This window comes from Hordeum vulgare, chromosome 7H (assembly GCF_904849725.1).
Source record: "Hordeum vulgare subsp. vulgare chromosome 7H, MorexV3_pseudomolecules_assembly, whole genome shotgun sequence".
NCBI lineage: Eukaryota > Viridiplantae > Streptophyta > Magnoliopsida > Poales > Poaceae > Hordeum > Hordeum vulgare.
This window is the reverse complement of record NC_058524.1, coordinates 536035908-536107996: the sequence shown is the minus strand read 5'-3', so window position 1 is coordinate 536107996 and position 72089 is coordinate 536035908. Positions and strand designations below refer to the sequence as shown.

Below are 72089 nucleotides of genomic sequence, written 5' to 3'. Positions count from 1 at the left end.
GATAAGAGGATACAAAAGCGTGAGTTCAATGTAGGTGATTATGTCTTGCTATATAATTCTCGTTTAAGATTCTTTGCAGGCAAGCTTCTCTCTAAATGGGAAGGTCCCTATGTTGTTGAGGAAGTATATCGTTCCGGTGCTATCAAGATCAACAACACGGAAGGTAATTGTTCGAGAGTTGTAAATGGGCAGAGAATCAAGCATTATATCTCAGGTACTCCCATAAATGTTGAAAGCAATATTATCAATACCATAACTCCGGAAGAATACCTAAGGGATATTTATCAGCCTGTTTCAGACTCTCTAAACGAAGAGGTATGTGATTCGGTAAGAAAACAGACTCCAAAACTTTTCCAGTAGGAAATTTTCTCTGTTTTGGAATATTTGAAAAAATACAAAAAATGGAAGTAGTCCGGAAAGCGTGCGAGGAGGCGACAAGCCTACCAGGCGCGCGCCCACCCCCTGGCCGCGCCTGGGAGGCTTGTGGCCACCTCGTGCGCCTCCCGGACTCCGTTTTTGTGCGGAGTACTCCTTCTGGTCACTAAATAATCATTATATATTCTCCCGTAAGGTCTGACCCTTGTATCATGCAGATTTCCTCTGTTTTCGTTTCGAGCCTGTTTCTGTTGCAGATCTAGATCGCTATGACGTCCCCAAAAGCTCCGAAGGACAAGATCTTCGAGAAGGTCATCAATCCCTACCTCACGGGAGTGCTGCAACACCCTCAATCTATCGAGATGCGTGAGGGGATGTTGCACATCCGTGATGTTGAGGGGCCCAAGAAGACCGGAAGCATGGAGACGAGGCTCGAAGCAATGGAGCAACAAGTCTTCAAGTGCCAAGGGATGGTGGAGCGTGGACTCAACGCCGACCACATGATGATCACAGAGTTCACCAACAAGCACAGGATTGATGCAAATGACATTGGGAAGCACCTCTCCAGGCTCTATGACAGGATTGATCAACTCCAGGCCCAGATCTATGACCTGCAGAACCAAAACTGTGAGTATGAGTATAGATTTAAATCAATACGGTTGGCTGTAGATTTGAGGATTCCGGAGAATCATTCATCTTTCCATGATGGAGCACCTATGCCTTGGAAGACGGAGGATCAAGACCATGTTGCAACAACTCAACCACCAACACCTCCAAAGGAAGACAACTGATCATGGGTATGGGCAATCCCCTTGGCTTGTGTCAAGCTTGGGGGACTTGCCCCGGTGTCGTATCACCATCACATCTTTGCCTTTACCTTTGTTTTAGTTTGTTCCTTTTCAGTTTTGTCTTTCTCTAGTAGAATAAAAGTCTTAGTGTTTTAGTCTTGAGTTTTGCTTTGTGTCACCCCCGATGTATTCGAGCTCGTGAACCATATAATAAAGAGTGTCTTAGTTAAGGGCTTTGCCTCTTGCCATGATCAAAAGAGTGAGAAAAGAACAAAAGCATGAAAGATCATGTAATGATCTTATGGGAAGTGATGGCTTCACATATAAAGAGAATGATGATTGAAACTTGTTGAGGGTAGACAAACGTAGACCTTGGTCATTGTTGCAATTAATAGGAAGTGATAAAGAAGGATAGGTTCACATATAAATATATCATCTCTAACACCATCTATGATTGTGAACACTCACTAAACTATTGCATGCCTAGAAGTAGATGTTGGACAAGGAAGACAACATAATGAATTGTGTTTGCTTGGTTCCAAACAATGGTATATGATTAGAGATCCCTCAGCATGTGACGATTGCTTCCACCTCATATTAGCCAAAATTCACGCACCAAGTAGAGATACTACTTGTGCATCCATAAACCTTCAACCCAGTTTTGCCATGAGAGTCCACCATGCATACCTATGGATTGAATAAGATCCCTCAAGTAAGTTGTCATCGGTGCAAGCAATAAAAATTTCTCTATAATATGTATGATCTATTAGTGTGTGGAAAATAAGCTTTGTACGAACCTGTGATGAGGTAGACATAAAAGCGACAGACTGCATAATAAAGTTCTTTATCACAGGAGGCAATATGAAGTGACGTTCCTCCGCACTAAGAGAACACGCATCCAAACCTCAAAAGCGCATGACAACCTCTGCTTCCCTCTGTGAAGGGCCTATCTTTTACCTTTACTTTTTGCCCTTGAAAGAGTCATGGTGATCTTCACCAATTCCTTGTTTCGCCTTTATCTTGGCTAACGTCATATGCTTGGGAAAGACCTATATTGATATGTCAACTTGGAAGTAAGTATTTATGGATTATTATTGTTGACATTACCCTCGAGGTAAATGGTTGGGAGGCGAAACTATAAGCCCCTATCTTTCTCTGTGTTCAGCTGAAACTTTGATCTCATGAATACCACATGAGTCGTAGCAATTGTAGAGAACGAAAGGATGATTGAGTATGTGGATTTGCTTTACAAGCTATTATTTGACTCTTTCTGATGTTGTGATAAATTGCAATTGCTTCAATGACTACAGGCTATCGGCTGTTACTTCTCGGTAAGGTTCTTGATCCATACTTTACTTTGTGAAGGAATTATCACTTTAGCATGAGAGATTATATGTTGGTACCGCTGTTCTGATCATGATCATGATGCTTGCATGTTCGTATCTTGTTTTGTCGACACCTCTCTCCCTAAACATGTGGGCATGTTTATTGATCTAGGCTTTCGCTTGAGGACAAGCGAGGTCTAAACTTGGGGGAGTTGATACGTCCATTTTGCATCATGTTTTCATGTTGATATTTATCGCTTCTTGGGCTGTTATTTCACTTCATGGTACAATACTTATGCCTTTTCTCTCTTATTTTGCAAGGTTTACATGCAGAGGGAGAATGCCCGCAGCTGGAATTCTGGCATGAAAGAGGAGCAAGTTTGAGATACCTATTCTGCGCAACTCCAAACGCCGTAAAAATCAACGATGATTTTTCTGGATTTATAAAAAATACTAGGCCGAAGAAGTGCCATAGGGGCGCCAGCAGGTGGCCACAAGCCTGCTAGGCGCGACCACCCCCTGGTCACGCCTAGGGGGCTTGTGGGCACCCAGCTGGCCCTCTGGCACCCCTCTTCTGCTATATGAAGGGTTTCGTTTGGAAAAAAATAAAAAGGAGGATATTTCGTGTATTCGCCGCCGCCACGAGGCAGAACTTGAGCAGAACCAATCTAGAGCTCCGGCAGGACGATCCTGTCGGGGAAACTTCCCTCCCGGAGGGGGAAATCGTCGCCATCGTCATCACCAACACTCCTCTCATCGGAGGGGACTCATCACCATCAACATCTTCATCAGCACCATCTCATCTCCAAACCCTAGTTCATCACTTGTAACCAATCTCCGTCTCGCGACTCCGATTGGTACTTGTAAGGTTGCTAGTTGTGTTAATTACTCTTTGTAGTTGATGCTAGTTGGATTACTTGGTGGAAGAGTTTATGTTCAGATCCTTGATGCTACTCATTACCTCTCTGGTCATGAATATTATTATGCTTTGTGAGTAGTTACTTTTGTTCCTGAGGACATGGGATAAGTCATGCTAATAATAGTCATGTGAATTTGGTATTCGTTCGGTATTTTGATGTGTTGTATGTTGTTTTTCCTCTAGTGGTGTTATGTGAACGTCGACTATATAACACTTCACCATTATTTGGGCCTAGAGGAAGGCATTGGGAAGTAGTAAGTAGATGATGGGTTGCTAGAGTGACAGAAGCTTAAACCCTAGTTTATGCGTTGCTTCGTAAGGGGGTGATTTGGATCCACTAGTTTAATGCTATGGTTAGACTTTGTCTTAGTTCTTCTTTCGTAGTTGTGGATGCATGCGAGAGGGATTAATCATAAGTGGGATGCTTGTCCAAGTAAGGGTAGTACCCAAGCGCCGGTCCACCCACATATCAAACTATCAAAGTAACGAACGCGAATCATATGAACATGATGAAAACTAGCATGACAGAAATTCCCGTGTGTCCTCAGGAACGTTTTTCCTTCTATAAGACTTTGTCCAGGCTTGTCCCTTGCTACAAAAGGGATTGAGCCACTTTGCTACACCGTTGCTACTTTTGTTACTTGTTGCTTGCTACGAATCATCTCACCACACAATCATTTGTTACCGATAATTTCAGTGCTTGCAGATTTTACCCTGCTGAAAACCACTTGTCAGATCCTTCTGCTCCTCGTTGGGTTCGACACTCTTACTTCTCGAAAGGACTATGATTGATCCCCGATACTTGTGGGTCATCAGTGAACTTCGTGATCATCATGTGGTTAGCGTTGAGTCCGCGTTCCACCATCCCTTGGCACTTGAAGACTTGCTGCTCCATTGCTCTGAGCCTCGCCTCCATGCTTCCAGTCTTCTTGGGCCCCTCAACATCACGGATGTGCAGCACCCTCTCATGCATCTCGATAGATTGAGGGTGTTGCAGCACTCCCGCGAGGTAAGGATTGATGACCTTCTTGAAGAACTTGTCCTTCGGAGCTTTTGGGGACGCCATAGCGATCTAGATCTGTCTGCACAACAGCTCGAAATGAAAACACAGGAAATTTGCGTGATACGAGGGTCAGACCTTTCAGGAGAATATATAATGATTTTTCTCCGGCCAGAAGGAGTGCTCCGCAAGAAAACGGAGTCCGGGAGGCACACGAGGTCGTCACAAGCCCCCCAGGCGCGGCCAGGGGGTGGCCCTCGCCTGGCAGGCTTGTCGCCTCCTCGTGCGCTTTCTGGACTACTTTAAATTTTTCTAATTTTCTAAAAATTCCAAAATGGAGAAAAATTCCTACTGGAAAAGTTTTGGAGTTGGTTTACTTACCGAATCACATACCTCTTCGTTTTTGGAGTCTGAAACAGGCTGATAAATATCCCTTATGTACTCCTCCGGAGTTATGGTATTGATAATATTGCTTTCAACATTTATGGGAGTACATGGGATATAATGCTTGATTCTTTGCCCATTTACCACTCTCGGAAAATTACCTTCCGTGTTGTTGATCTTGATGGCACCGGAACGATATACTTCCTCAACAATGTAAGGACCTTCCCATTTAGAGAGAAGCTTGCCTGCACAAAATCTTAAATGAGAATTATATAGCAAGACATAATCACCTACATTGAACTCACGTTTTTGTATCCTTTTATCATGCCACCTCTTAACCTTTTCTTTAAACAACTTGGCATTTTCATATGCCTGAGCTCTCCATTCATCAAGCGAGCTAATATCAAATAACCTCTTCTCACAAGCAAGTTTGAAATCAAAGTTGAGCTCTTTGATTGCCCAATAAGCCTTATGCTCTAGCTCAAGAGGTAAATGACATGCTTTACCGTAAACCATTTTGTACGGAGACATGCCCATGGGATTCTTATAAGCAGTTCTATAAGCCCACGGTGCATCATCGAGCTTCTTAGACCAATTCTTTCTAGACCTATTGACAGACTTTTGCAGAATTAGTTTAATCTCTCTATTGCTTAGCTCTACTTGACCACTGGACTCAGGGTGATAGGGAGATGCAACTTTATGGTTGACATCATACTTAGCAAGTGTTTTATGGAAAGCACCATGAATAAAATGTGAACCACCATCAGTCATTAGATATCCAGGGACTCCAAATCTAGGGAAAATAACTTCTTTAAGCATCCTGATAGAGGTGTTGTGATCAGCACTACTAGTTGGGATAGCTTCTACCCACTTAGTAACGTAATCAACAACAACTAGGATATGAGTATACCCGTTGGATTTTGGAAAAGGTCCCATATAATCAAAGCCCCAAACATCAAATGGTTCAATGACAAGTGAATAATTCATAGGCATTTCCTGACATTTACTGATATTACCTATTCTTTGACATTCGTCACAAGATAGGACAAACTTACGGGCATCCTTAAAGAGAGTGGGCCAATAGAAACCTGATTGCAATACCTTGTGTGCAGTTCTATCTCCCGCATGGTGTCCTCCGTAAGCCTCGGAGTGACACTTCTGTAGGATCTGTCCCTGTTCATGTTCACGTACACAACGTCTAATAACACCATCCACTCCTTCCTTATAAAGGTGAGGATCCATCCCAAAAATAATGTCTCAAATCAAAGAAGAATTTCCTCTTTTGCTGGTATGTGAAACTAGGTGGTATATATTTGGCAACGATATCATTTGCATAATCAGCATACCACGTACTGCATCGTGGTATGCTGATTATGCAAATTATATTGTTGCCAAATATATACCACCTAGTTTCACATACCAGCAAAAGAAGAAATTCTTATTTGATTTGAGACATTACTTTTGGGATGATCCTCACCTTTATAAGGAAGGAGTAGATGGTGTTATTAGACGTTGTGTACGTGAACTTGAACAGGGACGGATCCTAAAAAAGTGTCACTCCGAGGCTTACGGAGGACACCATGCGGGAGATAGAACTGCACACAAGATATTGCAATCAGGTTTCTATTGTCCCACTCTCTTCAAGGATGCCCGTAAGTTTGTCTTGTCTTGTGACGAATGTCAAAGGATAGGTAATATCAGTAAACGTCAGGAAATGCCAATGAATTATTCACTTGTCATTGAACCATTTGAAGTTTGGGGCTTTGATTATATGGGACCTTTTCCAAAATCCAATGGGTACGCTCATATCCTAGTTGATGTTGATTACGTCACTAAGTGGGTAGAAGCTATCCCAACTAGTAGTGTTGATCACAACACATCTATCAGGATGCTTAAAGAAGTTATTTTTCCTAGATTTGGAGTCCCTAGATATCTAATGACCGATGGTGGTTCACATTTCATTCATGGTGCTTTCCGAAAAACGCTTGCTAAGTATGATGTCAACCATAGAGTTGCATCTCCCTATCATCCTCGGTCGAGTGGTCAAGTAGAGCTAAGCAATAGAGAAATTAAACTAATTATGTAAAATACTATCAATAGGTCTAGAAAGAATTGGTCTAAGAAGCTTTATGATCAGTGCGGGCTTATAGAACTGCCTATAAGAATTCCATGGGCATGTCTCCGTACAAAATGGTTTACGGTAAAGCATGTCATTTACCTCTTGAGCTAGAGCATAAAGCTTATTGGGCAATCAAAGAGCTCAACTTTGATTTCAAACTTGCTGGTGAGAAGAGGTTATTTGATATTAGCTCACTTGATGAATGCAGAACTCAGGCATATGAGAATGCCAAGTTGTCCAAAGAAAAGGTTAAGAGGTGGCATGATAAAAGGATACAAAAGCGTGAGTTCAATGTAGGTGATTATGTATTGCTATATAATTCTCGTTTAAGATTTTTTGCAGGCAAGCTTCTCTCCAAATGGGAAGGTCCCTACATTGTTGAGGAAGTATACCATTCCGGTGCCATCAAGATCAACAACACGGAAGGTAATTTTCCAAGAGTGGTAAATGGGCAAAGAATCAAGCATTATATCTCACGTACTCCCATAAATGTTGAAAGCAATATTATCAATACCATAACTCCGGAGGAGTACATAAGGGATATTTATCAACCTGTTTCAGACTCCGAAAACGAAGAGGTGTGTGATTCGGTAAGTAAACCGACTCCAAAACTTTTCCAGTAGGAATTTTGCCTTTTTCTTCCCCATAGAAAAACCCTTCTACAATGTAATCAATATATGAAAACAAAACAAGACACATCACTGTATATTTCTGCATTATCTTTGGCAATGTTTAATGGCATGACCTTATCTAGATAGCCTATAAACTAATAGTTACTAAAGGAAAGCAATATGGGGAAGGAAACAAATAGCACTACCTATTCTTTCCCGAGGACAAGAGAACAATTATTAGTAGATATTAAGGAAAATGGAAGGGGTGGGGTAATGTACATATGCCAAGCCGAAACATGATATGTCTACCTTCTTAAATTCACCACAAAGGAAGCATCATGCTAAAGAGCCAACCTGCAAATGTAAAGATTTGGGTCAAAAAGCCCATGTCCAGTCATGGACATCCTTGTATCACACGCTTGTACTATTACCATTGGAATGTACACTAAGAAACCCCTATAAAACCGCCTCCCGAAATCGAGATAAAACTGTGACAATTCATTGGCATACTATAAACTCCTTAGTAGGAACAGCTCACCTCTTCTCACAAGCAATACTGAATGTGGCCTTATTTGTACTAATTAATATTAATTTTGTGCTAAAGATATACATAATTACATATTAACATGGCGGTGAAGCTCCCCTATAAATAAACTTTATCATTCTGAAGGTTCTTGCAAACCAGAACAACAACTAAACAAGACCTCACCTATTTAGTAATAATCTTCTAGTTGATATGATTCAAGGAGATGATGAAGATAATTCTGTAAGGAGGCACACAAAGGAATTCAATGCATGGGTAAATTTCACAATCGATATTGATGTTTGTATTTTCTTTTATTGTGCGGAGTGTCTCAATGTACATAATCTTTGTGCTTTGAACATATTGTTTGATTGAGACACCATTTTCCAGACAGGAATATAAGTGGTGCTTAGGACAATTGTATGATATGTACTTACTCATCATTTCTGTATATGACAACATTTTTTGCAGGTAACAAGGATGGAGACCATGAATGGAGAAGAATTAATGGAGTACGCTAAGGAAAACAAAAATATGTTTAATAGTCAAATGGTTGCGGCATTTAAGAAGGTAAGCCTAATATATTAGTTTGTTGAAACTTAGTTTATTCCTAAAAAGAATCATAGTAATGTGTGTGGGTGCGCGCGGATCTAATAAATTTCCAGAATATTAAGCAATCCACTCTTGCAGATTCAGCACAAGAAACAACAAAAACAACCCAAAAGGAAAAAAGAAGAGTACCGCGCAGAGTCCAATATTGGGTGCAGTACTGAAGTTCCACAAGGTTGATGATGATACCAACCCTCAAGTGGGACGAGCTCCTAGTGGATGCTAATTCTTGAGGTGTCTCAGTTATTGAACCTCGTTCTATAAGTCTGTATTGAATGGTGGTTGACTAAATTACCTGTGTAGCTATTTATGTACCGTTCTAGATTTTATTTCATGTAAAAGTGTGATTTCATGAAAATAAAGAGGTGTTTGATATTCATGTTGTTGTCTCTCTGGCGAGGTTCATGTTGATTATCTGTGTCTGTTATGGTTGGACTTTCATTCCATGTAAACTCGTATATTTATGACAATAAAAGAGTTATCCTATTGTCGAATACATATCTCTTTAGTAAATTTACCTTTTGGGAATTTTATTAGTTTTGTCTACTTGTTAGTCACCTATAGTTTGATTGTGCTTATTGTTGATTTGGGGGGGGTAGAGAGAAAATAGCTAAGTTCTCGGTTTTATCACAAAGATACAAGTTATGTTCTGTACAAGTTGGACAAGAATTAATGTGGCAATATTTTTGAGATGGATTGGACCGCAGGCTCATGCTCATCTTGAACACAAGAAATTCTCCAATATATAAAAAAGAACAAGCAATGGCAAAAAGTTGAGGAAGAACTTACCAATCATAGCTTACGGCTCCTCATAGGCCTCCTCCACATTGACGTGGTTTGCATGACCTTATTGAATGGATTTCACTTCTCCCCATTGTGATCTCCCATCTTTTTTTCGGGCAGTGTGAAGAGCAGTGACCTATCTTCCTTTACTTAAATCATGTTGTGTGGCTCAAACTACTTGTTCATAGGTGGGCAAGGAAAAGGTGGATGTTACTGGTTATTGTTTCCTCTAGTCTTGTTGTCCTTCTTGACCTCCTTGTGGTTATGTGTGATGAGTGATATTTCTGCATTCATTCCGCCATTGTATATATTGGATAATCTTGAAATATCCAAGAGACTCACTTCAAGACTGCTACTAGTGACTAATGAATGCATGAAACTATGAAATCCTTTGTTTAATGTGATTTTGCAAGAAATGGACCCAAACATAGAAAAAAATCACTAGCAAGGAAAGACCAATTTTGGATACCAAGCCAAGGCGAATAAAGTCATCAAGAGGGAAACATGGGAGTAGACGACACATAGTACAAGTGCACATGCTCGAACCCGTGGTTGTACCGCAACAGATAAACACCATGGAGTCCATCTAAACAAAGTTTATAAAAGAGGCCATGTATTATTCACAACAAAGAGTTTCCCATCGATGAACCGGAGGACCAGAAGCCAATCACAAAACCTAGCCGGCGCCATTTCCCATATCATATTCGTAGCCATCACCCCCATCACCCACTACGATAAAAAGACACAGTCGTGACATTTGGGCATGAACGATTTTTTGTCATGGAAGTGACACTTCCATGATGATAATAGTGACAAAAGCACATATTGAGGAAGTCCTGGGCTAAGGGGTCCCAACCGAGGTGGTTTAGTCCATGGGCCGGACTAGGGGCCCATCAAGGGGAAGGACTTTGGAGGCATTGTGACGAAGCATGAACACTCGGGATACTACCAATGACTTGGCGTGCTCTCTAGGGAAAGGATGATTCGTTTGACATGTAACCCATAGAAGGTAACCGACATTCAAGTAACCCTAGACCCCCCGGTTCCTATATAAACCGTGGGGTTTAGCCTGTAGAACATAAATACACAACATCATTACCCCTAGGGTTTAGCCCACAAACTCATGTTCTCGAGATAGATCAACTCTATAATCACTACAACATCAATACAACAAGAGTAGGACGTAGGGTTTTACCTCCATCGAGAGGGCCTGGACCTGGGTAAAAGCCTTGTGTTCTTTGTCTCCTGTTACCCTTGATCCGATCTCATAGCTCAAGCCCCCCTACTTGAGATATGTCGGTTTTGACATCGACATTGGTGCTTTCATTGAGAGCCCGATGTGTGATCATCGGGATTGATGGCTTCCCCAATCGGCGATCTGAATCCCTTTGATGATTTTGTCGTATACATAACCTTCTTTAAAGGGTCAGACAAAGAGACGATCAATCCACAGGCGCACTCCCCCGTAGAGGTGGTAAGACACGATCTAGAGTCCCGCCATGAGCATCCCGCTTCAAACTATTCGGCCAATAGTTCTCTCTTCGAGGAAACTCTGGATCCGAACTCTCACTCAAGGAACAAATGCGGTATGATACGTCTCCAACGTATCTATAATTTTTGATTGTTCCATGCTATTATATTATCGTTCTAGAATACTTTTTGAGTAATAATTTACCAATTTATATTATTTTTTAGCACTAACCTCTTGACCTAGTGCCTAGTGTCAGTTGTTGTTTTCTGTGTGTTTTTTACTTTTTAGGTTTACAATACCAAATGGAGTCCAATTGCCCGAAACCTTTTTATGATTTTTTTCTGGACCAAAAGAAAACCTCGAAGCCTCGAGAGAAGACTGGAGGCCACACGAGGGAGGCACAAGACAATAGGGCGCGACCAGGGGTGGCGCGCCCTGATGGCTTGTCCCTCCCTGGTGGCCCTCCTGCCCCCGTTCTCTGGCCTATAAATTCAAATTTATATCAAAAACCCTAAAGGGCATCCCGAAACACTTTTTCTGCTGCTGCAAGTTTGTGTTCCGCCGTGATCTCATCTCGAGCTCCGCGCTAGCACCCTGCCGGAGGGGGGATCAATCACTGAAGGCCTCTTCATCAAACTTTTTGTAGCTTTGCCTAATATTACAATAATAATATTGGGCGTGCTTCAATATTTTTTATATAAAACAAATTGATATTCCCAATATTCACAAAAGAGAGTTTTAAAAAAAGGAAAGTAGTATAAATAAAATGTAATAATAAAATAAAATAAGGAAAGAACTAAGACCCCCTCCCCCTTAGGTCGGGGCCCAGTCCGGCCTCCCCCACAGGCTGGCCCACCTCCCCTCCACCGGCCCACCCCATGGCCTATAACCCGTGCCCAGTGAAACCCTAACCCTCCCCGTGCCCACTCACCCCACGTTCCCTCCCCCCTCACCCCCGTTTCCCCCAACTCCGGTGGCGGCTCCCCCGTGCCCCGCCTACCCAAGCGCTCCGGCGCCCGCCGTCGGCTCACCCGCCACCGCCGGACCTCGCGATCGGGTCCTTCTCTCCCTCTCCACCACCGGCGCCCCTTCGGTCTCCTTCACTGCCGCCCAGCACCGAACCTCCCCACCGACGCGTGCCCTCCCCCTCAGGCGCCCCACACCGTCCACCGACGGGCCGGCCCGCACCCCCGCCGAACCACCACGCCTCCCCGGTGCCACCTCGCCCCCGAGCCGCCCTCGGGCCGCCCCCGGGCCGCTCTTCCCCGTTGGCCCCTCCCTCGACCCGATGATCCCCCCACCGTGCCGCTCCGGCAATGGCCGACGTCATCCCATGCCGCCCCGACCACCCTGGCGCTCCATAGACCTCTTCCCGTCACCGTTGTGAGCGTTGGCCCGAAACCCCTCTCTCCCTCGCCTGTTTAGTGACCATGCCTCCATAGCCGAGCTCCCTTGCTCCGACCGCCATTGAGTTAGCTCGTCGTTCTCGTTTTGGTCGACCCCAACCCCCCCCCCCCTTGTGCAGCAGTGGATGTGGCGCTCTGTGCTGATCCGGTTTCATCATTTGTCGAGCCATTTGATCACCGGAGGCGGCCACGCGAGCACCTCCACCTTGTCGGGCTCGTCGTCGGCATGCTCCCACCAAGCGCGGGCGTTCATATTGCTAGATGAACCTCTCGTAGTTGGGCCCTGAGGTCCGTTATGCAATTGCACAAAAGACCTTCCAGTGGCGCCAGAAATGGGCACGTTGACGACACCAGGAATCCTTCTGCGTTGGTGTTCCCTCGAAGAGGAGAGGATGATGTAGCACAGCGGAGGTAAGTATTTCCCTCAGTTTGAGAACCAAGGTATCAATTCGGCGGAGGAGTATCTCAAGATCCAGCACAAACACAAAACCTTGCACCCAACGCTATGAAGGGGTTGTCAATCCCTTATAGATTGTTTGCCAAGTGAGAACTGAAAGCAACAAAGTAACAAAGCGAACTAAAAGCGAAGTTGTAAACGATGGATGTGAATAGACCCGGGGGCCATAGTGTTTACTAGTGGCTTCTCTCATGAAAGCAAGTAGACGGTGGGTGAACAAATTACTGTCGAGCAATTGATAGAACTGTGCAGAGTCGTGACGATATCTATGCAATGATTATTTCTATAGGCATCACGTCTGAAACAAGTAGACCGATACTTTCTGTATCTACTATTACTCCACACGTCGACCGCTATCCAGCATGCATCTAGTGTATTAAGTCAATAAGAACAGAGTAACGCCTTAAGCAAGATGACATGATGTAGAGGGATAATCTCAAACCAATGATAAAAACCCCATCTTTTTACCCTTGATGGCAACTGCTTGATGTGTGCCTTGCTGCCCCTACTGTCACTGGGAAAGGTCACCACATGGCAGAACCCAAAACCAAGCACTTCTCCCATTGCAAGAATCATAGATCTAGTTGGCCAAACAAAACCCAAGACTCGGAGAGACTTACAAGGATATCAAATCATGCATATAAGAAATCAGCAAAGACTCAAATATATATCATAGATAATCTGATCACAAGTCCACAATTCATCGGATCTCGACAAACACACCGCCAAAGAAGATTACATCGGATAGATCTCCATGAAGATCATGGAGAACTTTGTATTGAAGATCCAAGAGAGAGAACAAGCCATCTAGCTACTAACTACGGACCCGTAGGTCTGAAGTGAACTACTCACGAGTCATTGGAAGGCCGATGATGATGATGAAGAAGCCCTCCAACTCCAAAGTCCCCTCCGGCAGGCTGCCGGGAAGGGTCTCCAGATGAAATCTCACGGAAACGGAAGCTTGCGGCGGCGGAAAAGTATTTTCGAGGCTCCCCTGATTTTTTGCATAATATTTGGGAATTTAGAGGCCAAATACCTAGGTCAGGGGCGGCCAGGGAGGCCACAAGCCTGCCCACCGCCGCCTCCCCCCTGGTGGCGGAGTGCGGGCTTGTGGGCTCCCTGGAGCCCACCTAGCTTGGCCCAAAATCCCCTTGGACTTCTTCCGTTCGGGAAGAAATCATTTCGGGGTTTTTCTTCCATTTGGACTCCGTTCCAAAATCAGATCTGAAAAGAGTCAAAAACACGGAAAAAACAGGAACTTGCACTTGGCACTGAATTAATAAGTTAGTCCCAAAAAGATATAAAGAGGTACATAAAACATACAAAGAAGGCAAGATAACAGCGTGAAATCATCAAAAATTATAGATACGTTTGAGACGTATCACGCCCGCACAATGAATTAATTAGGTTAACCAAAATTAAATTGTTAAATTAAAATCATTCATTGACATCACGGCCCCACCCTCTAATTAACCTCCTAATTAAACTCAGCCTAATTAATCAAATACTTATTAACCGCAGTCGCTGACAATGGGTCCCTCTGGCCTAGTTGACCCAGTCAACTGCTGGCCTGGCTCGCCCTTCCAATGACACGTAGGTACAGTGGCCCTCCCCTTTGACCAGTCAGCGTGGTCAAGCCGACTTCGAAGTCAACTTCGACCGACTCCACCTGTCATCCACTTTAGCTAGCCCATAGTGTGTATAAATGTATTTGTTGTTTTATTTTTGAATTAAAATAAGTAAATAATAATTTTAGAATAATAGGACTTTAAAAATTAATATAAATTAATCTGTAATCCGGATGAAAATAATTTATACATGAAAGTTGATAGAAAAAACGGGACGAACTCGGATACGCGATCCGTTCGTCTGTCACAAGCCTCTAACATAGCGAACGTGGAACTTTTCCATCTGTTTTGCCTGACCGGTAGTAGCCAGAGACCCGGGAATTATCGTCACATATTTCCCCGACCCGTCTAGGACGGATGATACTACGTTAGCTCATGCCTAGCCCCGCATCTTGACATGTAATGCTTAGTGATTGCATCTGTGTTTATATTTATTGTTTCTTCCCCCCTCTTCTTACTGGTAGACCACGAGACTAACGCTCCTGCCGGGTACGACTACCCTCCTGACGACCAGCCCTTTGTCGTAGAGCAACAAGGCAAGCAAACCCCCCTTGATCATCCCTATATCGCCTATTTCTTTCTCCCTCATGCTTGCATTAGAATTTTGCTATTGTTGTAGTTAGCTCCTATATCTGATGCATAGCCTAATTTTGATGAACTACTACTTTCCAGTACCACATTTTAAAACTGCTTAGTATAGGTGGCTCAGTCATCCCCTCTAACCCTTAGTCCAGTTGCCCCGCTTTATCATCAAGCCTAGATCCTTGATCGACGAGCCAAGACCCGACACAGCACTTACACCCCCCGTTAGTTATACGACGCTGCAGAGGTACTATCGGGTACCGAGGGTGACACCTCGCGAAGTACTCATGATGATATCTCTGTAGTGCAGTTAGTCAGTCATGGTTATCGAGGGTGATTCCTCCTTCACCACTCCCGACGATGACTCTGTCGTGCAACCCCTCAAGTCTGAGACCCTTGAGGGTGATTCCTCTAAGTCCACCTTGACGGTTACATCATTCGGAATCCAACGAGGGTGATACCTCAGATCCCCCTAGTGTTACAACCACACAGTTACTTGACCATGTTACTGGGGACATTGTTGAAATAATGTTTGGCGGGTGCATGCCCGCGTGGTTGTGTTGATTAGTTAATTGAAATGTTAATGGATTTGGGTATTTGATCTGGGTTGGTCGGACACCTTATTTCGCACTAACCGTCTAAGTGAGAGGAGTTATGGGTTCTCGACGTCATGGTATCAGCCAAACCTCTTCAGACGTCAGCAATGAGCGGCGCGCGCCTGAGTGGTCCGGATAGGCATCACGCTTGTAATAAGGGGTGCTAGGACTGACCTCGGCCGCCCACGCATCATGCAGGAATGCAAAGGGTGATGGGCCCATGACCCCTGCGTGCTTAGGATTTAGACCGACGGGCTCGCCTCTCTGTTGAGTCTAGGTGGGGCTGCGACGTGTCGATGTTTCGTGGCCGAGCATGACCGAGGAAAGTGTTTACGGTCAGAGTTTATCGAGTGTGATGGGGAATATGTTGTGCACCCCTGCACGGAAGAACTTATCTATTTGAATAGTCGTGTCCACGGTTACATGATGACTTGGAGTTGTGCCCCGATCTTATAAAACTACAATTGTTACTTAACTGGAATGTAGCTCCGAGATTGCTTCCTCGTAGGGAGTCGAGGGAGAATCTCTGGGCGTGACCTCATATTAATATTGCTGCAACAATATGACTATTATTTGTGTTACCTGTTCTACTCTCGTCTATTGCTGCAAGACCGTTGAAGACGCTAGTCTTCGTAGGACTAGGCCTTCCCTCTCTTTCTCGCATTGCTGCACTCAGTCCACATATAGACCCTTCCTTTGATACTGAGGCATACATAGCATAGTTCCGATGTCAGCCTTGCGAGTACTTTGGATGAGTACTCACCGTTGCTTTGCTCCCTCCTTTTCCCCTTGATCCGTTGCCGCGACCAGATGATGGAGCCTAGGAGATGGAGTATCCTGCCAACGACGACTGCTACCCAATGGTGCCTACTACTATGTCGAGGCCGCTGAAGACCAGGAGTAGTTAGGAGGCTCCCAGGCAGGAGGCCTCGCCTCGTTCGGTCATTGTATCTTTTGTGCTCGCCTTCTCTAAGGCACCTCATGTTTTATCTCTGTACTCACATGTTTGTTGCTTCCACTGACTCGTGTGTTTATCAAGCTTCTGTATTCTAGCTCTCGAGGTCCCTGGCTTGTAATATGAAGCTTGTATGTTTTATTTGTGTCTAGAGTTGTGTTTTGATATCTTCCCATGAGTCCTTGAGCTTGGTCGTACGCATTTGTGGGTATGATTAGCGTACGATCAAATCAAGGGCGTCACAATTTGGTATCAGAGCCAGGTTTCGATCCTGGGACCCGTGTATCAGAGCCAACTGCCTGTAGGTAGCCCCCTTTCCAACTCCTTGGTCGAAGTTGAGTCTAGTACTTGAAAAACTTACTAACTTTGATGTTGTGGCTTACGGGCCCACATCTCAATCGGGTGGTATTAGTAGCTTTTACTCCTCTTCTATACTCTAGGTTCTAATCTCTCTTCTCTTTGGTGTTAAAGATTTTTCTAACTCTAACTCTAGGTTCTCGTAAATACTTCCTCCCGGAGAACCTCGCATTCCAGATGATGGCTTATTTATCAGAAGACTCCGAAGATACTCTTCGATGTTCTCTTGAGAACTTGTCCCGCGATTTCCCTTCCACTGTCAACCCCTATGGATGACTACCTACAAACGTCTTTCATATTTTCTTTCCAGTTTCTCTTGTTATACAAAGTACAACAAATTATCTTACCTGAGATTTGTTCGTCCTCAGTTGTCATGGATTTCGTAAGTCCTTCGAATTACTATTCGATCTTCTGAAATTCTCAGTAGCCTATTGTTCATGACCTTTCTCACCTGCTTGTGTTATGGTTAAATCCATATGTCTAGCAACATTCATTAAAATCCTTTGTGATTTTGCTTTGATATTATTGATTCAACCTTTGTTTGAATGACAATCATCTGTTGATACTCATAAATTATCTTTCTGGCTTAGACGTCCTCCAGACAAAGTTGGTTCTCGACAAATCAACTTTGGTTGGTTGTCCATCTAAGTCCATTCAACTTACTTGTATTTGATCAAAGCATCTGATTATGATACACCAACCTGGAAATCCTAATTCCGTTGGTAATTAAGTATCGATATTTTTTAGATTTTCTATAACCTGATGCATTGCATCCTATCTCCCTCTGATTGAGTACCGATACTCACATCAGGTCCTTTGTGGACAGTCAGAACCATTGTTGGGTTATTATCCGATGGCATCCTTTACATTCAATAAATTCTTGTGATAATGTTCCCCTGATACATAATGCCATTGGTAAATTGTGTCTTCTCCTTCTGATACGTTGTATCTTATGCACTTGTCAGCCATGCTCTTCAAGCATGTCTTAATTACTCTTGAAGTTTGCAGTATATGTTCCTAAGAGGCCCTGATGGGTTGAACCTATGCCTTCCTAAATCAATATGACCCGAAGAGTTTTCATGAGTCTTACTCTTCTGGTGTTTTGCCAGGTAATATTTCCAAGCTACAACCTTGATGACCCACAAGTGTAGGGGATCTATCGTAGTCCTTCTGATAACTAAGAGTGTCGAACCCAACGAGGAGCAGAAGGATCTGACAAGTGGTTTTCAGCAAGGTATTCTCTGCAAGCACTGAAATTATCGGTAACACGTAGTTGTGTGATAAGATGATTCGTAGCAAGTAGCAAGTAAAAAAAGTAACAAAGGTGTAGCAAAGTGGCCCAATCCCTTTTGTAGCAAGGGACAATCCTGGACAAACTCTTATAGGAGGTAAAGCACTCCCGAGGACACATGGGAATTTCTGTCAAGCTAGTTTTCATCATGTTCATATGATTCGCGTTTGCTATTTTGATAGTTTGATATGTGGGTGGACCGGTGCTTGGGTGCTGCCCTTACTTGGACAAACATCCCGCTTATGATTAACCCCTCTCGCAAGCATCGCAACTACGAAAGGATAATTAAGACAAAGTCTAACCATAGCATTAAACTAGTGGATCCAAATCAGCCCCTTACGAAGCAACGCATAAACTAGGGTTTAAGCTTCTGTCACTCTAGCAACCCATCATCTACTTGCTACTTCCCAATGCCTTCCTCTAGGGCCAAATAATGGTGAATTGTTATGTAGTCGACGTTCACATAACACCACTAGAGGAAAAACAGCATACAACGCATCAAAATATCGAACGAATACCAAATTCACATGACTGCTTATAGCAAGACTTGTCCCATGTCCTCAGGAACAAAAGTGACTACTCACAAAGCATAATTATATTCATGACCAGAGAGGTATTGAATGGCATCAAGGATCTGAACATATAATCTTCCACCGAGTAATCCAACTAGCATCAACTACAAAGAGTAATTAACACTACTACCAACCTTACAAGTACCAATCGGAGTCGCGAGACGGAGATTGGTTACAAGAGATGAACTAGGGTTTGGAGATGAGATGGTGCTGATGAAGATGTTGATGGTGATGAGTCCCCTCCGATGAGAGGAGTGTTGGTGATGACGATGGCGATGATTTCCCCCTCCAGGAGGGAAGTTTCCCCGGCACGACGACCCTGTTGGACCTCTAGATTGGTTCTGCTCAAGTTCCGTCTCATGGCGGCGGCGATTCCTCCCGAAAGCCTCCTCCTGATTTTTTCTGGAACGAAACCCTCCTTATGACAAAAGAGGGGAGCAAGAGGGCCAACAGGGAGCCCACAAGCCCCCTAGGCGCGGCTAAGGGGGTAGGCCGTGCCTAGCAGGCTTGTGGCCTCCTGGTGGCTCCCCTCTGGTACTTCTTCCGCCAAGTATTTTTTATAAATTCCAAAATAATTCCTCGTTGATTTTCACGGCTTTTGGAGTTGTGCAGAATAGGTATCTCAAACTTGCTCCTTTTTCAGGCCAGAATTCCAGCTGCCGGCATTCTCCCTCTTCATGTAAACCTTGCAAAATAAGAGAGAAAAGGCATAAGTATTGTACTGTGAAGTGTAATAACAGCCCAAAACGTGATAAATATCAACATAAAAGCATGACGCAAAATGGACGTATCAACTCCCCCAAGCTTAGACTTCGCTTGTCCTCATGTGGAAACCGAGATCAATAAATATGCCCACATGTTTAGAGAGAGAGGTGTCGACAAAACAAAATACGAACATGCAGGCATAATGATCATAATCAGAACAGCAATATCATCATATAATCTCTTATGCTAAAGTGATAATTCCTTCACAAAGTAAAGTATGGATCAAGAACCTTACTGAGAATTAACAACCAATAGCCTTTAGTCATTGAAGCAATTGCAATTTATCTTAACATCGGAAAGAGTCAAATAAGAGCTTGTAAAGCAAATCCACATACTCAATCATCCTTTTGTCTTCTACAATTGCTACAACTCACATGGTACAGAGATCAAAGTTTCAGTCGGACACAGAGTAAGATAGGGGCTTATAGTTTCGCCTCCCAACTATTTACCTCAAGGGTAATGTCAACAATAATAATGCATGAATACTTACTTCCAAGTTGACATATGAATATAGATCTTTCCCTAGCATATGACGTTAGCCAAGATAAAGGCGAAATAAGGAATTGGTGTAGATCACCATGACTCTTTCAAGGGAAAAAAGTAAAGGTACAAGATAGGCCCTTCGCAAAGGGAAGCAGAGGTTGTCATGCGCTTTTGGGGTTTGGATGTGTGACCTCTTAGTGTGAAGGAATGTCACTTTATATTGCCTCCTGTGATAAAGAACTTTATTATGCAGTCTGCCGCTTTTATGTCTTCCTCATCACAAGTTCGTACAAAGCTTATTTTCCACACACTAATAGATCATAAATATTTAGGGAGCAATTTTTATTGCTTGCACCGATGAAAACTTACTTGAGGGATCTTATTCAATCCATAGGTAGGTATGGTGGACTCTCATCACAAAACTGGGTTGAAGGTTTATGGATGCACAAGTAGTATCTCTACTTGGTGTGGAAGTTTTGGCTGATATGGGGTGGAAGCAATCGTCACATGCTAAGGGATCTCTAGTCATATAATCATTGTTCGGAACCAAGCAAACATAATTCATTATGTTGTCTTCCTTGTCCAACATCTACTTCTTAGCATGCAATAGTTTAGTGAGTGTTCACAATCATAGATGGTGCCCAAGATGATATATTTATATGTGAACCTCTCTTTCTTTATTACTTCCTATTAATTGCAGCAATGACCAAGGTCTACGTTTGTCCACCCACAACAAGTTTCAATCAACATTCCTTTTATATGTGGAGCCATCACTTCCCATAAGATCACTACATGATCTTTCATGCTTTTGTTCTTTTATCATTCTTTTCTTTAGATCATGGCATGTAGCAAGGCCCTTAACTAAAACACTCTTTATTATATGACTCACGAACTCGAATACATCGGGGGTGACACAAAGCAAAATTCAAGCCTAGATCACTAAGAACTCTATTCTACTAGAGAAAGATAAGACCAAAAAGGATCAAACTAAGAAAAGGTAAAAGCAAAAGATGTGATGGTGATACGATACCGGGGCAACTCCCCCAAGCTTGGCACAAGCCAAGGGGATTGCCCATACACATGCTTAGTAGTCTTCCTTCGAGGGTGATGGTGGTGGAGTTGTTGCAACCTGGGTTTGATCCTTCGTCTTCCAAGGCATAGGTGCTCCATCATGGAAAGATGATTGAGTCTCCGGAATCCTCAAATCTGCAGCCAACCGTATTGATTTAAATCTATACTCATACTCACAGTTTTGGTTCTGCAGGTCATAGATCTGGGCTTGGAGGTGATCAATTCTATCATAGAGCCTGGAGAGGTGCTTCCCGATGTCATTGGCATCGATCTTGTGCTTGTTGGTGAACTCCGTGATCATCATGTGGTTGGTGTTGAGTCTGCTTTCCACCATCCCTTGGCACTTGAAGACTTGCTGCTCCATTGCTTCGAGCCTCGCCTCCACGCTTCCGGTCTTCTTGGGCCCCTCAACATCACGGATGTGCAACACCCCCTCACACATCTCGATAGATTGAGGGTGTTGCAACACTCCCGCGAGGTAGGGATTGATGAACTTCTCGAAAACTTGTCCTTCAGAGCTTTTGGGGACGCCATAGCGATCTAGATCTGTCTGGACAACAGCTCGAGACGAAAACAGAGGAAATTTGCAAGATACGAGGGTCAGACCTTTGGGGAGAATATATAATGATTTTTTTTCCGACGAGAAGGAGTACTCCGCAATAAAACGGAGTCTGGGAGGCACACGAGGTGGTCACAAGCCCCCCAGGCGCGGCCAGGGGGTGTCCCGTGCGTGGCAGGCTTGTCGCCTCCTCGTGCGCTTTCCGGACTACTTTAAATTTTTCTAATTTTCTAAAAATTCCAAAACGGAGAAAAATTCCTAGTGGAAAAGTTTTGGAGTCGGCTTACTTACCGAATCACATACCTCTTCGTTTTTGGAGTCTGAAACAGGCTGATAAATATCCCTTATGTACTCCTCCGGACTTATGGTATTGATACTATTGCTTTCAACATTTATGGGAGTAACTGAGATATAATGCTTGATTCTTTGCCCATTTACCACTCTCGAAAAATTACCTTCCGTGTTGTTGATCTTGATGGCACCGGAACGATATACTTCCTCAACAATGTTAGGACCTTTCCGTTTAGAGAGAAGCTTGCGTGCAAAAAATCTTAAACGAGAATTATATAGCAAGACATAATCACCTACATTGAACTCACGTTTTTGTATCCTTTTATCATGCCACCTCTTAACCTTTTCTTTAAACAACTTGGCATTTTCATATGCCTGAGCTCTCCATTCATCAAGCGAGCTAATATCAAATAACCTCTTCTCACCAGCAAGTTTGAAATCAAAGTTGAGCTCTTTGATTGCCCAATAAGCCTTATGCTCTAGCTCAAGAGGTAAATGACATGCTTTACCGTAAACCATTTTGTATGGAGACATGCCCATGGGATTCTTATAAGCAGTTCTATAAGCCCACAGTGCATCATCGAGCTTCTTAGACTAATTCTTTCTAGACCTATTAACAGTCTTTTTGCAGAATTAGTTTAATCTCTCTACTACTTAGCTCTACTTGACCACTGGACTGAGGGTGATAGGGAGATGCAACTCTATGGTTGACATCATACTTAGCAAGAGTTTTACAGAAAGCACCATGAATGAAATGTGAACCACCATCAATCATTAGATATCTAGGGACTCCAAATCTAGGGAAAATAACTTCTTTAAGCATCCTAATAGAGGTGTTGTGATCAGCACTACTAGTTGGGATAGCTTCTACCCACTTAGTAACATAATCAATAGCAACTAGGATATGAGTATACCCGTTGGGTTTTGGAAAACGTCCCATATAATCAAAGCCCCAAACATCAAATGGTTCAATGACAAGTTAATAATTCGTAGGCATTTCCTGACGTTTACTGATATTACCTATTCTTTGAAATTCATCACAAGATAGGACAAACTTACGGGCATCCTTAAAGAGAGTGGGCCAATAGGAACCTGATTGCAATACCTTGTGTGCAGTTCTATCTCCCGCATGGTGTCCTCCGTAAGCCTCGGAGTGACACTTCTGTAGGATCTGGCCCTGTTCATGTTCAGGTACACAACGTCTAATAACACCATCTACTCCTTCCTTATAAAGGTTAGGATCATCCCAAAAGTAATGTCTCAAATCAAAGAAGAATTTCTTCTTTTGCTGGTATGTGAAACTAGGTGGTATATATTTGGCAACGATATAATTTGCATAATCAGCATACCACGGTGTACTACGTGAAGCATTGATGACATTCAATTGCTCATCAAGAAAGCTATCATCAATAGGTTGTGGGTCATCAAGAACATTCTCCAACCTAGACAAGTTATCTGCTACGGGGTTCTCAGCACCCTTCCTATCAACAACATGCAAATCAAATTCTTGTAGCAAGAGAACCCATCTCATAAGTCTAGGTTTAGCGTCTTTATTTTCCATGAGATACTTAATAGCAGCGTGATCAGTGTGAATAGTGACTTTGGAATCAACTATGTAAGACTTGAACTTTTCACATGCAAACACGACTGCTAAAAATTCCTTTTCCGTAGTAGCATAGTTTCTTTGGGCACTGTCTAGAGTTTTACTAGCATAGTGAATAACATTCAACTTCTTATCAACTCTTCTGCCCTAGGACAACACCAACAACATAATCACTAGCATCACACATGATTTCAAAAGGTAAGTTCCAATCAGGTGGTTGAACAATAGGCGTAGTTATCAAGGCCTTTTTAAGTATTTCAAAGGCTTCCTCACAATCATCATCAAAAACAAAAGGAATATCCTTTTGCAAGAGATTGTTAAGAGGCCTAGAAATCTTAGAAAAGTCCTTAATGAACATTCTATAGAAACCAGCATGACCTAGGAAACTTCTTATACCTTTGATATCTGTAGGACATGGCATTTTCTCGATCGCATCAACCTTAGCCTTATCGACTCCAATACCTCTTTCAAAAAATTTATGTCCTAAGATGATGCCTTCATTAACCACAAAGTGGCACTTCTCCCAATTCAAGACAAGATTGGTATCTTTACATCTCTGCAAAACTCGATCAAGGTTGCTGAGGCAATCATCAAAAGAAGACCCGTAAACGAAGAAGTCATCCATGAAAACCTCAACGATCTTTTCACAAAGTCGGAGAATATAGCCATCATACATCTTTGAAAGGTAGTAGGTGCATTACATAAGCCAAAAGGCATACGTCTGTAAGCAAAGGTACCGAAAGGGCAGGTGAAAGTGGTTTTCTCCTGATCAGATTGTGCAACAGGTATTTGAGACAAACCAGAATAACCATCTAGAAAGCAGAAGTGTGTGTGTTTAGATAGTCTTTATAGCATTTGGTCGATAAAAGGCAAAGGGTAATGATCTTTCCTAGTGGCTTTATTCAATTTCCTAAAATCAATCACCATCCTATAGCCAGTAATAATCCTCTGAGGGATCAATCCATCCTTATCATTAGGGACAATGGTAATACCTCCCTTCTTAGGGACGCAATGCACCGGACTTACCCAATCACTATGAGCAACATGATAGATAATACCTGCCTCGAGGAGCTTTAGTATTTCTTTTCTTACTACCTCTTTCATCTTAGGATTTAATCTCCGTTGATGATCGGCAACTGGTTTGGAATCAGGATCGGTTTAAATCTTGTGCTGGCATAGAGTGGGACTAATGCCCTTAAGATCATCAAGAGTATATCCAATAGCAGCACGGTGCTTCCTCATAATTTTTAGTAACTTCTTTTCTTCATGCTCTGAGAGGCTAGCACTAATAATAACAGGATATATCTCTTTTTCATCGAGATAAGCATACTTAAGAGTATCAGGTAACTACTTAAGTTCAAACACAGGATCACCCTTTGGTGGGGGTGGATCTCCAAGCAGTTCAACAGGCAAATTATTCTTAAGGATAGGATGTTGTTCAAAGATAACTCTATCTATCTCATTCCTTTCATCCATATGCATATCATTTTCATGCTCAAGCAAGTATTGCTCTAAAGGATCAGTAGGAGGCACAGCAATAGAAGCTAGGGCAATAATTTCATCCTTACTAGGCAACTCTTTTTCATGAGGTTGTCTACCAAACTTGCAGAAATTTAACTCATGTGACACACCTTCAAAGACAATAGTGACAATTTGGTTCTCACAGTCAATATGAGCATTGACAATATTGAGAAAAGGTCTGCCAAATATGATGGGGCAAAAGCTATCTTGTGTGGTAGCAAGAACGAGAAAATCAGCGGGATACTTCATTTTACCACACAAGACTTCAACATCTCTAACAATTCCCAAAGGGCAGATAGTATCTCTATTGGCAAGCTGAATAGTGACATCAATAGGTTCCATCTCAATAGGTGCAATCTCGTATTTAATTTCATCATATAAAGATTGAGGTATTGCACTAACACTAGCACCCACGTCACATAAGCCATGATAACAATGATCTCCTATCTTAACAGAAACAACATGCGTGCCAACAACAGGCCTATGTTTGTCTCTAGCATGTGGTTTAGCAATTCTAGCAGCATCTTCACAGAAGTGAATATCATGGCCATCAACATTTGTCGGACAGGAGATCTTTGATAATAGCAATGCTAGGTTCAACTCTAATTTTCTCAGGGGGTGTAGGTGTTCTAATGTAGCCCTTACGTATCACAGTTGAAGCTTTAAAATGATCCTTTATCCTAACAGGGAAAGGTGGTTTCTCAATGTAAGCACTGGGAACAATTGGATCATTATAAGCGATGACTTTCTCTTCAACTGGATTGGGTTTAACTACATTGACTTCTAAGGGAGGATGATATTTAAACCACTTCTCTCAGGGAGATCAATATGAGCAGCAAATGGTTCACACAATGAACCTACTATCTGAGAGTCAAGTCCATATTTAGCGCTAAAATCACAAAAAGTATTTGTTTCAACAAAGGATTTAACGCAATCAAACTTGAAATGTATACCTGACTCCTTACCTTCATCAAACTCCCAATCTTCAGAGTTGCGTTTAATTCTTTCCAATAAATTCCATTTGAAGTATCTCTCTTCATAAAAGAACCGGTACAAGAAGTGTCAAGCATGGTGCGATTATCATGAGAAAGCCGAGCATAGAAGTTCTGAATGATAATTTCTCTCGAGAGCTCATGGTTGGGGCATGAATATAACATTGATTTAAGCCTCCCCCAAGCTTGAGCTATACTTTCTCTATCACGAGGCCAAAAATTATAAATATAATTCCGATCACGATGTACGAAATGCATAGGATAAAACCTTTGATGAAATTCCAATTTCAATCGGTTGTAGTTCCATGATCCACTATCATCACATAGCCTATACCATGTCAATGCTTTATCCCTCAAAGATAAGGGAAAGACCTTATTCTTGACCTCATCCTCGGGCAAACCTGAAAGCTTAAATTAACCACAAACTTCATCTACATAGATTAGATGCAAGTCGGGATGTGATGTTCCATCTCCTGTAAAAGGATTAGCCAGCAGTTTCTCAAGCATACCCGAATGAAATTCATAGCAAATATTTTCAGTAGGTGCAGAAGGTTGAGGAGCAACTCCTTGTGCTTCCGTTCGAGGTGAAGATACCCCGAACAAGCTCCTCAAAGGATTAGTTTCCATAGTGACAAGTGACAATAGATTTCAGCACACTATATAAATGTTTCCTTACCAAATTCCACTTACCAAAGGGGGTTCACTCCCCGGCAACGGCGCCAGAAAAGAGTCTTGATGACCCACAAGTGTAGGGGATCTATTGTAGTCCTTTTGATAAGTAAGAGTGTCGAACCCAACGAGGAGCAAAAGGATCTGACAAGTGGTTTTTAGCAAGGTATTCTCTGCAAGCACTGAAATTATTGGTAACAGATAGTTCTGTGATAAGATGATTCGTAGCAAGTAACAAAAGTAACAAAGGTGCAGCAAAGTGGCCCAATCCCTTTTGTAGCAAGGGACAAGCATGGACAAACTCTTATAGGAGGTAAAGTGCTCCCGAGGACACATGGGAATTTCTGTCAAGCTAGTTTTCATCGTGTTCATATGATTCGCGTTCGCTACTTTGATAGTTTGATATGTGGGTGGACCGGTGCTTGGGTGCTGCCCTTACTTGGACAAACATCCCACTTATGATTAACCCCTCTCGCAAGCATCTGCAACTACGAAAGAAGAATTAAGACAAAGTCTAACCATAGCATTAAACTAGTGGATCCAAATCAGCCCCTTACGAAGCAACGCATAAACTAAGGTTTAAGCTTCTATCACTCTAGCAACCCATCATCTACTTACTACTTCCCAATGCCTTCCTCTAGGCCCAAATAATGGTGAAGTTTTATGTAGTCGACGTTCACATAACACCACTAGAGGAAAAACAACATACAACACATCAAAATATCGAACGAATACCAAATTCACATGACTACTTATAGCAAGACTTATCCCATGTCCTCAGGAACAAAAGTGACTACTCACAAAGCATAATTATATTCATGACCAGAGAGGTATTGAATAGCATCAAGGATCTGAACATATAATCTTCCATCAAGTAATCCAACTAGCATCAACTACAAAGAGTAATTAACACTACTAGCAACCTTACAAGTACCAATCGGAGTCGCGAGACGGAGATTGGTTACAAGATATGAACTAGGGTTTGGAGATGAGATGGTGCTGATGAAGATGTTGATGGTGATGAGCCCCCTCAGATGAGAGGAGTGTTGGTGATGACGATGGCGACGATTCCCCCCTCCGGGAGGGAAGTTTCCCCGGCAGGACGACCTTGCTAGAGCTCTAGATTGGTTCTGCTCAAGTTCCGCCTCGTGGCGGCGACGATTCCTCCCGAAAGCCTCCTCCTGATTTTTTCTGGAACAAAACCCTCCTTATAGCAAAAGAGGGGAGCCAGAGGGCCAACAGGGAGCCCACGAGCCCCCTAGGCGCGGCGAGGGGGGTAGGTCGTGCCTAGTAGGCTTGTGGCCTCCTGGTGGCTCCCCTCTGGTACTTCTTCCGCCCAGTATTTTTTATAAATTCCAAAATAATTCCTCGTTGATTTTCACGGCTTTTGGAGTTGTGCAGAATAGGTATCTCAAACTTGCTCCTTTTTCAGGCCAGAATTCCAGCTGCCGACATTCTCCCTCTTCATGTAAACCTTGCAAAATAAGAGAGAAAAGACATAAGTATTGTACCGTGAAGTGTAATAACAGCCCAAAAAGCGATAAATATCAATATAAAAGCATGATGCAAAATGGACGTATCTAACCTCATCAAAGGCGAGGAATAAATGATAGGTGATGCGTTGATGAAGTGGGAGTCGACCTTGAACTTGTGTTCATGCCCATAGAAACGACGTTGATCCTACCATAGAAACTTCTCGTATCAATAATCATTAATTCTATGATTTAATCTTGTATATGTGATTTGGTACTTTGCAACCGTGGTTCTAACCATGATTGTTCTTCTTTGATCCCATATGTATATAAGTAAAAGTGCTTGTCTTCCACAGATCAATACATTAGTCTAACCTCTACTCTGATCTACCTCTGAGTACTGTCCCTGGTATCATGAAAATATCATGGAGCTATATAACTTCTTACGAGATCCTCATCAACTATGACATTTCACTGATTCCAATTTTCCTCATGTTTTGAGTCGTTGGACACGCAAGTACACCGATATATGAATTGAGTATGCATTGCGATTCGACAAATCTTAGTGGTCTTCCTTGTTTACGAGTTTGTACTTGATCTTATCACTCCAAGCTGTTAAGCTACATCATCATCGTCATGCTAAAGCTTGACCATGCTATCTATGTCCTCCATCCCTGGAGCACATTTCCGACTGTGCGTTAAGCTTACATCGGGCTTTCAATATCATGTTGGTTGTCTTGAAAGGCAACCTCAATTCGGAGCTAGCGGTCTTATCTATGATTCCGACAACCTTTCGCTGCATCATTCCCTTCTTGATGTCGTCACTGAATGATTACATCTTCATGAAACTTCTCGACAAATGTGTCGTGATCGATCATCAGCATTCTGAACTCTTCCAGGGTATCAATCAGATTCATGAAGATAAGGACTATCCTTGCCTCTCGATGATTGGTGTTATCATCGGTAAACCTTTTTGCTTTCCCTCCAACACAAATGCGTTCATGTTTGTGTTGTCCCTTAAGTTCCTGACTATTCGGCTTATGTTATCTTCTACCTTGGAGTGTTACTATCTTTTATGTCAATAATGTCGTGAGGGTTGCACACGTCTTAAGAATTCTTGATATAGTGATACTTCTCTCCATCACCATTCATTTCTTGGTCCTCGTGTTGTTTCTACCCGGAATACCAACAAGTGAACTCTGATCCGTGATTCCAATACTTCTAGCAACCCTATCGCTTTGAAGTTAATGACTGATAATTTCATTCTTGGTGTGTTGGTTGTTGACTCACTATTTTAGCATTGGTCGTGCTACTGAGTCCGTATTTTCGAGTGCACCCTTCGACCAATGTTTAATGTTGAGGTTTCCTCGAGCATACATCATTATATCATTTGAGTTGACAAATGGTATCTCCTTGACCTTATAATTTTGGTAATTTCAAAAATTCATCCCTATCGAAATCTTGTGGGATTGTTGCTAAGCCCATTGGTCACACCATCAACTTTCTCCTTGTTCGACGACGAAACTCTTGAAAGCATTATCTTTGTGCCTAGCTCATGAAGAATGTGTTTGAGAGCAGAAATGTTTTCCCAAAGGTTATAATATACGGTATGTCTTGCGAAACATGTATAGCAACTCTAACAATGCAGCAGAGTACAAGGCCCTACTGCACGAGCTTCAGATAACATCATCCATGGGCGCCCAACGCCTTGAGGTTCGAGGTGATTTCAATCTCATCATCTCCCAAGTGAACAACGAGTTCGACACAAAGGATCTGAATATATTGCTTGTCTTATTTTCTCTACATCATGTCATTTTATTTTAAACATTATTCTGTTTCATGCTTAATACTCTAGATGCATGCTAGATACCCTAACTAACCTGCCCAACCAATGGATTGATGCCCCATTCTTTAAAAAAAAAGCTTTGATTGTCACAGCACAAAAACAAAACCGTTCTATTGTTTTGATCTTAATCCTTAAAACCTGGCTTTGCATGTTGAATACAAATGGATTTTATCCGCAAAAGAAAAATACTTTTGAGCTGCTCCTCACATAATAGTAAGAGAAAAAGAAAATCCTAACGAGGAAGCAAAACGTATAACGTGATAACGTGAGCACAAGCAAGTAAGCAACCGGTGGCCGTGCCAAGTGTGAAACCGGCGCCAACCCCACTGACGGGTAGGGCCCATGTCTACGGACCTCACACTGACAAGCCGGCCCCGCACGTCGTTCGTTGGCTTCTCGTTAAGCTAAACTACTAGTCGGCGAGAAGAAGGAATCGGAGTAGACGCAAGCCCACGCGAATCCCCGAACCCAATCGGAGCGACGAGAGGAACAAACCGGCCGACGAGGGGAAGGAAGAAGGCCCGCCACGGCGATGCAGACGCAGAGGTCACCGGCGATGGTGGGGGGAGGGCCCGGGTCGGCGGTCGGGTCGCCGTCCCCGGCGACGGTGCCGGTGAGGCGGCGCTGCGAGGGCACGGCCATGGGAGCCGTCACCCTCGACCTCCGCCCCGGCCTCGGCGTCGGCCCCTTCACCCTCGGTGAGTTTCCCCCCCCCCCCCCCCCCCCCCCAACAACCCTAGCGAACCAACCGCCCGTCGTCGCCACGTCGGTTGGGATCCGATTTCCGAACCCGTCAGTTGCTTCCTTTCGCTCCGCACGCGACTGCGGGAGAGAAACCTGCACTTTAAGCAACCGCTTAGCTGAAAGTTTCGATTTTTTCGATCAATTCTGACACGAGAGCTCGGGGATGGTCGGTGCAGGGATGCCGATTTCCGATGCATTTGCGCAGATTGAACACCAGCCAAACATTTACGATGTTGTCCACGTGAAGTACTTCGATGAGGTTCGTGATGGGCATCCCTGTTTGGTGTTAACAATCCTGGGGCAAATCATCAAACCTCTGATAAAGTGTGGCAAATCATCTAATGCCCCCAAATTAAGCTTAACCGATTGGTGTTGTCCATTTTGTGATTCCAGGAGCCTCTAAAGTTGGACTTTGTCATAAGCTTTCCGGATCACGGGTTTCACTTGCGCTTTGATCCTTGGTCGCAGGTTCGTTTCTATTGGTGGAGTCATATGATTGGGTTTTCCTTGATACTCTCGTTGCATTATAGACATTGTTGATCTCACTTGTAGTTGTACCGAATCCATGCATACAATCCCCCACAAAAAAATATAAAAAATTCATGTATACAAGAGCATTTGTTTGTTGATAGTGAATACTTACTGAAATGTTTATATAACCAAATTATATTGGTTCTATGCTTGGTTGAATAGAAAGTGTAATGCAGACCCTTCAGTAGTTAAGTGCTGTAGTTATTTGAATTCTGCAGCAAAATTTACTTAAAAGGATATGGTATAGAAACTTGTACATACTTTACATTTGAGATTTATGAAAAACAATCACTATCCTTCAGAAAATCTTCTTTTATTTTTCTCCTGCAGAGGCTCCGGCTCATTGAAATTTTTGATGTTAAGAGACTGCAATTGCGTTACGCAACGTCTTTAATTGGGTGAGGAGCTTCTAGGCATTCCCACTTTTCTGTTTATTCTATATTCAAGAAACCTTGGGTCGAGTAAAGCGTATATGTGGCATATGACCATTCATTTGTTGCTCTAGCCGTTCAGCAAAAGGTTCGGTGCTGTGTTACTGAAGATTTCCTTCTCCCTTCTATTCTTTCAGCGGTCCATCGACGTTAGCCACTTTTGTGTCTGTTTATGCTCTATTCGGACCAACTTTCCCTGGGATATATGACAAAGAGAGGGGCATGTATACCCTCTTCTATCCAGTATGTCATGAAAAATCACCCTTGCTTTTTTTCATTCCTTTCAAGATTTTGTTCCATGTTCCATTTCCTGGTCTGTTTGGGTTTATCTTACTCACATGATTTTGCAGGGCTTATCATTTGCATTCCCTATCCCCAGTCAATATACAAATTTCTTCAACAATGGGGAAGGTATGTTGCTAAATAGTCACATTAATTTCTGCGTACCTATCATTCACAGCATTTCTTCTCAGCTTCTTATTGCACTTGCAGTGGCAGATTTGCCCCTGGAGTTTCCCGATGGAACAACTCCGGTTACGTGCCGTGTTTCTATATATGATAGCTCAACAGATAGCAAAGTTGGTGTTGGGTCATTGATGGATAAGGCGGTTATTCCTGCCTTACCCGCGGGCAGCCTATATATGGAGGAAGTACATGCAAAGGTACATTGCCTATTTGTTGCTGATATTTCCACCCTATTAATCCTGTAAAAATTGCAGAGATTTTCCTGTTCCATGATTCAGTGATCCATACGATCTGGTTTTACAACTCACACTTTTTAAAAGTTTTTGAGCAAGTATATAGACCAAAAGAAAGTAAATGCAGAATTGTAGGCTGAACAGCTGGTAGTGTATGTGTCATGCATCATTGTTACTGTCTTTTGTGCATAGAATAAAAAATATGTAATTTTATAAGCTCTACAGTATCTTCATTACTGGAGCAAACCTTTTTACAGCTTTATCTTGTTTTCAGCTTGGTGAAGAGCTTTGGTTCACTATTGGGGGCCAGCATATTCCTTTCGGAGCATCGCCACAGGTATAAATCATTCTACCATCTGCTCTCTTTTTCTGAAGCATGCTTTAATGATTTCTTACTGGATGCTTTATCTTTGGCAGGATATCTGGACCGAGTTGGGTCGTCCATGCGGTATCCATCAGAAGCAGGTCTGCTTATAATTTTGATTTTTTTGTACTGAAGCACTGCAATATGTATTTTCGTAAAGATTGTGGCAAGCTAATCTTTCAGTTGTTATGAATAACATGCACTAGATTGCTTGGTATGCATGCTTTCCAGTGTATTCCTTGGAAACATCTATATGTCTCCATATTTTATCCTATACCGAGCGGGTGACGATAAACCAGGGTGTCATTTCTAGTTAATATTCTGGGCATGCTAGAGAAGCCAAGTTATCTATTAGTATTTCAAAGATCAGTAAACAATAAAGGATTCCATGCACTCAAGCAATTCAACATATGGTTCAAAAGATTCGACGACCTCTTGGTATCATACTGAACTAGGTGTTAGGTGCTGTTCCAACATGTGAGTGTTGGTAGAACACAATGTGGATTTGATTGAATAACCCCCAAAATATGCTTGGAACATGCGAAATGTTGGACAAGGATTTTTCTGATGCTTGCAGATTGCTTTCGGAGGTTTGATTGTTACTTGCAAAACAATGTTGCGTCTGGTGCAGTTTAAAGATAAACAGCCAAAAAGCTGTTTCACCTTTGACTTTCTGATTTTTAGATTTATATATTTTATATGTGGAACCATTTTTTTACTGCTTGATACATGTCAACTCTTCTGTGATATATGCTCTCCCTATTTTTTTATTGAAAGAATAATAGTATAAGGGAAGACCAAAATCCTAAGCACTAAAAATTCAATACTGCATTCTCATCTTTAACGCTTACCATCTCGTGCTCTCATGTTAGGTGGACCAAATGGTTATACACTCTGCATCCGACCTCCGTCCTCGGACTACTCTTTGTGGAGACTACTTCTACAACTATTTCTCACGTGGCATAGATATCTTATTTGATGGTCAGGTATGGAGTTTTTTGTTAGGTCTGCCTGCACACTTCAAAGTTTTGACAACATATTTTTTGTGAGGTTCAACCAGCATGGTGACCAGTAGATTTTGTCTCATTGCAGACTCATAAGATAAAGAAGTTTGTTTTACATACAAACTTCCCTGGTCATTCTGATTTCAATTCGTACATGAAATGCAACTTTGTTATCTATGATGCTGAAGGTACGAATTGCTCGTTATAGTCAGTTTGCTGGTGATGAGATCAATACTACTTAACTATTTGCTTTGTTTGAGCTGAAGGGGGACAGCAGCCTACTGGTAACACTTCCAAGAATTGCATAACACCCCGAACAAAGTGGGAACAAGTCAAGGTATGGTGTTCACCATGAATTTATGCTGCAATGATTGACATGTAGATTTATAAATTATAACCTATAAGTATCAACTTTGCTTTGGGTTGCCATTTCATTGCTAAACCTTTTGTGCTCCCTCTATGACTACTTGTTTTTCCTAGATTTGTTTATGAGATATCTCAATCTTTTAATGGTTGAATGTCTGCCTTTGCGAAAAGTTGGTGAATGACCGAATTTTTGAATTTACATGCAAATAAACGAGTTACTATTGCTTCTTTGATCCTGGTAAAAAAGATGTTTCTTTGATCGGCATGCAAATAAAAGTAAATCATATCATGGGTAATGGTCCCAAGCTAAAGGGACATCAGTTCTTTTACTTATCAAAAGTAGCTCAACACGCCACGTTTGAGTTATAATCTTAGTTGTAGTTATGTAGTAATTGTTTGAGCAGTAACGCTATTTCTTGGTAATGGCCAATTTTTTTCTGCTTTCGATTTTCCATGCTTATTTGCTAACTGACTAGTGTGTTGATTCTACCGTATTAGGAGATCCTTGGCGACTGCGGTCGAGCAGCAATCCAGACACAGGGCTCGATGAATAACCCGTTTGGATCAACTTTCGTCTATGGATACCAAAATATTGCTTTCGAGGTGGGCTACCTATCATTCGGCTTCAGAAACCTTCTTTTCCTGTGCGAAGTGTATCATCAATTTGTTTGTTATCATTTTGATCTGACATTTGCAATTCTTCCACTCCCATTGACAAACAGGTGATGAAAAATGGATATATCGCCACCGTTACCCTCTTCCAGTCATGAGTAGCGTAGTTGCACCTGATGTACGCGGCATGCAAAGTCTGAAGCATGCCCCCTTGTTACGTTGTAAATTAACCTGTATATCCCACTCATTGTACAGGATGTGCGTTCCTGGGGTCTCTCTGTAAATATCATTCCATCAGTACCATTTATCGACTAATTAATCATGTGCGCCCATTCTGTTGCTCTGGTTTTGGCCACCCTGAACGCAACCTTGTATTTACGTCGATTCTTTTGCCGTCAGGATATCTTGAATGATAATTCCATGCAAAATCAAATTCCTTCCATTCCAGAGCCGTCATTTTTTTTCTCTCTTTTCAGTAGCACAATCAAGTGACCTAAATGTGTATACACTAACTTCAGACGGGCACATAGGGTGTGCGCGTGTTTTTATGTCTTCGATTTTGACTAATTAATCATATTCAAATCCTGATGCCGCCACTGGCTAAGTTTAAAGAAAAAATATCGACGATTAGTATAGCAAATGTACATATTTAACATTAATTTAGAAATATAATTTTTTAATTGAATTTAGAAACAGACTTGGGATCCAAATTCTTGATAAGACTGTATTCTGTCGACTGCACAAAGCGAAACTGAAAACCAAACACAAGAAGCTCCGACTGAATAGACGCCAGAGGCGGCGGCACCACGAAAGCGAAGCCCCCTCCCCTCTACAGTCTCCCCACGCGGGCCACAGTCACAGATCACCCGCCGCCGCCGCCCCCCCCCTCAATACCGGCGGATATGGAGCGCGCAGGCGCCGCGCCGGGGGTCCCTGCGGCAGGGGAGGGCGCGGCGGCGACGGCGACCCCGGTGGCAGGGGCAGGTGTGGTGAAGGGGAGGTCTTGCAAGGGCTGTCTCTTCTACTCGTCGGTGCTCAGGTCCAAAGGACGCGGCCCCGTCTGCGTCGGCGTTACCCGCGGCATCCCCCAAGGTCGAAAATCGCGCCGACACCACCTTCCCCCTCTCTTCTTTCTCTGACTGCTTGGTTGAGGGTCTTATTAGGTGGGCTAGGGTTCCCCCGTTCCTAGTTCAGCCATGTAATCTATGCCCCCCCGAGCTTTCGCTGGGCTCCGTGTTCTGCACCAGATTTCGGTTGTTGCGGTGATGCACAGACGCACGAACCATGTGGATGCATACAGATTAGGGCTCCTGTGTTGTTTGCAAACAGGGATGCCCATTCCCACACACTAGGAAGAAATCACCTTTGTCGCAACTCATGTCTTCAGTGGAATTCGACAAAATTTCAATGTTCACATCATTGCTTTATCTGGAAAGTAGGCTGTATTCTGGTACTGGCTTTCCCCATTCCGTTAGTTTCATAACGGAGACAAACAAAGTTCGCAACCGAACAAAGGGGCACACCAGAGGAAAACCCACTGTCCGCCCCCGCTTTGGGAACAGGCAATTGGAAAACATATCCTAGCACCACCCTGACAAACAGTCAAAGGTATTACATCCCATACTGATGCTTAACATCAGTGCCACAAAAGAATTCTACCAATTAATAGTAGGCTACTAGTTATACATATCCCAGGAAGATTGCTGTAAAAGTATCCTCTAGTACAGCCATTTAGTGTTAGTACCTGGACCTGTGGGAAGGATAAACGCCTGGGTTTGTTTGTTGACTCTTCAGAGCAGCACAAGAAAGTCACTGCGTTTATGTTATTACGTATCTGATTCTGGATCTTCTGTTGAGTTTATATGTGCCACCGACGTTCTGGCAACCACGCAAGGACAATTGAGTGTATGAGATTAGGTCTCCATTATGTGACTGCAAAGATGGCTTGGAGCAGATGCTTCAGTCAATTTCATTGAACCGTAGTGTTACGCCAGGGCATCAATTCCATTAAATTCCAGAATGTTGTTGATCATCATAGGTTCACCAATAAACTCCTGTATTTTATTAGTACTCTGTACTGATGATCAGTTGAATATGCTAGATCAGTAAAAAATTACAATCCATTCTATAACTTTGAGATTATCTCTGTTGAGACAATCTCTGCAGAACAGCAAAAGTACCGTTTCATATCATGAATGTTTATCTCTGTATCATGTACACTGGATTTATCGTCTCACCAGTCACCATAGCAGTAATAATAGCTGGCTTAATTTCCTGACTTGTTTTTATCTGAATTTGTAATTCTTAACTGTTGGGTTGACTTGTTTTATCCTATCTTGGTTTTTGTTGAACTTGCTACGGATACCAGTTCCTGATCGTATGGTTGGAGAAATTGAGCTGGGAGCTATCCAAGAAGGTCGCAACCTTTCCAACTTCAAATATGCATGTGCTGGATATTCCATATACCTAGATGACAAGGAGAGCTCTACACCAAAGGGAGAGAAGTATGCAGAGCTCCCTATTTGTGTTGGAGTTGAGGTATTTCTTCTTCTTCTGAAGCATTTATTGCTCTGAAATTATGCTTAACATGTCATCTCACACATAAGCAGTATGTCAATGTGACTTAATGTGCATGGGAATTATGCTGTCTATTGATGGTGTATATTGTATAGGTTGTCTTAGTATAGCAGGCATATTCTACGACAGTTGATTTTTTATGTAAAAAGCAATTTAGCGTGCAAGCCTAGTTCTGTATTTTGTATATGGAAAACATGGCTGGCGTGTGTTCATGGCAACCCATACCTTTTATTTATTTACAATGATGAGTTGATGACACTTCCCTTCATTTCTCAATCACAGTAGGAATGAATACTGGCCATGCCATAACACTAGACATATATTCTTGATCTTTTCCCTAATATGTTTATTACTATTATTGAAACCGCTTGGCCAGTATCATACTGTTAAGTGTATGCCCAATGATAAGTGAAGTGTAAGCAAGAAGTGCCTTTTCTTTTCTTTTTCTGCAGTTATTGACAGACAGAGCTCCAACTAAACAAGCTCCAGCTAAACAAGCTTCAGCTCACATAAAAAAAGAAGGTAAGGAGAATATTTATTTTATTGCCTGACAAGTGTGTAACCATATGTAATAATAATCTAATAGCGACTCCAAAGCTTACCTCGGTATGCTAGATCATTGCAAGAGGTGCTTAACATGTCACACTTTCCTTCAGTGGCCTCTGTACTACAGATTCTCTGTAGAATGTATCAATGTAATGAACTGCCTCGCCTGTTAATGAAGAAATGAGTGGATATACTAATGTTGCATCGTTGATTATTGCATGATTCAAAGCCACCAAATCTTATTCTTAAAGTCAATTTTGCCACAGTAGTAATACGGAAAATGTTCCCTAAAACAGAACATCAGAAATGGTACTTTAATTTAGTCGGCAATGACTGGAGGAACTTGATCCTAAAGTGCAGTCTGAATTCTAAGTTGAACAATTTTGTAACGCGCATATATCTCAGTGTGCCTGAAACTAAACTTATCAGGGATGCAAATTTGGAACCTTTAGGGTACCCTCCAACCCTGCTTATAGTTAACCAAATTAACTGAAGTTTCAAAAATGAAGTGAATTCTGAAACTTGGTTCATTTAGTTGAACTAAAGAGGGTCGGAGGGTACCCTCAAGGTTCCAAATTTGCATGCCTAAAACTTATTTACACGTTGGCTTATAAGACTTGTTCTTCATGAGAAACATGTGATGATTATTCCATTGTGCCTGAAACTAAACTTATTGGATCTTGAAATTTCACTTCTCTTGACAACATTGCAGCTACTCAAGCACATGGACACAAAACTGCGCTGACACAAGCCGATTTCATAACCAAGTAGGTTTCTCTTTTGGTTTAAACTCTACTTGAGCCCATGGATTTGCATAGACATTTAACAAATCGCGAATTTTCAACTGGACCTGCAGATTTCAGAGGAATGCTGGGCTTGTGGCCAGTGGTGTGGTTAGGAACATGAATAAAGTTGGGACTTATGTGAAAGACACGGTGGATGACATCCTGTACCCATACCGCAAGCGTCCCAAGTAAAATCTAGTACTTGTTCTCCTTAAATCCTGGAGTAGAATAGAGAAAAATGTGGGAGCATGTAATCTATTACTTCCAGAGGCACTGGCGTAGGAGTAGCCTCGCTTGGTTTCTGAGGCTCTGGCTGTGGTTTTGCTGTTTGTCAGCTCATGCCTAACGCTAACAGGCTGTTACATGCCTGTTTCGATTCTTATTGTGTTCCTTTAATAGAGCCTCTCCGCTGCCCAACTTGCAATGCAATCTTCATTCTGCTGGTTCCTCCAGCAATGTAACAAAACTATGAAAGAGCTCATCTTTCGCCTATTTAAGGAGCCTTTGGAGAATAATAAATTAATAATAGGCCGCCATTTTGGCTTCCTTTGCTGGATTTATTTGGATTAATGACGTTGTCTTTGTATTACTGTGGAAATCTTAGTTTCAGCAGTCAGAAAAACCATTGATTAGTTATTTCTTACTTCCTGGCGCGTGCTCATATTACTGGAAACATGTGTAAATCCTATATGGCGCGATGTGTAAATCCTATATGGCGTGTCACCTTGTGTTATGTTCATCGCGTACTCGCAGTGTTGAGATTGTTTTTCCTTCTTGCCGTGGAACTTCTGGGGAAAAAAGGGCTGAAACTGTCTTTCCCTTTTCTTTGCGGTATTGCTGAAACATCCAGATGGCGCAAATGCCTCTTATACCTCTTCGTATCCTCAATACTTTATTTAGTAGTACAATCGTGTGAGCCATTCGTACAGCTCATCTTTGGGTACAAGTACACTTAAATCATAACAATATCTGCGCGTGTGTATAGCAGAATGGACAATTTTGTTCAAATCATCTTGCCGCGGCGCTTCAGTGGAGGTTTCAGCTCCGTTGTAGTGTGGCCGCCGCAGCGATCTTCTCCCAGACGGCGTAGTCCTTGCCGTGCGCCGAGGTCACGAACCCGGCCGGGATCACAGCCCCGACGTCGTACCTGGACCCGATCTTCACCACCACCTTGCTGTCGATCTCTGCGACATATGCGTCTCCGTCGTGCATGAGGATCTTCAGAGCACTCGTCGCCGTGATGCCGTTGCGCTTCCTGATCGCCACAAGCGCTGCGATCTCGTCCTTGAAACCCAGGTTGAAAAAATGGTCGTAGAACTGCAAATCACCAAGACAAACAGATCTTAGTTTCCTTAATGAATAGTCATGACTCATGACCGAGTGAGACTTGAGGGTGAGTTCCTGCTTACGATGCATGGGATGCCAGAATGGGTGAGGATGTACGCGTAGCCCTGCATGATCTTGTCGGAGGGGAATGGCCACTTGGCCTGCGTGGAGCCGGTGTCGTGGTTGTCGATGAAGGTGACAGCCTTGGCCGGCCACCACCCCATGACTCCGGGGGCTTTGCCCTGCGGGTCGATCAGCCGCCATAGCTCGCCCTCGACGGCGACGTTCAGAATCCCCTTGGTCGTGAAGTCGAACACCATGCCAGCCGACGCCGCGCCGCCCACCTTGTCCACCCAGTTCACCAGATTCTGCCGGTGCGCGTCCTGGTCGTAGTTAGGCTTGCCGTCGCCGCCGGGGACCATGCCGTCCCAAATCTCGGCCACGGCGAGGCTCGGGGATGTGCCGTCGATGTACACCTTGGCCATCTCCGCCGAGTAGCCCCGAGCGAAGTCAAGGCGCCACGCGTCGAAGCCGAGGTCGCTCTTGAGCCAGAGGAGCCACTCCTTGAGCTCGCTTTGGACGCGGTGATTGAGGTGATCGATGTCGGGCGCGTCGGCGTAGTCAGCGCCGGTGTCGAGGTTGGCGGTGCCGTCGGAGTATTTGGTGTCGTCGCGGCAGATCATGTGGGGGCCCCAGTCGAGGCGGCTGTCGGAGGTGCCGCCCTCGTAGATGCAGTAGATGCCGCGGCTGTCCTTGTAGTCGGCGCAGCGGTGGTTGATGACGATGTCGGCGATGGCCTGCACGCCATTGCCGTGGAGCGCGCCGATAAGCGACTTGAGCTCCGCCGCATTGCCGTACTTGGATGCGTCGATGTCGTACAGCCGACCAGGCATGTAACCTGCACCCAGGTCGATCGTTTTAGTTTGTAGTATCTTTATTTACATGATCATATTTGTACATTTTGTTTCTCGTCACTGCTATAATATCTTTTCTTTGTCGAAAAAGCATTTTGAAATCATAGTGTACTTTGCAACCGCAATCAAACTTAGCATGCTGTCCTTGGCTCTTCTTGGTTGCCTTGAGACACGAATGATTTAGTGGGAAGAGGGAGGGGGAGACAGGAGGAGGACCTTCCGCGGCAACGGAGTGCGACGGCGGCGGGAGCCAGACGTGGGTGACTCCGGCGGCGGCGATGTCGTCGACCTTTCCCAGCATCATGTTGTACCACCCGCCGCTCTGCTTCCACGACTCCCAGTTGAACCCCTGCAACATCCATTCCAGCTCCCGAGCTCGGATTCTTCTCCTCAAAGAAACAGATCAAACCCACACACTCGCGCGCGTACCTGAAACAGGACCTGATGGCCGGATGCCAACCCGGCAAACAGAAGCAGCAGCAGCGAGAAGCAGCAAATGTGGCTCTTCTTCCCCATGGCTCGAGCTCAAAAGGCACTCTGCTTCTGCTCCGAATCGCTGGCGGGTGGTTGATCGGTTGATGGCTACAAGTGTTCTACGTGCTTGGTATTTATAGGCAGGGGACAAGGAATTTCGCACGAGCTGCGTACGTGCTGTGGTGTGATAGACAGGGAGTGTTGCTTGCAGGCAATGCATGGGTACCGGCCTCTGTTATGGAAAAATGGAGTAACTGGTGATGGTCAAGTCAAGCTGGGTTGGCACAGCCTCCATGGAAAATGATGGATGATCCAAGTTGAGATCGAAACGCAGCATTGCCTTTTGCTTTTGGACCAACCGATTTTCTCACAGAAATAAGCACGCAAAAGATGGGAGGAACATTATGTAAGGTTCCTTAGGGCATCTTCAAGGCGGATGAGTAAATCCCCCGCAAGCAATGGTCTAGACCGTATGGTCCGGACCGTAAAAGCCATCCAACGATGTCCTGTATCGATTTACGGGACCCGCAAATTAAAGATAAACGTGGAAAGGTTTTCGGAAGTCCGGACAAGAACGTCGTTCGATTCTGACCGTCCTATCCCACCCCCTCCCCCGTGCGCTTCCCACCCGGCGCCAGCTGCCCGCATTCATGTCGTTATAGAGGGCCACTCCCCATTTAAGAGTGGACACGACCTCTTACCGGCACCGGCCGCGACGCGTCTTCGATGTTCGCGCCTGTTCAATGCCGGAGACACTGACTGATGAGACGAGACGAATATCTACCATGTCCGTTCAATGCACCATCCTTTCGTATGCTGCCATGAAGCAGGCACGTCAGCCGAAAAACACACTCTGACGTCCCGCATTGACGTCTGGCCTCACCGGAATCCCCTATTGAAGAGCATCTACAACCACGGTTTGCAAATCTGGCTCCTCAAACGCCCGTGGACACGTCCGCAAGTACTGACCGATCAATCCTCAAATGTGCTTGTCCACATCCAACTCTCTCATATTTAATCCCTTAGATCCATACAAAGCATGCAAAAGAAAATCCTACGTACTATCCTAGTCTTCGTCGTCACACATGACCTCTAGCCGATCCTTGTCCGCCGCAGCCTACGCCACATCCGCGTCCACCACAGCCCGCGCCGCCTCCATCTCCTGCCGACGAAGACGTCTCGCCTCCGCAGCCGACTCCAAGCAGATGGAGTTCAGGATGGCCTGCTACTCCGCCCATAGATCCACGTCCTCATCCAACGCCGGCGCCTCCTCCTCCTCCTCCTCCCCACATCCTCCGTAGGCTCACATTCCTCCTCCTCTTACTCCTGCACCTCCTCCTCTTACTCCTCCACCTCCTCCTCTGGATCCAAAGGTAGCCGTGTGGCCCTCCAGATCCGGACCTGATCAAGGAGCTAAAGTCAGTGCTCCGACGTGTAGTGGCGGCGGCATGGGGACATGGCTGAAGGCTGCGAGGGACGGGAGGAGGAAAATATGGAGGGGTAGAGTTTTTGTGCCGGTGGTCAGCTTAAATAGTGAAAGCACAAGTTCTCCCTAGCTAGGTGGTTTTGGTAATTAATAACAACATATACTTCATCGGACTAATGATTCCACCAAGTATATTTGAGGAAAAGTTCAATGAATGGATTAGCAAAGGATTGTGAGGGGATTCCCTAGATGCAAGGAACATCTATTGGCAACAAACTTCAAGACTCTACATTTTGCTTTTATGTGAGAAATCACAATTGAGTTCATAGGAAAGCCAATTCTATTAAAAGGGGATGAGGTTTCTATGATGATCTGGTTGCTCAAGTGCTTAGAGTTAGCCACCAAAACCCCTCATGATATTCTCCCACATATATTCTGCCCAAAGCCTAAACACACAAATTCGGTGCCACCAATATTTCCAAATCGGCCATACCGAGTTTTACCCTAGACAGATCCTATGCGAAACCCTAGCATCTTGGTGACACCAAGTTCCATTTCGGTGAAACCGAAATCAGTGACCAACTTTCTATTGTCCCACTTCTAAAAATCAAAATTTTCGAGTTTTAGGAATCGGTGACACCGAAACAGGTAACTGCCTAGGCTAGCCAAAATCATTCCCATCGAGATTCATATATCAGTCTCACCGAAACGCCAAAAGTTGCCACATTTTGCACTAGTCGGTGCAACCGAGTTTTTGCTTCAGTTTCATCGAGTTGGGAAATAGTGTTGTAACGATTGGATTTTTGGAGATGCCTATATATACCCCTCCATATGCCTCTCATTCGCAGAGGAAGCACTCAGAACGAACCAACACTTGCCCCGTCCATTTTTTTGAGAGAGCCACTCATGTGTTGATATCAAGATATTCCATTCCTACCATATGAATCTTGATTTCTAGCCTCCCCAAGTTGCTTTCCATCCAATCAATCTCTTCTATCCAAGCCAAATCCATGAGAGAGTGATTGAGTGTTGAGGAGACTATCTTTTTAAGCACAATGGCAAGGAGTTCATTATACTACCACATCTATTACGTTTTGGAGAGTGGTGTCTCATAGATTGGTTAGGTATCGCTTGGGAGCCTCCGACTTTGTGTGGAGTTGAACCAAGAAGTTTGTAAGGGCAAGGAGATCGCCTACTTCATGATGATCTACCCCGAGTGAGGCTAGTCCTTTGTGGACATAAACCATGGTGGAATAGACAAGGTTGCTTCTCCCTGGACCCTTTGTGGGTTGAGCCCTCCGTGGACTCTCGCGACCGTTACCCTACGTGGGTTGAAGTCTCCATCAACATGGATGTACGATAGCACCACCTATCGGAACCACGCCAAAAATCTTCGTGTCATATTTGCGTTTGATCTTCCTATCCCTACCCTTTATTTATATGTGCATGTCTTTACTTTCCGCTGCTATACTCTTATACTTGCATGTGTAGTGTGTGCTTGACTTGCTATAATTGCTAAAACTTTCCCATAACTAAAATTGAGAAAAGGCTAATTTTTTATTTGGTCAAGTAGTCTAACCACACCCCTCTAGACTTACTTTGGATCCTACAAGTGGTATTAGAGCTTTGGTCTCTATTGCATTGGTTTCACAACCTAGGAGAGTATGGCGTCTAGTGAGGGAAATTATCACCGTAGAGGTCCATATTTTGATGGTACACACTTTGCTAGTTGGAATCATAAAATGAAAATGCATAATCTTGATCATAACTTCGCCGTTTGGGTGTCGTTCATGTTGGATTGCAAGGTGAATTCTTTGGTGATGGAAAGGAATCGGATCATGGAGCGACCACGAAAGAATTGAAGATGTTGCAAAACAATGCTCAAGCATGCGACATTCTATTCAACTACCTATGCCCCGAAGAGTTCAACAAGATTAGCCGTCTTGAGAATGCTAAGGAAATTTGGGATACTTTGATTGATATGTGTGAAGGTACCGAATCCGCGAGGGAATCTAAGTTGGATGTGCTACAACGTTAACTTGACAAGTTCAAGATGAAGGATGGTGAAGGAGTCACTGAAATGTACTCTAGGCTCGCTCTCATCACAAATGAGATTGCCGGTTTAGGAAGTGAAGAGATGACCGATACATCATCAAGAAGATCCTTAGAGCCTTGGATGGGAAGTACGACACCGTGTGCACATTGATCCAAATGATGCCAAACTACAATGATCTCAAGCCTACGGAAGTCAATGTAAGGATTGTTGCTCATGATACGTCACTCAAAGAAAAAAAAGAGCTTCATAACAAGTCAAGTGGTGCATACAAAGCTTCAAACGACACTCCCGCTACCTCAAGTGACAAACTTGTTACAAATGAAGAGATAAGCCTCATGGTCAAGAAATTCAACAAGTTCTACAAGAGCAGAGGCAAAGAGAGAAGCTCCAACTCAAGATACGAAGAGAAGCGCTCATCTAGTCGTGACCGGAATTGTTACAATTGTGGAAGGCCCGGACACTACTCCACTGAGTGCACGATCACCCACAAAATAAGGGAAGAGTCGCCTAGAAGAAGAAGCTCAAGAGATGAGTCACCTCGAAGAGATATAAGGATTAGAGAAGATCGTTATGAACGAATACCCCCAGAGAAGCAAGCACTCAGAGAAGAAGGACAAGTACACCAAGAGCCACTGAAGAAGAATACATCAAGCTCATGTTGGTGAATGAGTATCCGGCTCCGAATCCAACAACCAATCCGAGAGAAGCTACCACTCCAACACCGACTATAATCAAGATGAAGGTGTTGTCGGACTAGCACTTGTATCCTCCAATTCCCACGACATATTTGATTCACAAAATGGAGGAAGTGGAAATTGCTTCATGGCTAAAGGCCCTAAGATATCACACCCCGAATACTTTGACTTTAATAGTGATGAGGATGACTTATTTGGAGATGATGACTTGCTCTTTGATAAAACTAGTAATCTTAGTCAAAATGAACTGACAATAATCATGCTAGTCAAGATAAGTCGTGTGATGATGATAAGAAGGAGATTGAGCGTCTTACTAAAGAATTAAACACTCTTATGTTAGCTCATGAATCTACTGTAGAAGATCATAGAGAGCTTGTAAGAACTCATGAGAAGTTACGTTTCGAGAAGCTAAATTTAGAGCAAGAACATGAGTTTCTTAAAGCTATAAATAACAATCTTTGAAAGAAGAGTTCTTCTTATCTAGCCAAACGATTACTCTTGTCTACTTTTGTTCCACAAGTTAAATCTAAGCAAACTACTAACAAAGGCAAGAAAGGTTCTTCATCTAGTAACAACAACACTAATGCTAAATCCAATGATGTTGTTTCTAGTAGCTCTATTGATTCCACTAATGGTTCTCTTATCCAAGTCACACTTGAGAAATAAAATGATTTATTGAAAGGAATTATAGAGAAAGCTGTCTACAAGAGCCTTGCTGGAAGTAAGAAATTTGAGGAGATTGTACGCAAGCAAGGAGGACAGCGGAAGAAACAAGGCATTGGCTACTTCAATGCCAATGGAGTTGAATGGGTAGAAGGTCAATAACCCAAGATGAAGTTTGTTCCCCAAAAGGAGAAGTATGATCCTGCTTTCCCCAAGGGAACAAATGCTCTAGATGACCTTCCACCACAAGACCACAAACTCAAGGGCACGAACACGCTTTGAGAGGAGATTAACTCATTTGAAGAAGAACCCCAAGCCATGGTATAAGCTGTTGGAAATATGCCCTAGATGCAATAATAATTAGTTATTGTTATATTTCTTTGTTCATGATAATCGTTTATTATCCATGCTATAATTGCATTGATTGGAAACACAATACTTGTGTGGATACATAGACAAAACACTGTCCCTAGTAAGCCTCTAGTTGACTAGCTCGTTGATCAAAGATGGTCAAGGTTTCCTGGCCATAGGCAAGTGTTGTTACTTGATAACGGGATCACATCATTAGGAGAATCATGTGATGGACTAGACCCAAACTAATAGACGTAGCATGTTGATCGTGTCATTTTATTGCTACTGTTTTCTGCGTGTCAAGTATTTGTTCCTATGACCATGAGATCATATAACTCACTGACACCGGAGGAATGCTTTGTGTGTATCAAACGTCGCAACATAACTGGGTGACTATAAAGATGCTCTACAGGTATCTCCGAAGGTGTTCGTTGAGTTAGTATAGATCAAGACAGGGATTTGTCACTCCATATGACGGAGAGGTATCTCGAGGCCCACTCGGTAATACAACATCACACACAAGCCTTGCAAGCAATGTGACTTAGTGTAAGTTGCGGGATCTTGTATTACGGAACGAGTAAAGAGACTTGTCGGTAAACGAGATTGAAATAGGTATGCGGATACTGACGATCGAATCTCAGGCAAGTAACATACCGAAGGACAAAGGGAATGACATACGGGATTATATGAATCCTTGGCACTGAGGTTCAAACGATAAGATCTTCGTAGAATATGTAGGATCCAATATGGGCACCCAGGTCCCGCTATTGGATATTTACCAAGGAGTCTCTCGGGTCATGTCTACATAGTTCTCGAACCCGCAGGGTCTGCACACTTAAGGTTCGACGTTGTTTTATGCGTATTTGAGTTATATGGTTGGTTACCGAATGTTGTTCGGAGTCCCGGATGAGATCACGAACGTCACGAGGATTTCCGAAATGGTCCGGAAACAAAGACTGATATATAAGATGACCTCATTTGGTTACCGGAAGGTTTTCGTGCATTACCGGAAAAGTTTCGGGCTCATCGGTAGTGTACTGGGAGTGCCGGGGACCATCAGGAGGGGTGTCACGCCCCAAGGGGTCTCATGGGCTATGGGAAGAGATAAACCAGCCCCTAGTGGGCTGGAATAAGTTCCCACTAAGGCCCATAAGGTTTGAGAAGGAAAAAAACACAAGGTGGAAAGAGTTTCCAAGTGGGAAGGTGGAATCCTACTTCAAGTAGGATTGGAGTAGGACTCCTCCACCTCCAATTTCGGCCAAACCTTTAGGTTTTGAGGCTGCCTCCTCCCTCCCTCCCTCCTATATATAGTGGGGTTTTAGGGCTGATTTGAGACAACTTTTGCCACGGCATCCCGACCACATACTTCCAGGGTTTTACCTCTAGATCGCGTTTCTGCGGAGCTTGGGCGGAGCCCTGCTGAGATTAGATCACCACCAACCTCCGGAGCGCCGTCACGCTGCCGGAGAACTCATCTACCTCTCCGTCTCTCTTGCTGGATCAAGAAGGCCGAGATCATCGTTGAGCTGTACGTGTGCTGAACGCGGAGGTGCCGTCCGTTCGGCACTAGATCGGAGCGGATCGTGGGACGGATCGCGGGACGGTTCGTGGGACGGTTCGCAGGGCGGATCGAGGGACGTGAGGATGTTCCACTACATCAACCGCGTTTCTTAACGCTTCTGCTATGCGATCTACAAGGGTACGTAGATCGGAAATCCCCTCTCGTAGATGGACATCACCATGATAGGTCTTCGTGCGCGTAGGAATTTTTTTTGTTTCCCATGCGACGTTCCCCAACAGTGGCATCATGAGCTAGGTTCATGTGTAGATGTAATCTCGAGTAGAACACAAAAGTTTTTGTGGGAGGTGATGTGTGTTTTGCTGCCCTCCTTAGTCTTTTCTTGATTCCGCGGTATTGTTGGATCGAAGCGGCTCGGACCAACATTACTCGTACGCTTACGAGAGACTGGTTTCATCGCTACGAGTAACTCCGTTGCTCAAAGATGACCGGCGAGTGTCGGTTTCTCCAACTTTAGTTGAATCGGATTTGACCGAGGAGGTCATTGGATGAGGTTAAATAGCAATTCATATATCTCCGTTGTGGTGTTTGCGTAAGTAAGATGCGATCCTACTAGACACCCATGGTCACCACGTAAAACATGCAACAACAATTAGAGGACGTCTAACTTGTTTTTGCAGGGTATGCTTGTGATGTGATATGGCCAATGATGTGATGTGATATATTGGATGTATGAGATGATCATGTTGTAATAGTTAATATCGACTTGCACGTCAATGGTACGGCAACCGGCAGGAGCCATAGGGTTGTCTTTAAACTAACGTTTGTGCTTGCAGATGTGTTTACTATATTGCTAGGACGTAGCTTTAGTACTAATAGCATGAGTAGCATGACAACCCCGATGGCGACACGTTGATGGAGATCATGGTGTGACGCCGGTGACAAGAAGATCGTGCCGGTGCTTTGGTGATGGAGATCAAGAAGCACATGATGATGGCCATATCATGTCACTTATGAATTGCATGTGATGTTAATCCTTTATGCACCTTATCTTGCTTAGAACGACGGTAGCATTATGAGATGATCTCTCACTAAAATTTCAAGACGAAATTATGTTCTCCCCGACTGTGCACCGTTGCGACAGTTATTCGTTTCGAGACACCACGTGATGATCGGGTGTGATAGACTCAACGTTCACATACAACGGGTGCAAAACAGTTGCACACGCGAAACACTCGGGTTAAGCTTGACGAGCCTAGCATGTGCAGACATGGCCTCGGAACACATGAGACCGAAAGGTCGAGCATGAATCGTATAGTTGATATGATTAGCATAGAGATGCTTACCACTAAAACTATTCTCGACTCACGTGATGATCGGACTTGAGATAGTGGATTTGGATCATGTACCACTCAAATGACTAGACAGATGTACTTTTTGAGTGGGAGTTCTTAAGTAATATGATTAATTGAACTAATTGTCATGAACATAGTCTAATGGTCTTTGCGAATTACGATGTAGCTTGCGCTATTGCTCTACTGTTTTTAATATGTTCCTAGAGAAAATTTAGTTGAAAGTAGCAAACTTTGCGGACTGAGTCTGTAAAACTAAGGATTGTCCTCGTTGCTGCGCAGAAGGCTTATGTCCTTAATGCACCACTCAGTGTGCTGCACCTCGAGCGTCGTCTGTGGATGTTGTGAACATCCGACATACACGTTTCTGATGACTACGCGATAGTTCGGTGCAAAATACTTAATGGCTTAGAAGCGTGGCGCCGAAGACGTTTTGAAACGTCACGGAACATGAGTGATGTTCTAAAGATATGAAATTGTGATTTCATGCTTGTGCCCTTGTTAAGAGGTATGAGACCTCCGACAAGATTCTTTGTCCATGAAGTAAAGGAGAAAAACTCAATCATTGAGCGTGTGCTCAGATTGTCTGAGTACGACAATCACTTGAATCAAGTGGGAGTTAATCTTCCAGATGAGATAGTGATGGTTCTCCAAAGTTACTGCCACCAAGCTGTGAGAGCTTCGTGATGAACTATAACATATCAAGGATAGATACAATGATCCTTGAGAGATTCGTGATGTATGACACTGCAAAAGTAGAAATCAAGAAGGAGCATCAATGGTTGATGGTTAGTAAAACCACTAAGTTTCATGAAAGGCAAGGGCTAGAAGGGATACTTCGTGAAACAGCAAAACAGTTGCTGCACTAATGAAGAGACCCAAGTCTAAACCCAAACCCGAGACTAAGTGCTTCTGTTATGAGGGGAACGGTCACTGAGGCGGAGCTACCCTAGATGCTTGGTAGATAAGTAGGCTGGCAAAGTCGAAAGTAGTATATTTGATATACATGATGTTGATGTGTGCTTTACTAGTACTCCTAGTAGCGCGAGGGTATTGGATACCGGTTCAGTTGCTAAGTGATTGGTAACACGAAATGAAAGCTACGGAATAAACGAAGACTAGCTAAAGGCGAGGTGACGATACGTGTTGGAAGTGTTTCCAAGGTTGATATGATCAAACATCGCACGCTCCCTCTGTCATCGGGATTGGTGGTGAAACCCAAATAATTGTTATTTGGTGTTTGCGTTGAGCATGAACATGATTGGATCGTGTTTGTTGCAATACGATTATTCATTTAAAAGAATAATAGTTATTCTATTTGCTTGAATAATTACCCTCAATGGTTTATTGAATCTCGATCGTAGTGTTACACATGTTCATAATACTAGTGCCAAAAGATAAAAAGTAATAATGATAGTACCACTTAGTTGTGGCACTGCCACTTGAGTCATGTTGGTGTAAAATGCATGAAGAAACTCCATGCTGATGGATCGTTTGGACTCACTTGATTTTGAATCACTTGAGACATGCAAAACATGCCACATGAAACAAGTAGAGTAACTTGTTGGGAGTAATGCATTTTTGATGTGTGCAGTCCAATAAGTGCTAAGGCACGGAGTGGATATCATTATGTTCTTACTTCACTGACGATTTGAGTAGATACAGGAGTATTTACTTGATGAATCACAAGTATGAAATGTTGAAAAGTTCAAAGCTATTTTAGAGTGAAGATCGTCGTGACAAGAGGATAAACAGTCTACGCTATGATCATAGAGATGAATATCTGAATTACGAGTTTTGGTACGCAATTAAGACAATGTGGAAATTGTTTCGCAGTTCATGCCACCTGGAACACCATAGTGTGATGATGTGTCTGAACGTCTTAGCCACGCCCTATTTGATATGGTGCATACTATGATGTCTCTTATCGAATTACCACTATCGTTTATGGGTTATGCATTAGAGACAACCGCATTCACTTTAAATAGGGCACCGCGTATTTCCGTTGAGATGACACAGTATAGACTAAGGTTTAGAGAAATCTAAGCTGTCGTTTCTTGAAAGTTTGGAGCTGCAATGCTTATGTGAAAAAGTTTCAGTCTGATAAGCTCGAACCCAAAGCGGATAAATGCATCTTCATAAGATATCCAAAACAGTTGGATACATCTCCTATCTCAGATCCGGAAGCAAAGTGTTTGTTTCTAGAAACAGGTTCTTTCTTGAGGAAAGGTTTCTCTCAAAAAGAATGAGTGGGAGGGTGATAGAACTTGATGAGGTTATTGAACCATCACTTCGACTAGTGTGTAGCAGGGCACATGAAGTTGTTCCTGTGGCGCCTACACCAATTGAAGTGGAAGCTGATGATGGTGATCATTGAGCTTCGGATCAAGTTACTACAAGCCTTGTAGGTCGACAAGGTCGCGTACTACTACAGAGTGGTATGGTAACCCTGTCTTGGAGGTCATGTTGTTGAACAATAATGAACCTACGAGCTGTGGAGAAGCGATGGTGGGCCCGGATTCCGACAAATGGCTGGAGGCCATGAAATCCGAGGGAGGATCCATGTATGAAAACAAAGTGTAGACTTTGGAAGAACTACTTGATGGTCGTAGGACTATTGAGTAAAGATGGATCTTTAAAAGGAAGACAGACGACGATGGTGATAAGTCACTATTAAGAAAAGCTCGACTTGTCGCAAAGATGTTTCCGACATGATCAAACAGTTGACTATGGTGAGACTTTCTCACTCGTAGAGATGCTAAAACTCTGTTAGAATTATGTTAGTAGTTGTTGCATTATTTTTGAAATATTGCACATAGGATGTCAAAACATTGTTTCCTCGACGGTTTCCTTGAGCAAACATTGTATGTGATACAACCAGAAGGTTTTGTCGATCCTAAAGATACTAACAAGTATGCAAGCTCCAGCGATCCTTCAATGGACTGGTGCAAGCATCTCGGAGTTGGAATATACACTTTGATGAGATGATCAAAGATTTTGGGTTTGTACAAGGTTTATGAGAAACTTGTATTTCCAAAGAAGTGAGTGGGAGCACTATAGAATTTCTGATAAGTATATGTGGTTGACATATTGTTGATCAGAAGTAATGTAGAATTTCTGTGAAGCATAAAAGGTTGTTTGAAAGGAGTTTTTCAAAGGAATACGTGGATTGAGCTACTTGAACGTTGATCATCAAGATATATGGAGATAGATAAAAACGCTTAATAGAAGTTTCAACAAGATGCATGCCTTGACAAGTTTTTGAAGGAATTCGAAATAGATTATCAAAGAAGGAGTTCTTGACTTTGTTGTAAGGTGTGAATTTGAGTAAGACTCAAAACCCGATGATGGGGTCATAGTCCTAGGGTAGGGTCATAGGCTTGCCATGTAGGTCCTACCCAAGGACTACCCCTCACAAAGGACAAGGCCCTTAGTCAGCCCCGACTGAATTAAGGAGTCCCCATCATCAGTCGGTAACAGGTCCTCGACCATCCAGTCGGAGACTAGCATTCGGAGGATACCAAGCTAACCGACTGGATACACTCGGTACATCGTAACCTCTCTGGAGGGAAACGGTCGCACGTTTCCGGGTGCATTTATTAGCATTTAGAGCATACGTTACCTGTAACGTACGCATTCAATCCCCACTACTCCACCCCTGTACCGGAACCGTTGTGGAGGGCAGCGCACTCTATATAAGCCACCCTCCCCCACTGGTAGAGGGGTTAGCAACTCATTGTATTCTATATTTCCACTCGACAACAAGCTCCCTGAGCACTGTGACGTAGGGCTATTACCTCCACTGCAGAGGGGCCTGAACTCATACAACCTCGCCGTAGCTAAGGCTCTGCCCATCCTTTTCGTACCCTACACATCTACTGTCAGGCTTATACCCACGACAATTGGCGCCCACCTTGGGGCAGGCGTCTAAGCGACTTCCAGCGAGTTTGCGATTACTTCCTTTCGTCATGTCGTCCGGCGGAGATTCGAGCATGGGTCACGAGATCTTTTTCGGCGCTCTCTCCTTCATCGTTGACGATTCGGCATGGCTTCGGGATGCGCCCCTCAACGTCGAGGCGCTTCCCCATCGCGGGGCTACGCACTTCCGTGCCGGGCCCGCGACATTCTTCTTCTCCAGCAGTCGGCTCCGTTGTCGACCTACACCGCCGTCATGCGCCGCAACAAGCGGTCCCGCCGTCCACGGCTCCAGCGTTGGGTGCAACACGCCACGCGCGCCAGAGCGCATCTTCCCAAGTTGCGGTCCTAGAGTCAGTTGTGGTTGCCCCGCCGTCCGAGTGCTCGGACTCGGTTCCGACTGAGTTTCCTTCCGAGTACGCGGGTCGCGGACCTGCAGCAGAAGTACACATGGCCAATTCCCATGAAGATCCCCGTCAAGCTGGCCGGAACGAGCACGAGATCGGTGAAGCGTCTGGCGCACGTCGTCCACCTCGCCGTTCTGCCAGTCGGCACACTGGGCGAAGCAACGTGGAGCTGTTCCGCACACCCCTCCTCAACTTGGCTACGGCTGCCAAGATAGCCGATTCCCTCCAGCCGACTGATTCAGAGGCTGGTAGAGGGATCGAGCAGATCCGAGCACTGTTGCACACGGCGCAGCAGCAGAATTCGGCGGTCTCCCAGTCGCACAACAAGATCTACAATAGTTCTGTTCATGCGAATACACATCGGTCAGTTCACAGCCCAGGTTCCCATCAGCGGCACACAGGAGGCAGCCGTTCCATAAATCATGAAGATCGTCGCCGTTCACGCACCCCTCCGCGGGGTGGGCCCTACGGGCCCCGACATCATGATGATCGGCGTTCAGTCGGTGACACTTACGACCCAAGGCCCAACGCAAGAGGGCATATCGCCCAGCGGAGGGTCGACAGGGGACGAGCCCACCGCGAGGGTCGCGATATTGACCGTCCGAGTGGAAGCAGGGCCATCGTTTCTGGTCCCGAGTGTTTTAGTCGAGCCATCCGTTCGGCCGACATCCCTCCCAACTACCGATTGGCGACGGGAATTAACAAGTTTACAGGGGAGTCCAAGCCAGAAACGTGGCTGGATGATTACCGAGTGGCAGTCCAGATCGGAGGAGGAGACGACCATGTCGCTATGAAGCACCTCCCTCTGATGCTCGACGGCTCGGCGCGAGCGTGGTTGAATCAGTTGGCCCCCTCGAGCATCTACAGCTGGGCGGATCTGGCCCGGGTGTTCATCAGGACCTTCGAAGGGACGTGCAAGCGCCCTGCTGGCCTCGTGGAGCTCCAACGCTGCGTCCAGAAGCAGAATGAGCCCCTGCGCGACTTCATCCAGCGTTGGACAACTCTCTACCACACGGTGGAGAACGTCACCGAGCATCAAGCAGTCTGCGCCTTCAAGGCAGGAGTGCGGTACAGGGATTTGTACCTTAAGTTTGGCCGAACAGGCGACATCTCCATGAGCAAGATGATGGAGATAGCGACACGCTATGCAAATGGCGAAGAAGAGGACCGCATCCGAAGCGGCAAGCACAAAACAGTCGCTGAAGGAGACGGGGGCAACACTCGGAAGCAGAAGCAGAAAGCTCCGACCGCTCCACAAGCAGAAGCTGCAGCCGTAACCAATGCCAAGTTCAAGGGCAAAGGGAAGGCTCAGTTCACCCCCAAGAAGAAGCAGTTCAATAACCCCATCCTGGACAAGCCATGTCCGGTTCATACGAAGATGGACGAAGAGGGCAACCCCATATATGCGAAGCATACCACTCGACAGTGTCGCCTCCTGATCCAGGGGTTCAGCGAAGGGCAACTGAGTGAGAAGGACCATGAACAGGATGAGGAGGATAAGGAGGATCCGTTCCCCCAAGTCAACGCAACCCTGATGATTTTTGCTGACGTCGAGAGCAAGAGTCGACTGAAGCTGGTGAACAGAGAGGTGAACATGGCCACCCCTACCAGCCCCAAGTTCCTCAAATGGTCTCAAACTGCGATCACCTTTGACCAGTCGGATCATCGGGCACATGTACCCACCCCGGGGAGACAGGCTCTGGTCGTCGACCCGGTGGTAGAAGGAGTCCGACTGCGCAAAGTCCTCATGGATGGCGGCAACGGCTTGAACATCATGTACGCCGACACACTCAAGGGGATGGGCATCCCGATGTCCAAACTCAGCGAGAGAAGCATGCAGTTCCATGGAGTCGTCCCTGGGCGGAAGGCCAAGTCACTCGGCCAGATCGCGTTGGACGTCATTTTCGGCTCCGACAAGAACTTCCGCAAGGAAAAGCTGACGTTCGAAGTGGTCGACTTCCAGAGCGCTTATCACGCAATTCTGGGTCGCCCAGCGTATGCGCGTTTCATGGCCCATCCATGTTACGTATACCTGAAGCTGAAGATGCCAGGCCCGAAGGGTGTGATCACCATCACAGGCAATCGGCAGCGGGCTGAAGAGTGTCTGCAGCAGGGATCAAGAATCGCCGACCAGCAGATGGCCGTCCTCGAGCTGGACGACTACAAGAAAACAGTCGACCCCGCCGACCTGATGCGCTTGAAGAAACCAGCTTCAGAGTCTGCATTTCAGTCGGCAGGAGAGATGAAGAAGGTCAGCATCCACCCGACGGACGCCACTGCTGCCCCGACGAACATCTCCACCAGCCTTGATCCTAAATAGGAAGCCGAGCTCACCCAATTCCTCCGTGAGAACTGGGACATCTTCGCATGGAAACCCTCTGACATGCCAGGTGTACCTAGGGAGTTGGCTGAGCACCGACTGCATGTGGATCCTGCTTCTCGGCCCGTCCGAGAGCGCTTGCGCCGGTCCGCCGCGCATAAGAGGAAGGCAATCGGGGAAGAGGTGGCCAAGCTGCTCGCAGCCAACTTCATTCGCGAGGTTCACCACTCCGAGTGGCTCGCCAATGTTGTCATGGTGCCCAAGAAGGACAAGTCGCTCCGAATGTGCATCGACTTCAAGCATCTCAATAAGGTTCGCCCGAAAGACCATTTTCCGCTCCCCCGCATAGATCAGATTGTCGATTCTACTGCGGGTTGCGAGCGTCTGTCATTTCTTGATGCCTACTCGGGCTATCATTAGTTCCGTCTGTATGGTCCCGATGAGTTAAAAACAGCCTTCATCACCCCATTCGGGTGCTTCTGCTACATCACTATGCCATTCGGTCTGAAGAATGCAGGAGCTACCTTTATGCGCATGATCCAAAAATGTCTCCTCGACCAGATTGGTCGGAATGTGGAGGCATACATGGATGATATCGTGGTCAAGTCACGCAAAGGTTCCGACCTGCTGACTGACTTGGCAGAAACATTCGCCAACCTTCGTAGGTACGATATCAAGCTAAATCCTGCCAAGTGTTCATTCGGTGTTCCCAGCGGAAAGTTACTCGGTTTCTTCATTTCCGAACGAGGGATCGATGTTAACCCCGAAAAGATCGGGACCATCGTCCGAATGGAGAGGCCAGTCAGAATACATGACGTCCAACGGCTCACAGGTTGCCTAGCGGCTTTGAGCAGGTTCATCAGTCGACTCGGCGAGAAAGCGCTTCCTCTGTACCGACTCATGAAGAAATCAGATACCTTCGAGTGGACAGACGAAGCCCAAGTCGCATTCGACGACCTCAAATTCCTACTTTCCACCCAGCCGGTTCTTACTGCTCCACTCAGTAAAGAGCCCCTTCTTCTGTATATCGCGGCTACAAATCAAGTCGTCAGTACTGTTCTTACAGTCGAACGAGAAGAAGAAGGCAAAGCATACAAAGTTCAGCGGCCAGTGTACTACGTCTCCGAAGTCCTGACTCCTTCCAAGCTGAGGTATCCCCACTATCAAAAACTTATCTACGGGATTTACATGACTGCGAAGAAGGTGGCCCATTATTTCCAAGACCACTCGGTGTCTGTCGTTTCTGATGCTCCATTGTCGGAAATTCTCCACAATCGAGACGCGTCAGGCCGAGTGGAGAAGTGGGCGATGGAGATGCTGTACTGTGATATCAAGTTCGAGGCCAAGAAAGCTATTAAGTCTCAAGCTCTGGCTGACTTCATAGCAGAATGGGTAGAACAACAACAACCGACCCACATCTGCTCGGCCCATTGGACAATGTTCTTTGATGGGTCCAAGATGTTGAATGGCTCCGGCGCTGGCGTTGTGATCATATCACCAAAGGGAGACAAGCTCAAGTACGTGCTACAGATACACTTCGATTCCTCCAACAACGAGGCAGAGTATGAAGCTCTCCTCTACGGGTTACGTATGGCCATCTCACTCGGCGTCCGTCGCCTGATGGTCTACGGCGATTCGGATTTGGTGGTCAATCAAGTGATGAAAGAGTGGGACGTCAGGAACCCCGCCATGACTACATACTTCAATGCAGTGAGGAAGCTTGAGAAGAAGTTTGAAGGTCTAGAACTTCACCATGTTCCAAGACTGAAGAACCAAGCAGCTGATGAGTTAGCAAAACTCGGATCCACTCAGAGACCAGTCCCGAGTGACGTCTGCCAAGAGCACCTCCACCTTCCTTCAGTCAAAGAAGATCCTTTCAAAGAGGAGCAGGCACAACCAAAGAGTTCAACGGATCCGACTGAAGTCGATGTACCTGCTGTGGTTGACCTGGTCATGGAGATTCTTGCCGTCATCCCCGATTGGACTGTGCCGATCATTGCATATATCCTGAGGCAGGAACTACCGGAAGACGAAGTCCAGGCCAGGCAGATAGTCCGCAGGTCGAAGTCGTTCACTGTCATTGATGGCCAATTGTACAAAGAAAGTATCTCTGGCGTTCTTCAACGATGCATCTCCCCCGAGGAGGGGCAGCTGATTCTGGAGGATATCCACTCGGGGACCTGCGGTCATCACGCTTCTTCGAGAGCAATCGTCGCCAAGGCATTCAGGGCTGGTTTCTTCTGGCTGCAGGCTAACGAGATGGCTAAAGATATGGTTGACCGATGTGAGGGCTGCCAGTTCTACTCCAACAAGTCCCACAAGCCGACGTCTGCGTTGAAGAGGATCCCTCTTGTGTGGCCGTTTGCTGTTTGGGGATTAGATACAGTCGGTCCATTCAAGACAGGCCAAGGTGGATACACACATCAAAGCGAATCAACAGCCCATCAAGTTGGTGGCAGTCGACAAGTTCACGAAATGGTCGAAGCGAAGCCCATCAAGAAGCTCGACGCCTCAACAACCGTCAAGTTTGTCAGGGACATCGTCTTCAGATTCGGTGTACCTCACAGCATAATCACGGACAACGGGACAAACTTTGACTCGGACAGATTCAAAGGTTTCTGTACAAGCCAAGGCATCCGAGTGGATTTTGCTTCCGTAGCGCATCCTGAGTCCAATGGACAAGCAGAGCGGGCAAACGGACTTATTTTACAAGGTTTGAAGCCCCAACTCCTGCGAGAGATAGGACATGCCGCTGGCGCTTGGGTTACCGAGCTACCTTCAGTGCTTTGGGGACTTCGCACAACCCCGAACAGATCTATAGGGCGATCACCGTTCTTCCTCGTTTATGGAGCAGAAGCAGTCCTTCCGAGTGACTTGCTTCACAATGCGCCATGAGTCGAACTCTTCTCCGAAGCCGAAGCAGAACAAGCAAGGCAAGACCAAGTGGATCTTCTGGAGGAGGAGCACGAGATGGCACTAACTCGCTCAACCATTTATCAACAAAATCTGCGGCGTTTCCATGCACGCCACGTCAGAAGTCGCACGTTCCAAGCAGGCGACCTGGTGCTCCGAGTGGATCAACAAATACCTCACAAGCTGGCTCCGGCCTGGGAAGGACCCTTCATCATCTCCAAGGTGCTGAACAACGGAGCATACAGACTTTACAACATTGAGAGAGAGACGGACGAGCCGCGTGCATGGAACGGAGATCTCCTGAAGCGCTTCTACGCGTGACCGTCGACTGAAGCAATGTAAAGAACAAGTATTGGTGAAATATTATAAAGCAGATTGAGTTTTTTGCAGGTTCAAAGTTCTTCCGCGGTCGCAGACTCCGGTCTCAAAAAAAACACTTAGCTGCGATCCAGAATCGCCTAAGTATTAACCTTCTCCGAGTGTGCACTACACGTCACACTCGGGGGCTTAGCTGCGATCCAGCATCGCCTAAGTATTAACCTTCTCCGAGTGTGCACTACACGTCACACTCGGGGGCTTAGCTGCGATCCAGAATCGCCTAAGTATTAACCTTCTCCGAGTGTGCACTACACGTCACACTCGGGGGCTTAGCTGCGATCCAGAATCGCCTAAGTATTAACCTTCTCCGAGTGTGCACTACACGTCACAGTCGGGGGCTTAGCTGCGATCCAGAATCGCCTAAGTATTAACCTTCTCCGAGTGTGCACTACACGTCACACTCGGGGGCTTAGCTGCGATCCAGAATCGCCTAAGTATTAACCTTCTCCGAGTGTGCACTACACGTCACACTCGGGGGCTTAGCTGCGATCCAGAATCGCCTAAGTATTAACCTTCTCCGAGTGTGCACTACACGTCACACTCGGGGGCTTAGCTGCGATCCAGAATCGCCTAAGTATTAGCCTTCTCCGAGTGTGCACTACACGTCACACTCGGGGGCTTAGCTGCGATCCAGAATCGCCTAAGTATTAACCTTCTCCCAGTGTGCACTACACGTCACACTCGGGGGCTTAGCTGCGATCCAGAATCGCCTAAGTATTAACATTCTCCGAGTGTGCACTACACGTCACACTTGGGGGCTTAGCTGCGATCCAGAATCGCCTAAGTATTAACCTTCTCCGAGTGTGCACTTCACGGCACACTCGGGAGCTTAGCCGCGATCCAGAATTGCCTAAGTATTAACCTTCTCCGAGTGTACTCTTAACGTCACACTCGGAGACTTAGGGAATTCCACGGACCCTCAATGAGGCTCATGCAGATGTCAAAACAACCGACATGTTCCGAATGTTTGCCTTTGGCTTCACCAAGAAACGCCAAACAAAAACTCGAGTCAACATTGCAACAGAAGAGCAAAAGAATCAATTCAAAGTTCAACCAAAGATAGTGGCTCGGTGTGGATCAAGCTTACCCACACCGAACCAAGAATGTGAAAGCCAACTGCAGTGGCCAAAGTTTCTTACAGATCCACACTCGGCATACCGAGGATAAAAGTGTTTTTACGCTTCATCTGGATTAACACCAGGACTGGAGGGCTCTACGAACGTGTCCAGATCAATACCGTCGGCGATGCGGGTGGCGCTTTCAAGGAAGGTTTCCATGAAGTCTTCGAATTGAAGTTTATTCGTGTTGGCCACCTTCAACGTCTTCAACTTCTCCTCGCGCACCTCCTTGCAATGGACTCGGACCAGGGACAAAGCAACATCTGCACCGCAACGAGCTGCAGATTTCTTCCACGACTGCACTCGGTTGGGAATCTCCTCCAGTCGGGTCATCAGGTTCTCCATCTCCTGCCGCGACTCATCTTCTAGCCAAAGCTCCTTGTCGATTCGGCCGACGACTTCTCTCAATTGACTGATGAAAGTACCAACTTTGCCCACGCGGATGTGCGCACGGAGCAGATCCCGATTGGCGTCGTCGCCGAGTGGAACTTTCTCAAGAATCGACCGCTCCACGTCAGCTGCTTCAGCTTCGGTGTCAAAGCAAAAATCTGCGACAATAGGACAAACAAACAATAAGTGCCGAGTGTGACGCGCATAACACAACCACTCGGAAAAAGCAGGACTTACCAGCCAGACGCGTCATCATCTGCCGAGCCCAGTCGCTGACATATTTCTCCTGTGCCCTGCATCGTTTGTTCAGCACGTCCATCTAACCCATCAGAGCAGTCCTCTGTTTCCCCATATTTTCCACTTCCTCAGTCAACACCTTGTTCGCTTCCCGAGCCTGCTCCAATGACTTCTCTCGTCCCTCCAGAGCATCCTTCATGCCAGCCATTGCGAGCATGGCCGCATCAAGCTCACCAGCGAGCTGATTCCTCTCCGCCTTGAGAGTCTCATAGGCTGATCCCATTTCACAGGTTTTCCGCCACCAAACACCAAGGGACAATCAGAAAATTCAACAATAAAAGTCTAAGTTCTTCAGACCCCTGCCGACGCAAGCAGTCGACAGCGGTCTCGGGGACTACACCCAGTGGGTTCACTAAGAGTGACCCCACTGGCATGCCACTCAAGCAGGCCCGCCCTATTGAGCTGCATGTTACCACCTACGCCTACGAGGCCAATACTACCCGACCTGAGTACAACTTACTCTCTGAGACTCTTACAGAAAATGCACTCCGAGTGCCACAACTGCTAGCAGTCGGTCATGTTATTTACAGACCTGACCAAAGCAAAGACAATATGTATAAAGACAACTGCCGGTGCAAGCACTCGACAGAAGTCTCGGGGACTACACCCACTGGGTTCACTCAGAGTGAACCCATTGCAAACAACAGCTGCTATCCAAAAAACACCCACTGGGTTACAAGAGAAAAATAAATACTTACTAGCCCACTTACTCGGATATCATCCCGCAGCTCCAAGCTCCGCTGGTACAAGGACGCGACGGAGTTGTAGGCCCTCTTGGCTTCCCCAGCCATCAGCTCCGCCTACACCATGGCTCCCTTGGCCGCTCCCACCTGCTCCTCCGGGAGACGCTGGATGTTGAACTCGACATTCGACGAGCCTGGCATCGTCGGAAGTTCCTGAGGCATCTCGAGGTCCGTTCCAGTCGGCACCTCAACCACCAGCGCCGGTTCAGTCGGCGGCAGCGCCTCAGTCGGCGGCACGTCAGCGGCGGGAGCAGCAACAGGCGGAGCAGCCTCAAGAACGGGCTCCACAGCCTGTTCAGTTCTCCCCTGATCGCCCTCGTCCATGCAAATCGCCCCTGATAGACCGAACGACGCAAGATCTCAGAAAAAGAAAGAGGCAGAACCTATGATAGAACAAAACACTCAAGGTCACTACAACACACCTGGCTGGGACGAGACGACGTTGTCCGTGTCCATGAGGTCGTCTTCTTGGCGTGCCGGAGAGGTGGTAGAAGTAGCAACTCTGTCGAGTGAAATCCATTCGACCAATGAACAAGAATTCACTCGGATATTAGAAGAAATTAGAAGATCGATACACTTACGTGGAGGTGACGGGGACAACAACCCTCATCCGCGGCAGAGCCTTCCGAGGTTTGGACCCACTCGGTTTGGCCGCCTTGGAAGACTGACCCGCAGGTTCAGCGGCAGCATCCCTGGCCCTTTTGGTGCTCCGAGCACTCGGGACCACTGGGGCAGTGGGCGGAGCACTCGAAGATGCTGGAGGGGCCGAGGGAACGGCATGCTCGTGTCGGCGGTTGGTCCGATGCTCTGTTTGCGGAGGCGGAGAGTCCCGCTCTTCGTCTTCCTCCTCTTCCTCGCTGGTCTCTTCCTCTGACTCCCCGCTGTCGGAGACATATTCAGCGCTCTCCACGCTGCCCTCCTGGCTGCCTTCCTCCTCCTCAGCCGGGTTCCCGTTCGAGACGGGAGAAAACCAGTTGGTCCACTCCTGCATAAAATTCAGTCGGCGACATCAGACGTCGCACAGAGATTCAAGCAAACGATAAGATTAAGACAGTTAGGAGCACTCGACAAGTGCCATTCACCTGATTCGGAGGAGGATTATCCGCGCAGAAGGGCTTCACTCGCCGAGATCCTTTGGGATTCTCGCAGGGGCCTGTGATCTGGAGCACCCACGAGGTCACCCTCTCCTCATTCACGCCCACAACGTTGGTCCGAGTGGAATCCTCGGGCCCCGTATAATGCCACATGGCGTGGTCGCGAGCCTACATGGGCTGGATACGCCGACCAAGGAAGACCTCCAGCAAGTCTATGCCAGTGACCCCCCTCCTGACGACATCTACGAGCGCCCCGACCAGAGGCTGGATGTTGTTCTTCTCCGCCCTCGTGAGCGCGAGTTGCTTAGGTGGGGCGGGCCGATCTAAGCTAAAGGGAGGCAGCCCTGTCGAAGCATTCGGGCAGGCGATATCCTGGCAGTAGAACCACGTCGACTGCCAGTTCCTGACCGACTCACTCAGCTGGAGGGCAGGATAACTGCTCCGACTCTTTTTCTGGAAACCTAGACCCCCGCAGAGCTGGAGAAGATGTGTTTTATCATCCGACTGGCTAAGTCGTTTGATGGTCTGGGATCTAGCAGAAAATATGTGCTTGAACAGCCCCTAATGGGGAGGACAGCCAATGAAACACTCGCATAGAACTATAAAGGCAGAGAGATGGGCAATGGCGTTCGGGGGAAAGTGGTGAAGTTGTGCCTCGAAGTGATTCATGATGCCCTTGAAGAAAGGATGCGGAGGCAAGGAGAAACCTCGATAGACGTGGCTGAGAAGCAAGACGCGCTCCCCCTCCCGGGGCGCCGGCTCGACCTCGTTCTCCGCCGGCAGCCTCCAAGTCTTGTCCACGATCATCCCGCGCTCGACCAGCTGCAGCAGATCCCCCTCCGTCACCGTGGAGGGGAGGAAGTCGCCTTGAATCCACCCCGCCGGCAGCGGCCGCTGACGCCGCTGAGCAGGAGCCGCCGCCTTCCCCTTCTTCTTCCTCGCCTCCATCTTGCTCGTCTGGCCCTTGGTCATGGCGGAGACTGCGAGCCCGCGGGAGGAAGGGAGAGGGAAGAGTGTAGAGGCGCTCGAGGTGGCGAGAGAGACGGAGCAGGCAAAGGCAAGAGATTCGGCGAGCGTAACGAAGAAGCCTCGCCGCCGAGATTTAAGGTGGGTTTCGACTGGGTCGCTGGCAGGTGGCCCCGAAACCTTATCCCCCCGACCCACCGCGGCGATATTAGTGGAGAGGTTGAAGGCGCGAGAATCGAGGCGTCAGGCGCTACTCGAGCGCGATGGCGTCATCCCCGCTGTGCGCGCGGAAACCGAAATTTGAGATCCCGGAAAATCCGCCGCTGTCAGTTGACCGGTCGCGTCAAAAGATGCCACAGAAGCACTCGACTTCCGACAGTCTGTTTCGCGAGTACTTCCACTCGGATCGTTGGTGTTAAGAGATAAAATGGATTGAGGCAAGCAACGCCCAAGCCAAATCTATTCCAGTCGGATCCAAACTTCAAGCAACGCTTCGTCGTTCCAACCCCAATCCATTCGGGACTAATGATGGAGTCATAGTCCTAGGGTAGGGTCATAGGCCTGCCATGTAGGTCCTACCCAAGGACTACCCCTCACAAAGGACAAGGCCCTTAGTCAGCCCCGACTGAATTAAGGAGTCCCCATCATCCAGTCGGTAACAGGTCCTCGACCATCCAGTCGGAGACTAGCATTCAGAGGATACCAAGCTAACCGACTGGATACACTCGGTACATCGTAACCTCTCTGGAGGGAAACGGTCGCACGTTTCCGGGTGCATTTATTAGCATTTAGAGCATACGTTACCTGTAACGTACGCATTCAATCCCCACTACTCCACCCCTGTACCGGAACCGTTGTGGAGGGCAGCGCACTCTATATAAGCTACCCTCCCCCACTGGTAGAGGGGTTAACAACTCATTGTATTCTATATTTCCACTCGACAACAAGCTCCCTGAGCACTGAGACGTAGGGCTATTACCTCCACCGCAGAGGGGCCTGAACTCATACAACCTCGCCGTAGCTAAGGCTCTGCCCATCCTTTTCGTACCCTACACATCTACTGTCAGGCTTATACCCACGACACCCGACCACGCCAGAATAAAGAGAATAGACAAAGGTCGTCTTCTATGCCTTAGCCGTAGACTCTAAAGTATGCCATGCTGAGTACCGCACCTGATGTGTGCCTTGCAGCAAGTATGTTAAGAGGTACACAGAGTGATCCAGGATTGAATCACTGATCAGCGGTCAAAGTTATCCTTAGTAACTAAATAGACTAAGGAATTTTTCTCGATTATGGAGGTGGTTAAAGAGTTCATCGTAAAGGGTTACGTAGATGCAAGCTTTGACACTAATCCGAATAACTATGAGTAGTGAAACGGATTCGTATAGTAGAGTAGATATTTGGAGCATCTCTGAATAGCACGTAGTAGCACCATCTATAAGATGACATAAAGATTTGTAAAGAACGCACGGATCTGAAAGTTTCAGAATCGTTGACTAAAACCTCTCTCATGAGCAAGACGTGATCAGACCCCAGAGCTATATGGGTGTTGGATTCGTTGAAATCACATGGTGATGTGAACTAGATTATTGACTCTAGTGCAAGTGGGAGACTGTTGGAAATATGCCCTAGAGGCAATAATAATTAGTTATTATTATATTTCTTTGTTCATGATAATCGTTTATTATCCATGCTATAATTGCATTGATTGGAAACACAATACTTGTGTGGATACATAGACAAAACACTATCCCTAGTAAGTCTCTAGTTGACTAGCTCGTTGATCAAAGATGGTCAAGGTTTCCTGGCCATAGGCAAGTGTTGTTACTTGATAACGGGATCACATCATTAGGAGAATCATGTGATGGACTAGACCCAAACTAATAGACGTAGCATGTTGATCGTGTCATTTTATTGCTACTGTTTTCTGCGTGTCAAGTATTTGTTCCTATGACCATGAGATCATATAACTCACTGACACCGGAGGAATGCTTTGTGTGTATCAAACGTCGCAACGTAACTGGGTGACTATAAAGATGCTCTACAGGTATCTCCGAAGGTGTTCGTTGAGTTAGTATGGATCAAGACAGGGATTTGTCACTCCGTATGACGGAGAGGTATCTCGGGGCCCACTCGGTAATACAACATCACACACAAGCCTTGCAAGCAATGTGACTTAGTGTAAGTTGCGGGATCTTGTATTACGGAACGAGTAAAGAGACTTGTCGGTAAACGAGATTGAAATAGGTATGCGGATACTCACGATCGAATCTCAGGCAAGTAACATACCGAAGGACAAAGGGAATGACATCGAGATTATATGAATCCTTGGCACTAAGGTTCTGTCACGCCCAAGATGCGACCCTATCCTCAATTTGGCACGAAGGCCTCGTCGGGGATAGAAGCGCATCTCGTCTTGTCGCAAAAATGGATATCGTTACAAGTACATGTACTGAAAAGAAGCGATAAATACAGAGTTGGCTTACACTCGCCACAAGCTACATCAGAGTCACATCAGTACGTTACACAATCATCAAGAGTAAGAGAAGGGTCCGACTACGGACGAAAAAAAACGAGAATAAGAACGACGTCCATCCTTGCTATCCCAGGCTGCCGGCCTAGAACCCATCCTAGATCGATGAAGAAGAAGAAGAAGAAGCAACTCCAAATGAACAATCAACGCGCTCACGTCAAGTAACCTGTACCTGTACCTGCAACTGGTGTTGTAGTAAACTGTGAGCCACAGGGGACTCAGCAATCTCATTTCCAAAGGTATCAAGACTAGCATAGCTTAATGGGTGAGGCATGGTTAAGTGGTGAGGTTGCAGCAGCGGCTAAGCATATATTTGGTGGCTAACTTACGAGTACAAGAAATAAGAGGGGGAAGATCTACGCATAACGGAGGTGAACTACTGATGATCAAAAGAATGATCCTGAACACCTACCTACGTCAGACATAACCCCACCGTATCCTCGATCGGAGAAGGAACTCACGAAAGAGACAGTCACGGTTAAGCACACAGTTGGCATATTTTAATTAAGTTAACTTCAAGTTATCTAGAACCAGTGTTAAACAAAGTTTCCACGTTGCCACATAACCGCGGGCATGGCTTTCCGAAAGATTTAACCCTGCAGGGGTGCTCCAACTAGTCCATCACAAATTACCACAAGCCGCATAGAAATCCTCAATCACGAAGCTCGCGATCTCGTCGGATTCCCTAGTGGAAAACCTCAACTCTGAGATTACCCCAAGCATCACCGGAACCCCGATGCACAAGATATCTCGTCAAAGGTAAAACTAATCCAGCAAGGCCGCCCGACGTGTCGACGATCCCGATAGGAGCCGCATATCTCGTTCTCAGGACACGACGAATAAGCGACGCGTACAAGTGCCAAACCTCGAGTTTCCTCGCGGTGGCCCCGCACAGTGCTCTGTTTTGGACCAACACTCATGAGGAGCACTGGCCCGGGGGTTGATTAAATTATCCTCGGGGTCCGGAAAGTCCCTATGCAAGTTTATTAGGTGATTAGGAAAATGTAGTACCAATGTTGGGCCTTGCCAGACCAGCTTTAATCTAAAACGAATTATCAAGGGGGTCCTCATAACAACACCGATCGTGTTAGGAGCGCTCATTTATGGAACATAACACCGGTAGCCGAAACTAAGGGGGCAAAGGTGGAACAAAACACCAGGCTAGAAAGGCCGAGCCTTCCACCTTTTACCAAGTATATAGGTGCATTAAATTAAATAGCATTTAATATGATGATATAACAAGGAATCCATGTTATCACATGGAAGCATCTGCACCTGCAACTAGCAACGCTAACAACATGGTTAAGCAAGCGGTAACATAGCCAAGCAGTGGTTTGCTAGGTTGAACAGGTTGAAGGTTTCATGGCATTGTTGAGAGGCTGATATTTAACATGTGGTAGGCAATGAGACATAACGACAGAAACGATAAAACTAGCATGGCAATGATAGTAATGGTATCTGGGGAAATGATCATCTTGCCTGAGATCCCGCTTGGAAGAAGAATGACTCCGTGAAGCAGACGAACCAACGTAGTCGAACGGGTCCTCACATCCGACACGCTTGCGGAACTCTATCGAGACGAAGCAAACCGGAAACACAAATCAACACACGATATTCACCACACGATGCACAACACATATGATGCATGAGCAGCTGAATACATGCAAGACACGGCATGACAATTCACACAATCAACACTACACATTAAGTGAAGTTCAATATGCAAAGAGTTGCATATTGACGAAACTCCACATGTGAATTATTTAGTTCACTCCCGGTTATTTACACGACAATATTAATTGTGATTAAACATGGCAAGAGGTGAAGCGCAATTAATCTACCTATCTAAGCATTTTAAATGAGGTCGGAAATGACATATAGCACCTCCGAGACGACCTCACATGTTAATTTACAATTCTGTCCAGATCTGAACTAACGCATTTAAGTAGTTGTTAAACAGCAAAAAAAATAGGTTCACGTGATTGTACGCATCATTTCAAGCAACCTACACATAAAGAATATTTCCAACGGAGCTACGGATCAAAAGATACAAGCACCGCAAGATATGATGGCATGAATGCAATATGTGTGCAACAATGTCTACGAGCACCTCAAATCATACAACCAGAAAGAGAAGATGAAACTACACGAGATTCTAAGCAAGTTTCATGTAGGACACGATCAAAACGGAGCTACGGTTCGAAAACTACGAGCAAAACAAGAAATCACTACAAACTGCCAAAATCAGCCACATAGCATTTTCTACGCCCCACAACTACGGGCTACACAACTACGATAAAATCAAGCAAGGCATGACACGAAAGAGGGCAAGAAGCACTTCTACAAACAACTAACAACGACTAGCATGGCATCATGGATCACTAGGGAAAGAAGACACAAAAAGGCATCTGACACACTATTTCAGACTTAGTGAAAATTCCACCTCATGAAAGTGCAGTTTTCGATCTGAAGCAATATTGACAGGAACAAAAACTATAGCTACAGGACTCCAAATAGCATGAAACTTTAGAGCCTGCTAGAGAAACACAAGGGGTACAACTAACTCCATTGGACAAACCTCAAAAGAGCTACAGATCCAAAGATAGAAGCAAAACAAAACAGCAACAAAATATAACAGATTTCAGACTTAGAACTATTTCAGCTCCTCCAAATCAGCACTATTTCTAGCAACTTGAGGGCTATAAAACCACACCTAAACATGCATTTCCATTGCAACCAAAAATACCAGGGGATAAACAAAACATCCAAGATCAACTCCCTAGTTGACAACTCCGTCAAACGAAGCACGGAGTAAATCCTACGAATTAAACAAAAGGGCATCACGGCAAAATATCTCGCGAACTAACTTCCTCAAAAACTAAAAATAATTGCACAGAAAAAACCATTGGATTTTTCTACCCCGGAAACATATAAAATATGTGGGGTTGCACAACAATATAATGTCACACGAAAAAATGCGAGAAAATAACCTATTTACGGGAAAATAACTACCGGCAAACCCTACACGCAAAAAGAAAATACAAACAACTACTCAAAAATACATGGCAATAGGTCCCTAAAAACACGAGCATTTTATCTACGGAGTTTGAGCAATCCGGACATGCACGAAAAATAAATACGGAACAAGTCTCTAACGGGACAGCACGCAAAACTAGGCAAACAATGGGACAAACTAACTCAAACATGCATGCAAGTTATAAATTACGAATCTACGCACAAAACTACATACTTTACATATATGACTCGCCTCGATCCGACATACGGATTAAAAATTACGGACGATTTAATATCTAGCATTTTTCCTGAAAATAATTAAATTCGCAGGAATCTAAAAAAACAAACGGGCCGAATCCTGTGGGCGCTATATAACAACAATGCGCTCAAGGCAAGGGAATTGAGCTCGAGCTCACCTCGCTGGCGGGAGATGGGCCTCGTGGAGTGGCTGGTTGCGGTGGGCCGAGGCGGAGGCTGGTGGAGCTGGGCCGGCGGTGTGGCGCTCTGGCCTACTGGCGCTGGCACGCTGCGCTGCAGCCCACGCGGGACCACTCGAGGAGCGGCAGCGCGCAGTCAACCGGCGAGCGAGGAGGTGCCGCTCCGGCCTCGATCCGATCTGGACTGCGCGGCGGCTAGCTCGTCTCCGGCGAATACGGCGCCGCAAGTGGCCGGGGACGGGCGCGAGGAGGCGGATCCGGCGGGGTGCCTCGGATCCGGTGGCCGGCACGATGACGCGGCGGCTGCTCCGGCTGGTTCCAAGGGCGGCGGCGGTCTACTCCGGCCGGATCTGTGGCTGCGAGGAGATCCGGCTCCGTCGAGGCGAGCTGCTCGACGTGGTTCCGGCCGACGCGGCGGGAACGAGGGGACGGCGCGGCGGTGACCATGGCCGGCGGCGACCGCACGTCTTGGCAGCCATGGGAGCTGCGGGAACTGCGCGGCTCGGGGCAGGGGCGAGCAGACGACGACGCGAGGGAGCTTCGGGCCCGAATCGGCTCGGGCGGGCCCAACACGGGCTTCGCGGGCCCGACGGCTGGGGGTGGAAGAGAGAGGAGAGAGGAGCTGCTAGGGTTTCGTGTTAGGGCGCGGATCCCGAGGAGGATTAGGGGGGCGCCCAAATAGGTAGGGGAGGGGTGTTTATATAGGGAAAGGGGGCTAGGGTTATCCGAATCCGGCCCCGTTTTCGCCCACGCGATCGGAATCGTACGCACTCGAACGCGGGGTCGGCTAGGTGACCGTCTAGAGTAGGCTAGCTGGGGAAGAGAGGGAAATGGTGCGGCGTGGCAACGCGATTTTAAAACAACGAAAAGCGTCCGATGGTAGACCGAATACGGTGCCGCTACGGTCGACCTTTCGGGTACCAGACGGACTCCGATCGCGACGAAATTCGACAGGCGGCCACGATAGAACTAATTACGACCGCATGCCAAGTTTCAGCTCGATCAGAGAAAGTTTTACGCACACTTTAAAAACAGGGTTTCGAAGGTGCCGCGGGCGCGTGCGAGTGTGGTCGGGCTCAGAACGGACAACGAAGAGAACCGGCAACTAGCAACGGATCCAAGTTTGAAAACTGGCGGCATGGAGACGCCGATGCAATGCAGATGATGCGAATGATGCGATGACGATGCGACAAATGAAAATACCCACACGACGAAAATGGAAAGAAAGGGGAATCTTCTGGAACGTCGGCATCGGGCTGATACAACTCTCCTACACTACAAGAGGATCTCGCCCAGAGATCCAAGAATGAAAGGGGGGAGAGGATGAGAAAGCACAAGAGGTAAAAACTTAGTCGCTTCTTTGACAAACGAGTGAAACCAACGATCCTTGAAGGTTACAAAGAGATGAGAATGATATTAGAAAGAAGGAAGAATTCACGGAAAATTTCGGCAGCACTTCGGCAGGAAAATGGGACAAAAAAATTGGATAAGAAGAGAGAATTAGACAAAATACATAACAAACAACTAAATAGAACAAGGGAACACCATGATCTTGATAGAACAACATAATAGACCCAAAAGAGCAACATTACAATGCCTCCGGAACAATAGAATAGGAACTAGCTCATACGGAAGAAGAGAATGAAGAACAGAATACTAGAATTGAAGAGCCTCCGGACAGAGAATTGATGTAGCAGTTGGAAAACCAACAACGAAAAAAACAAGATAGTAGTTGGCTTATGAAAATCATCTCAACAAATATGAGGTGACAACCAACCACTACAAGAACCAATGATAGATGAAAGCAAAGATATCAACACTTCTTACACCAAGAGGGTGCATTGAGAACTGGGATTAATGACAAGCACCATGATAGCACAATCCATAGGAAAAGCTTTGGGTGAAGTCCAAACCAAGATAGCTCAATGAAGAAATCATGGGTTGAAAATATCTCATGATCATAGAATTGGTGGATTTAATTATCTCGTACTTGAAACGAAATCTCTTCGAGGCTCCTACACTAACAAGAATGCTATAATACCACCTCAAAGGATAAAGGAAGAAAAATTGCACATAGAAACGCAAGAGAAAGGATACTTGAGGTT

At 45.4% G+C, this 72089-nt stretch overlaps 3 protein-coding genes across 3 annotated transcripts; 2 read left to right on the top strand and 1 right to left on the bottom strand.

Annotated features, from left to right (window-relative positions):
- The first annotated feature begins 30422 nt into the window (after positions 1-30422).
- LOC123410459 (PHAF1 protein At3g51130) lies at positions 30423-35108 on the top strand. The gene is made up of 14 exons (XM_045103406.1): positions 30423-30721; positions 30944-31026; positions 31161-31235; positions 31629-31696; positions 31867-31972; positions 32080-32140; positions 32222-32391; positions 32702-32764; positions 32845-32892; positions 33664-33777; positions 33884-33983; positions 34062-34132; positions 34660-34764; positions 34884-35108. Exons 1-14 carry the CDS (start codon positions 30556-30558, stop codon positions 34929-34931), a joined length of 1278 nt encoding a protein of 425 aa, XP_044959341.1. The 5' UTR covers positions 30423-30555; the 3' UTR covers positions 34932-35108.
- Positions 35109-35520: 412 nt separating this feature from the next.
- Positions 35521-39251, top strand: LOC123410180. Its single transcript, XM_045103075.1, has 5 exons — positions 35521-35865; positions 37142-37311; positions 37803-37872; positions 38609-38663; positions 38753-39251. The coding sequence occupies exons 1-5, from the start codon at positions 35676-35678 to the stop codon at positions 38871-38873; spliced, it is 606 nt and encodes a 201-aa protein (XP_044959010.1). The 5' UTR covers positions 35521-35675; the 3' UTR covers positions 38874-39251.
- A 299-nt stretch (positions 39252-39550) lies between these two features.
- Positions 39551-41484, bottom strand: LOC123413359 (alpha-amylase type A isozyme-like). Its single transcript, XM_045106301.1, has 4 exons — positions 41351-41484; positions 41138-41270; positions 40091-40905; positions 39551-39998 (listed from the first exon to the last, which is right to left on the bottom strand). The coding sequence occupies exons 1-4, from the start codon at positions 41435-41437 to the stop codon at positions 39720-39722; spliced, it is 1314 nt and encodes a 437-aa protein (XP_044962236.1). The 5' UTR covers positions 41438-41484; the 3' UTR covers positions 39551-39719.
- Positions 41485-72089: the final 30605 nt, after the last annotated feature.

Excerpts from the sequence above, each read along its gene's own strand:
- LOC123410459 (XM_045103406.1), top strand. The coding sequence starts at position 30,556 with ATGCAGACGCAGAGGTCACCGGCGATGGTGGGGGGAGGGCCCGGGTCG. Across the intron at positions 31,697-31,866 it reads TACGCAACGTCTTTAATTGG|CGGTCCATCGACGTTAGCCA; the intron begins GTGAGGAGCTTC and ends CTATTCTTTCAG. Across the intron at positions 33,984-34,061 it reads TGTTATCTATGATGCTGAAG|GGGGACAGCAGCCTACTGGT; the intron begins GTACGAATTGCT and ends TTTGAGCTGAAG.
- LOC123410180 (XM_045103075.1), top strand. The coding sequence starts at position 35,676 with ATGGAGCGCGCAGGCGCCGCGCCGGGGGTCCCTGCGGCAGGGGAGGGC. Across the intron at positions 37,312-37,802 it reads CTATTTGTGTTGGAGTTGAG|TTATTGACAGACAGAGCTCC; the intron begins GTATTTCTTCTT and ends CTTTTTCTGCAG. Across the intron at positions 37,873-38,608 it reads AGCTCACATAAAAAAAGAAG|CTACTCAAGCACATGGACAC; the intron begins GTAAGGAGAATA and ends ACAACATTGCAG.
- LOC123413359 (XM_045106301.1), bottom strand. The coding sequence starts at position 41,437 with ATGGGGAAGAAGAGCCACATTTGCTGCTTCTCGCTGCTGCTGCTTCTG. Across the intron at positions 41,271-41,350 it reads GCCATCAGGTCCTGTTTCAG|GGGTTCAACTGGGAGTCGTG; the intron begins GTACGCGCGCGA and ends TGGATGTTGCAG. Across the intron at positions 39,999-40,090 it reads ATTCTGGCATCCCATGCATC|TTCTACGACCATTTTTTCAA; the intron begins GTAAGCAGGAAC and ends GGTGATTTGCAG.